This window comes from Carlito syrichta, unplaced genomic scaffold (assembly GCF_000164805.1).
Source record: "Carlito syrichta isolate Samal-C Ts95f unplaced genomic scaffold, Tarsius_syrichta-2.0.1 Scaffold303031, whole genome shotgun sequence".
NCBI lineage: Eukaryota > Metazoa > Chordata > Mammalia > Primates > Tarsiidae > Carlito > Carlito syrichta.
The window spans coordinates 152,333-224,421 of record NW_007247127.1 but is presented as its reverse complement, the minus strand read 5'-3'; the positions used below and the strand labels follow the sequence as shown (position 1 = coordinate 224,421).

Sequence of the window (72,089 nt, the reverse complement as noted above, 5' to 3'; positions counted from 1 at the left end):
TGTGCCACTTTTGGCTATGTGACTATGCGCATGTCACTTACTGTTTCTAAGTCTCAATTTCCTCATCTTTGCTATGGGAATAATAAAAATTCTTAGCATGAAGCTGTAATCATTAGATAAATGCATATAATGAAGTCAGTACAAATTAGCCCCATGTAGTATTATGGATCTTATTAAAACCACCATTACTATTGCCTCTAAGGACCAGGCATCAAATTACACTATGTGGCAATATTTGTAATGTAATTTTCACAATCATACTGTCACATAGGTATCATTAGCTGAAGTTCACAGATAAAATTATTCATAAAGCTTGAAATATTCTGTGACTGAGCTGGATGGAGACCTAGGCCTGATTGTAAAAATCCACAATTCTTTTCATGACACCATGCTCATCTTATTTGATCAAGAGTCCATAATCCTTTAAAACGTTGTTAGAATATTTGCACTTGAAAATATTTTCCTGCCATCATTGTATACTTCGGTTCCTGCTGCTTCTGTCAATAGCAGCATCTTCGATTCTCACCTCAAAGAAGTTAGGATTTTGTGTGCCCTAGAAGTGTTCCTGCTGCATTCTGTTTCTTCAATAACATTCTCTGCTTCTTTCATGGACTTGTAGAAGCACATGGAATTATAGATGTATTGGGCATATATAATGGCCCACATATCTACGCCACATTAAAGCAGCCAGGGATTTGAGAAGATCACCTGACACACAAGTGCTTGCAGATTTCTTTACTGGAAACTGACCCAGGAAAACTTGCATCGGAGGATGAGGTTCCCTTGGAGATTTACCAACATCAAAAACTTTATTGTCTTCTATTATTGGGTCCTTGTAAGTGAGAAATAAAATGGGAGGAAGATCCCATTTTGAGAGGAAGATCCATAATCCTCCTCATAAAGAGAAATATGGCAATAATAAAGCCCAGCAACTGTAAACAAGTCTTAGTAGCAATCCCAGAAGACAGAATTGGAAATCCAGACCTTAGTGGATTTCCCCAGAATGTATTACTTCAAACAGCCCCAAATAGGTCTCTCTATTACTTTTTCTTACAGCATTACGCATTTGATTCCATGACACTTAACCTTAATTGTAATTGATGCTATTTTGTAATCATTTGTTTAATATCCATTTATCCAGTTAGCTTCTGATCTCTATGAGGATAGGGATTATGGCTGTTTTAGTTCATCCTCATATACACAGGACAAGGCAAATAAATATTTGTTAAAAGAATAAATGGCCGGGCTTGGTGGCTCAGCCTGTAATCCCAGCACTTTGGGAGGCCGGGGCAAGAGGATTGCCTGAGCCCGGCGGGTTCGAGACCCGTCCAGGCAACTTGGCGAGACCTCGTCTCTACAATAAATCAAAAACTAGCTGGGCGTGGTAGTGTGCACGTGTAATTCCGGCTACTTGGAAGGCTGAGGCGGAAGGATTGCCAGAACCCAGCAGGTTGAGGCTGTGGTGGCCGGGAGCGAGCCACTGCACTCCAGTCTGGACAACAGAGTGAGACTCCAACTCAAAAAAAAAAAAAAAGAATAAATGCGTGGATGAAAGAGACAAATAATATCTCATTCACTATGCAGTGACTATAAAAACAAGGTGGAATAGAAAGATCCAAATCTGATTTGGATCTTAGAGCTATCACAAACTTTATGATTTTAGGCAAATTACTGCTTCTCTGTGAATATCAATTTCTTCATATAAAGTAGGGATAATATCTATTTTATTGGATTGTTGTGAAAATGAGTGAGGTAGTATGTGTGTAAAGCACTTGGCAGAGTCCTTAGCAAAGAGATGATATATGCTAATAATTGTTTACAAACGTGCATACGTCGAGAATCCATCTCTTCCTCTTTATCCTTCTTTGCTGGATTAACTAAGGGGATTTTTAATATGCCTTAATGCTTTAATGAGTAATAATCTGTGAAAGTGGGAAGACTGCAGATGGCTAAATTCAGGCAGTTGTAGACTCCTTTTACCCCAGAAATATCTTTCTCCTGTTGCCAGAAATTCTCACCTTTCTGTCCCATCTCTTAGATGAGCATTTGGGACCACTTGGTGTCCTTTGATTCATTCAATGCATCTATGTTGAGCATCTTGGAATGCTAAACACTGAACAAGACTCTGAGACTAATAACATTGGTGAATTAGGTAAGAAATGTTCGGTCTAAGAGCTTTGTTGAAATGTGAATAACTACTGTAAGGAACTTAGGACCTTATTTATTCACATTTCACTATAAACAATGATAATGGTAACTATCTAGTGTTTCACACTCACTCTATTCCCAGATCTGTTCTAGTTATGTCACATGCTTAATCTCATCTAATCTTTATAAGGACCATGCAAAATAGACTTTAAGGATTCCATTTTATAGGCAAGGAAACAGAAGCCATGCAGCTAGTGAAAAGTTTGAATTCAAGTCTATGTGATCCTACAGTCATATCTTTCTTCTATCATAATGTTTGCCTAATCAATCACTTTTACTGGTCTAATTGGTCTGAGAAGTGATGAACCGGCAATATTTTATAATTTCTTTCCTTTAGATTGTACCCATATATGGTTGTTCAGTTGAGTCAAAATAGTTTTCACAGTAACTGATGCAAGCTGATATAAAAGTAGGGGTTCATAAATCCTGGATTTTCCCTTGCACATGGATACTACCTGCATTTGATACAATTTTTTTTTAATCTACTCTCAAAATGAAAGCAAAAGTCGGGGTCCAGGAGTTTTTCTTTAGACATGAAGTAGGAAACTCATGGATCTTGAGCCACATAAAACGATGGATATGTTTGTGTTGGCCATTTTTTGATGCCATGTTTTTAAAAGACAAACTAGGCAGGCATTCTGCTTGGTTAAAATAGCATCATTTTCGCACTCATGTAACACCTGGTACATTTCATTTAGCTCCTGCTTTAAGACCATGAGCTGCTTGAAGGAGGAGATTTGTCTTAAGGATCTTTTTATCTCGGGGGATCTTTTTTATTAACTTAATTTCTGGCATATAGTAGAAGCCCAAGAGATGATTGCTGTATGAGTGAGAAGAAAATTCTATCTGTTGAAAGCCTCCCGGAAGTGTTATAGTGTGCCTCGGAGCTGGCACAAGACAGGACAAACTCTGAGCACATGAAATTTGCCATTCATTACCTCCTGGGAGCCTAAGGGCCTTCTGTTTATTTTGACAAAACTTTCTTTCAAGAAAAAAATCAGAAGTTTATTTAAGCTAAAACATAAATGAATGAATTCTGTTTTAAAGTATTTAACAATGTTCCCTCTGGACCTTTTAGTTATCCACACCTCAGAGATCCAAAGATTAGTGAGGTCCTGGGTCTATTTCTAGGAATTTGCAGACAGCTGGGAAAATAACTACTAGGAATAATGATGAAGATGAAGATGATGATAATGATGATGATGATGGGATAGTGGTAGCATTGGGAGTGTTGATAATTACAGGCAAAGCATGCCATAAAAACTGTATAAACCAGTGCTCTGGCATCTTAGTCTAGAGGTGGTTTTCTTTTCTATTTACCGCTCCAAAACAAGTGACAAAAGTAATGAAATTTCAGGCACTTGCAGGTAGATTTTGATCAGGAGAGGCTTTTCAAAGTTTCTGAAAGGAATGCAGCCAGCTCATAAAGATGGCCCTGAGAATTACTAACTAGTTTAGATGCATTTTCCTCAAAGTACTAAATGTCATGACTCTACTATTCTCTAGGGCCCAAGCATCTGCCTGCTAAGCAGCAAGCCTAAATTCAAAGACATTACTCATTCTGCTAGAGATGGGCAGTGTCTATGCTAAAGACACTATACAAGTTGTAGTCAGCTATGTATACAAAAATGTTCCCTTTAGGAGCATTTAAGAAGATAAAATAGCCGGACTCGGTGGCTCAGCCTGTAATCCCGCGCCTTTGGGAGGCTGAGGTGAGTGGATTGCCTGAGCCTGCGGGTTCGAGACACGCCTGGGCAGTGAGACCTCATCTCTACAATAAATCAAAAAATCAGCCGGGCGTGGTAGCGCATGCCTGTAATTCCAGCTATTTGGAAGGCTGAGGCGGAAGTATCGCAGGAGCCCAGCAGGTCGAGGCTGCGGTGGCCAGGAGCAGCCACTGCACTCCAGTCTCGGCGACAGAGTGAGACTCCAACTCAAAAATAAAATAAAATAAAATAAAATATACAACAGTAAGAGAATAGTGAGGCAAACCTTGTTTATACATATGGTGAAGTGCAGTCCAGGTATTTAAAAATGATTTGTGAGCAGTTTTAATTGAAATGCTAATGTGTCTGCTATATGTTAAGAAGAAAGTAGAATATAAATTGTAAAGAAATGTCTTAATTAGAAAACAATACTGAAAATGGAGTAAAATACAGTTTATTAGTAATATATTGTAGGTGATTTTTATTTTTATTTTCTGTTTTTCCAAATTTTCTATGATGAGTAAGTATTATTCTTTTTACTCAGAAAAATGTATTACTCAGTTCTTAAAATGGGCACATCAAACTCACTTATGTGCTACTGTATAGAGTGAGAACGTAAAGGACCAAGTATCTGTTCAGTGAAATACCTAGAATGCCTGTTTAGTTCTAGTTCTTAGAGTTTTGTCAAATGAGTTTGTAAATCTAGAAAAAAGATCTTTTAAAAGAAAAAGTAACCTCTATCTCTTTCACTTAATTAAAAAAGAATTCTATAGTTCTGTCTAGTCCTAGACAACCACAAAACAAATATTCTCACTGTTATAATAAACAATTTCAATCACCATGTGATATCCAAGTTGGATCCATTCAGAGAAATTACTTTGTTTCTCGTTATCTACCACAGGAATCAATTACTGCAATCCAGAGAAGCTAGCTGAAATAGTGTATGAATTATCAACTTTCTCTCTATATCATCTCCCAATGAGTTTTCATTCACAGATGTATATCTTTACAAAACTATTACAAAAATCTGAGTACTCCTTACTGGCAACCTCCAGTTGGCATTTGAGGAGGTGTTTCCCATACAATGTAGAAGATGCTGCTTACTTTATATTCCCTAAATAAGCAGGCATAAACAGTACAAGAACCTGATGCTACTGTCATTGTGCTATGAGCCCTTATAAATACAGTGTACTGAATTCAAAGATCTGTGAGAAAGCAATCAGCAGTAATGGGAAACTGTCAGGGGAGGGGAGTCGGGATTGGCAGCTGAGGGAGACTGCTGGGAGAGGCACACCTCATCAACAAGGGTACCTGCATAATCAATGTTTGGATACCTAACCCTGAATTGTACTCCACATATTTATTAAAAAGTAAAAATAAAAAATAAATTTTTAAAAGATCTGTATTCTAGATAAGGTGTTCATTAACTTCCAAATAGTTTTAGATGTACCCAGTGCAAAAGATGGTCTGTCGAACAAGCGCGGTTTTCTACTTTTTAATTAAGGATTCATTTAAATTTTCAATTTAAGTTAAAATATTTTTGATTGAAGACAGTAAGTACACTTCTTTATAAAAATGTGCTAATAATAATAACCATTATTTTATATAAAGCAAAAGCTAGGGTTCTGCTAAAAATTTGATATATTATTATTATTCCTAGTCTTCACAACCATTTTGTGAGATAGGCTATAATTTACATTTAACAAATGAGAAGATTGGGGCTTAGAGAGAGATTAAATTATTTGGCTAGATGGAGGCAGAATTCAGCTTTGATTGTAACATATAGTTCATTTTTTTTCTGTTTTTCCCATGTTGCTGATGTCTGATTATTTAGATTATTTAGAACTTCTATTTTACACCCTAAGAAACTGAGATTTTGAGGAATAGAGTGACTTGCCCAAGTTCATGTGAACACAAAACAAATTCAGATCTGATAGTACGATGTATGCCATATTTTAATTTTTTATTATTTTTAATTGGCATGAAGTTAAATATATTTTGTGATATTATCTTTTTTTTTAAATTTCAGATGATTCTAAAGTCATAGATTTCCTTTTTTTTTTGTATAGGAAACTATCCAGAACTACAAGCATGTCAGTGGAGAAGATTCAGAGCCCTTAGTCATTAGTAACTTTGGCACACAACTGTGGTCAAATTTCCATCCAGAAACAAAATGGGAATGTTCTCCGTGGATTAGTAGCCAAAGCATTCTAAGAAGCTTCCCTTAATAGGAAGGCCAAGCTTCTTGGCCTATTATTCCACTTTTCCTTCCCTCCCCCATGCCCTCCTTTCCTTCCTCCTTCTCTTTTTTCTTTTCAAAGGAAACAAACATTCACTGAAGACCTTCTACATGCCAGAGACAATTCTAAGCACTTTCAAAGACATTGGGCTAATCCTTGCAATTAATCCCAGGGGCATAATTTTCATTTTCCAAAATTTCTTCCTTCCCTCCTTTTCTCCCTTCTTCCCTCTTCCCATCCTTTTTCTCCTTTTTTTTTCAAGGGAACTAACATTCACTGAAGACCTTGCACATGACAGAGACTGTTATAAGCGGCTTAAAATATATTATGTTAATCTTCACATTAATCTCAATGATATAATTTTCACTTACCAAGATTTATACAACTTGTTCAGAATTCGTCCTGACTTTAAGCCACATCTCTTTTATCCACACCATACATCTCTCCAGTGAGAAGCAGTTATGTCTCATATAAAACAGACTGCTATCTTTTTGACAACTGGGATGTGTAAAATGTATCAGTATCTTGATTCAAATAAACTATAAAAATACTTGTGAGATTTGAACACTGCCTGGAAATTTGATAATATCAAGTAGTTTTTTTGCCATGTCTTAGTATTGTAGATATATATAAATTTTTATAGACAAAGTGACATAGTGTCTTAATTTGTCTAAACTAACCCACTGGAGAGGGGAAGGATAGGGATAAAAGTAAAACAAAGTGGCCTTCATACTGGCTAAATCTGGGTGATGAGTGTATGGGGGTTCATTGAATTATTCACTCCAAATGTGTATGCTTTCCATAATAATTTTTAAAAAAACTTATGTAGATTGGTCATGAACTTGCAGAGTGAGAGATTTTAGGATTTAAATAACACATTTATCATTTAACATCTATGTGACCTGGGGAAAATTACTTTCTCTCTGAGACACAATTTCTCAGTCATAAAATAAATCTTACCTTGTAGATACTTACCTTACAGAGCTGTAATGTGCAATCAACGAAGTATTGTACGTAAATATCCAACCCAGTGCCTTATATATGCTAAGATGTTTACAAAACTGCTAGCTCTTATTAGTACAAGGTATATGTGATTCATGCTTTTTTTGCTTGCTCTTGAGACTTAGACTGGAGATAAGTTCCAATATTCAGATGAATTCAACTTTGGCTAATAACCAAATGAATAATATAGGTAAGCCCTCTGTGCACATGGTCTTCTACTGAGCACCTCTTCAGAAGAATGTCAATTTCCCCAATCTCTCCTGTGCCATTGGTGACCTGGATCTAGATCTCTTTCCTCTGCCCCCTTCCTGATCACACACATTTATTTTTTCTAATACCTACCCTAGTAATTCTTGCCAAGGTCTCTTGTTTTAAGACTGAATCATATATCATTTTGTATTATTCCTTGTATAACCAGTTTATCAAATGGGTTGGCTATATTCTTCTCTCTTTACTGCCTCAGATATGCTCTATCGTGTCACCTTTTCTCATCCTGGGATGATATCTTGGGTTGATCTATATTTTTTCCGTCACTTTTCAAGTATCTGAAAAGTAGTTGTTTCTGGGTATTAAACAGTTCAGTCTAATTTATATATAAAATTCCACTTTGTATCTCATTCAGTCTGTCAATTTTCAGCTCAATTTTGAACTCTGATTTCAATCTAGCACTGTTCTTTTGTCCTGCTTGTTTGCCTTCACTATTATTTGCTCTGTTAATTCTAGAGAGGGGGCGGGGAAAGGGGGTTATATAGGAACTGGGAAAGATCTTACTGGACTAATGCTGGCATAACCTGGCACTCTGAGTCAGATGCCCAAATACTGTTTCTCCTGATCCTGGCATGTTTGAGAACTTTTAACAACTCCAGACTGGGAAATTCCAAATTCCACAATTTATTGATGAGGCAGCACACAATTGACTTACTACTTTTTTTATTCTGCTGACCTCAGTGGTATACCTCTCTAAAGGGAACTTAGACATTTATCTGTCTATTTCTTCTCTCAGGGAATTTCTAGTTTTATAGGAGAGCTGGCATGTATACAGTGATTACAATATGCATTCAGATGTGGTAAGAGGACTGAGATATAACTTTTGTTTAGGATGACTAGAGAAGGGTATCTAGAGTAGAATTGGATTTTGATCATCAAAACTGTGAGCAGCTTCTGAGAAGTGATTTCCAAAATCCTTGAAGAGAGTTCATTCCTGTTGGCCTGCAAGAATTGGCACAGAGTTTATCTAAGACGGAGTCCCTGTGGACACATGCATATGTAGGTCTCTTTTGTTTCTCCTATTGGTTGTTCTCTCTGTCCTTGCATTGGAGTCATACAAGCATGCTGATTCCAGTAATGAAAGGCCCAGTTATCCTCATAGGCTTCTCTCAACCCCAGTAGGATGAAAATCATATTTCCAAACTTTCCTACTAGAACAAACACATAGGTATAATCGTGGTTGCTTTTCTTTCCACAAGCATCTTTCCAGAAAATGAAACATGCTCACTACACTGAGAAATGGCTATGGACTCAATTTCTACAATTACAGCATGAGAAATCCTGAGGCAAGTACAGACGATTTATATGGGTCTCAAACCTTCAATAATTTAGTGTTTTCCTTCCATATTATCTTACTTCAAAATCATTTTTTTCAATTTAACTGAGATCTAGTTATAGTTATAGATTTAACATTTTATCTCAGGACGTGAAGTAGCAATGAGGAGGGAACAGGGGACTTATTTTAGCAGATATAATCTTAATGTAATAATTTCCACCAGAGCAATACTTTGATTCTTAAATTAACTTTTTAAAAATTAAGGATAAACTAAAATTCTAAACTTTAATATAATAATAATAAATACCTTAGTCTCATATGCTACTATATAGTCTGCAGAGTATATTAACAATAACTCCTAATTACAGAAGGTGGTTAATATCATATATACTTATTTTCACATGAGGAAACTAAACCTCAGAGAAATTAAGTAACCTTTCTAGGGCTACACACCATGATGTCTAACGCATAGCTGTGATGCTTAGGTTTTAGTACTTTCCATTGTATAGTTCAACTTTTGTCTATCTAAAGTAATTTTTCTAAGTGGGTTCTTCAAAACTTCAGTGAGATGCTAATAAGTATAGTTTAACATAAAACTTTTTGCGCAAACAGGTTTGGAAACATAATGTTAGCAAAGCTAAACAGATATAATGATCTTTACCCCAGGATCGTTCAGACTTATTATTAATATGAAAATATGCACTGGGAATATCTAAGAGTGAGATGTAAGAATTTTATCGCCCCAACATCTTTCCACAAAACTCTTTGAAGGGAAATAACTATCAGTGTTTTGGAAATATATCCGACTCAAAAAAAAAAAAAGGAAATATATCTTTAAAGAAACTAAGTTCAAAATAGTCTTACCATCAAATTTAAACCATCCTCCCTTTCAACTATGTGCTTCATCTAGAATGAGGACCTTTCAATAGGTCTTCCTTTTAATGTTGTCTTATAAGCAATTATTTGTTATAAAGCTATCACTCTGAAAGTATTTTGCTCAAAAATATTTAAAACAATAGTACATTGAATAAGTCATATGTAGATCATGTATGTATCTAGCTATCCATATGTGTGTGTATTTTTCCTTCACCCCTGCTTTGAGTACCATTCTCTGCACTTGGCCAGTGCATTTAGTATACACTTTTATAAACACTCAGCAAATGAAGACTCTGACAGGCTAAACCTGCCTTGAACAAGTTCTGCAAAATATGTTGTATGTATGGCCTCCCTTTCTGCAATTTTTTGGTGTTGATAAGCATTTGTTTGATGGACAAAAGATATGCAAGTAGTAGTGCCAAACCCAGCACAAGAGGTGAAGTATGAATGTCTTTTAGAATATTTTACAGGTAATCTCCACCTTGCAGGAAAGGTTAGGGAAAAAGAGAGGATAAAAATCAGAAGGCAATTAAGGATTGGCAGATGTCCTCTAACATTATTTATGAAGAGCACCACAGAATCATCGAAGTGGGGAGAGTTGTTCATCAACTGAACATTACTCACTGAAAACTTTGGAAACTTTTTTTTTTTTTTAACATCTGAGAAGCTGTGAATGACAAGGTTTTGGAAACCTTTAAGGTATGTCTTAAATAAATGGAAGAGCTTTTCCAAACAGATGCAGGAACATAGGGCTAAGCTAGGGTACTGATTCAGTTATCTTTTCTAGGACCACATTCACCATGCTACCTGGAATATGTGTGTATTAGCTATTATTCAACTACCAGAAATTTAGGACAAATATGCTTGAAAAAATGCAGACCCTTTAGAACACTAGCCAAGGAGAAATGATCGAATGTAGATTGAAAAGATAGGCAGGAAGGAGAAGACATGGGCAGAAGAGAAGGTTGGCAACTGCAGGAAGATAAATAATTATTTATTATTTGCCAGTCTCTTTTACATTCTATATATACATTATTATATTAGGTCTTCAACACCCCTGTAATGTAAATATATTATCCACATTTTCACAAATCAGAAAATAAGCTTTAAATGAATTAGAACCAAAAATCCTATTCATTTCTGTGAATCATCTAGGACTCGTACTATACAAAGGAGTCTCAGAATTTAGGTGCCACTTTTGTAGACTTCAAAGAAAGAAAAAGATACTTTTATCTACAGATTAGAAATATACTTGAAATTCCCTTGCAGGAAATAGAGGGAGAAGAGAGAAAATGCTGAAGGGAATTTGATAAGTTCTTAGAAGAGTTAGACAGTAAAGCCATTTTATTTGGTGTGTGTGTGTGTGTGTGTGTGTGTGTGTGTGTGTGTCTAGGGCTGGAAATAATTTTTTGGTTCAATAGGAAAGAGCAATGTGGAAGGTATTTTTTTTTTAATTGTAAAAGCACCAGGAGAAAAGAATGAAAGAGTAAATCACAGAAGAATCCTCCCACAGATACTCACTGAAAAATTAGTCATGAGATGGGTTGAAATAATAGGGGAGGTGTAAGGAGAGTATCAGATAGAAATCCCTTTTTCTGGAAAGTATTACAGAATAGGATTATCACAGTATAATATTTAACCAAAAAGGTAGGGGTCTTGAATTGTTTTTATTATTGAAGTTCAATTATTAACTATGGGGATAGGTGGGAGCTGGGGAGACAAGGGCCTTTTGTTTAGCCACATTGAACAGTATTTCATAGATAAACTTAAAATGTATTCAACAAAGAAGTAAACGTAAAACATTTTTCTTCACTTCCATATTCTGTTGTTTCCAATTATATGCTGGTGTGATATTGTAAAGTGATGAGGGTAAAGTAAAGGTATAATGGGAAAAGGATGCATCTATCTATCTATCTATCTATCTATCTATCTATCTATCTATCTATCTATCTATCTATCTATCTTATAGATGGGGTCTTGCTTTATTGCCCAGGTTGGTCATGAACATCTTGCCTCAAGCAATCCTCCCACCTCAGATTCCCAAAGCACTGGGATTACAGACATGAGCCACCATGCTGGCAGAAAAGGAATGTATTTAAAGAAGGAACTGGAGAAACAAAAATTTGAGGTCTCAGTGCAGGCATTTATATCTTTCTGAAATTTTCTCTTCTATGGTTCTATATCACCTTTTCATTTCACTTGATTTACTGAATTGCATTTATCTGTATTCCTCATTAATCATAACTTCTTGACACCTCGGAGTGTATCCTGTTTAATGTTGTTCTACAATGACTACACAGTGCTTAGAATATTTACTCAATAAATATATGTTTTACAAGATAGGTTAAACACTGAACTGCTTACTACTCTCAACAGCTGCTCAATTCCTTATTCAGAAATTTTGCTATGAATGGAATTACTTTGACTCAGTGACCAAACTTGTTAATGAGCTATTGATTACTGATAAAAGCGATACTAGTGATAAGAATAACTATCATTAATTGCACATTTTCAATAATTCACTTTATATTTACATATATCATCTTCTATTGTCTGTTCAACGATTCTGTAAATTACCATTAGAAACTGACATAGCACTACTTGATACATCAAAAGTAAAATATCATATTAATGACATTTCAACTTTATTGATAATGCTTAATGGGTCTCCAGTGGGATATTTTACTCAAAATTTAAGATTAGACTTCAAGAAATCAGAAATGAGCATACTAATTACAATTATTAAAACCAATGCAAAATATAAAACACCAGAGATTTCTGTATCTCCAGAATCTACCATTTTAAGAAACCTTAAGCTGCAAAAAATATTCTAAGATATAAAACAACAGAAATGTTAGGATCTGGTGATTTACATTAGAAAAACTTCACCCAGATTTTAAAGCACATTTAACACATCAATGATTTGCTAAACAAAACAAGACACTATTTACATACAACTCCTCAAAAGTTAAGTTGAACCTAAGAAATAATACACAGGATCCAAGGAAAAGAGGAAAAAATATATTTAAAGTGACAGATTTATATTTTTAGAAAAGTACCTACATGAGCAAGAATGAATAGGAATTGTTCCATGGATCTATAATTTTTGCAGATAAACTTAACTAACATGCTAACACTTTACCTTTTATGAGCAATACCAAATTCAGAAACTCTTGTATTAGCTATATTGAGCTTAAAGGCCACTTGGTGAATGAGAGTACTCCAAGTATTACTTGCAATTTAGGACAAAAGGAAATAGAATGTTCACCTGGAAATAATTTAACAAGTCTTGGAAATACCAAGCATTACTATTATTTTTTAAATAAAAATTGATGGTTACACTGCAGGTCATCTGTGTTAGGACTACAATAAAGCAAGGCAATGGAAATATGTAGAGAAAGCATAAGAATCATGGAGTCTCCTATTTGCATGCTTTAAATTAGCTGTTAAGGGTATAGAACATCTCTTTAATGTATTCACAGGTACCTTATTATTAACGTGTCAGATCTCTTTGAAGATTCTTCAGTAATTTGCTATTCCATTTCTGTTTCATTCATTAGTTTCTAAAGCATCCCCAAGATCTTTCCATTAGTAAAGTTCTCAATGAATCAAGCTGGGAGCAACTCAAACTATTTTGATTCACTTAAGAACACATAAGTTATCTTTAGAAACAAACCGTAAATGAGAAATGCAGTGTTGTGGACCCTTCACAGTGTGAACAGGGTGAAATAATTCCATAGTTCAAGAGACTATGATCTAAATAAGTGAAACACACAACTACCATAGTCTAGATTTATATTCCCCCTTCGATTTATTGATTTTTGAAAATAGGTAAAAATAATTTATCTTTTTTACTTGCTAAGAGACAAAGAGAGTATACTTATGTAAATAGATTAAAAAGCACTCTACTCTTGAAGGTATTAATATAATGCTTTTATATCTTTACTAAAAATAAATTATAAGATAATTTTTAATCTAGCCTTTTCTTTTACCAATAAAGATATTTAAAACAATGTTAATTGTATACATGAGTTTAGTATAAGTGGTTTAATTTCTTGACATAATTAACAAGGCAACTGCAACTGATTCTTATTAAAATGAACAATTAGTTGGCAAATTATTGCATTTCTACTATAAAAGACATTCTATAGATATCGTGGAAATATAGAAAAAAGACATTAACATCTTTGCTTTGGCAGACTGTGATTTCATATTACAAAACGTCTTTAAGATAAAAAATTTCCTTAATATATTTTTCATGTATTGGAGGGATGGGTTAGGTAACTTATATGGACCCTACCCAACTCAAATATTCTATTCGTTATGTGAATTAACAACTGGGGTAGTAAAAATATAAATCATTCATTAATTTATTTCTGTCCCATTTGATACTTTAGGATAATTAATATGTTCACATCCGCCTGTAGAACTGAGATGGACATTATTAATTTCAACCTTAGATTAATTGAATGTGATCCCTTCTATAAAAATAGTCTTCCTATATTCCTAAATAATCACTAATTTTAGGAGCATAGAAATCACTCAATACATAGAAAAAGACCTTTAGAATAACATGAAAATATCAATTAGGAAACTACATGTTTGATATTAATGCTAAGCTGTTATTCTGTTAAACTCCCCAGGGTGCTCCTCCACAATGTTTACAATCATAACCTATATGTAACCCAAATAGAGAACCTAAAACTTGGCCAAGAGGGCAAGATCATGTTAGCCTATTGCATGTGATTGACATGTCATAGGAATGTGATTCACAGTGTAGCCAATCAAAGTAGGACACTTAGCAACTACAAGTTTACGTTTTCTCTGTAGAGGCTACCTGGTGTTCAGAATATCCTGGAGTGGAATAACAATACCAGGTAACATCTAAATAACGCAAGAATATTTGTTAGGAACAGAATCTATCCAAGACAGAGTTCATCCCAATTCAGTAAAGGTTTACCAAGAGAAGAGGGGTTAAATTACATTGTTAATTGGTGAAGTGTTTTGAGAAATTCACTCAAAGTTTTTGAGAAATTCACTTAAGGTTTTGAGAAACCTTGCTTCTTCAGTTTCAACAATTTACAAGACCAGTTACCTAATCTTTACAATAAGAGTCTCCAACTGGGCTTTCCTCTGGCCTTGCCTCCCAAACATCAACCCCCTCTTTTAATGCCTGTTTCTCAGAAAAGAATCCCTAGCATTTTCCCAAAGGCGATATTTATGGTGTTTGTGGATATCATGCTGAGTGCCTAGAGTATATTTTTGGAGAAGAAACAGGAGGGGCCAGATTATCTTTGAAACCCTATATCGTTATTGTGTTGATACTGGGGGAATTTTTAAGGAAGAAAGGCAGAAATAAGGGAGAAATTGAGAAAGCAAAAGAGAGAAAAGAAGGAGAAAAAAATAAGAAAGAAGGTAGGAAGGTCAATTAGGCAGGTCATATTGCCTGCTTTGTAGTCCTTTGTCAAGCAAGATGAGGGAAGAAACTGCGCAAGAAGAAAATGAAAGATCTGCCTAAAGAAAAGCGGTGCAAGTGTTTTAAAAGCTCTGAAGACTCTAAAAGCTGCATAACTCTCCTCTCTAGTGCCACTTCAGATTAAACCAGTCAAGCCTTCTTCCCTTGGTCTTTCTGTCTCTTCCCTTCCCCTTCTCTGCAGGTGGCTTCATCTGGAGGATTTCCAGGAAGGTTGGAACAGGCATCTCAGATTTGGGTTCTGCCTCCTAGGAGCTGGGGAGAGCTGGCAGAGCCTACTGTGGATTTACACTGCAGCTTCCTCACTTCACTAGGTCCTAATCCCTACTGCTGCAGCAATTTGGAGAAGGCTAGATAGGGAGAAAAGTGAGGATGGTTCCTGCAGTATCTCTGAAGTCTGAATTCCCTGATGGATTTTGGAGAATAGAGCAGGGAAGGGATGGAGATGGGCCCTGGGCAGCTCTCAAACAGGAGCTGCAGATTCTGACTGACTTGGTAATGCTTCCCCCAAACTCCAAGGATTCCAAAGAAACTGACTTGAGAAGCAGAGGAGGTCAGACAAAACATTAAGTGAGGTGGGTGCATTAGAGATGAGGGGCAATAGAAATTAGAAAGAGACCTTACAAGAAAAAAAGAGGCAAAGAAGAGAAATGCGATGCTGTAAGAAGGAACCTTAGAGATGAACCGAAAAGATGTGCTGGTGAGCAGACATTTATTTGAAGACTGCAGCAATGTTACTGAGGATGTTGAAAACTAAAGAGAGAAGAAAACATTCCCACTTGATGTTACTTTTTAATTGTTTATTCTACAGACTAGAAGTTAATTGACTTTTCTCTAGTTCCATGGTTCTAGGCCTCAGCTTTCTCATCTGTAAAAGAAGGGGTTTGGACTAAATGCCTTATAGCATCTCTGCCTTGAACCAATCATCTATGAGCTTAAATACTAGATTCCCCCCTTTTTTTTCCTCCACCATTCCTTTATCAGTGCAGTGCAACACCTGCACTATTAATGGAACTGATGACAACTCTCAGTGATGACAAGGAGTATGGCTCAATTGTGACAAATGATTAGTCCTTTTGCCCTGGAGTAAGGAAAGAAGGAACAGAGAAGGCAGCATGATTTATACTTTGGACTTCCAAGGTGAGGCTATTCTTGAATTTTCAATTTCAAATGTTATTCATTTAAATAAATTATAAATTCCTTTGAGGGGTTCCAAATAGTTGGACTGATAAAAGGGCCAAAAAGCCCTACAGTGATGCACCCTCCTCCCAGTTTGGGTGAAAATGTATTTATTTCATCCAAAAAATTTGAATTTTTTTTTACTGAAAATCTAGCACTACTGGCCATGCTCTTTTCTTTTCTGCCTGCCTCATACCATTCTGCCAACCTGCTTCAGTGCAGCATTTTCTGGGGTTATTAAACACTCAAGGCTTAATGAGAATACATTCAAAGGTGTTCATTGATGCAGGACCACCCCTACCACACACACAAATATGAGTGTAAAATGTGTCTTCACAAGAGTTTCATTTTGAATTTGTCTCAACCTGAAATTCCTTTAGAAATTAAAAAAATATTAATATGTAGAAATAAAATTTCTTAGCTTCTTTTACCTTCAAGTGAAAAGTGACACACAACTAGTGTGTATTTAGTGTTTCCTACACTCACCAACATTTCCATTATATTTTAGTCTCCAAAATATGGATAGGAGGGCAACTCTAGAAAAATGGATTCCCACTCTGGCATCTCATGGGGCACTGATCCGTGCAGTGCTGAGCACTCACCATTTCCTCGCATGCAGGAAGCATCACCACCTCCTCGCCTCCTCCCCACACACGTTCTCACACCCATGAGGGTATGCATGAATCTGATTTTCACCCGAGGTTTGACCTTGCAAAGATCCCCCTTCCAGTTTCTGGGCAAGGGACAACACATTTTAACTCAAAATATAGAACGACCTTTTCTCCTTTAGAGAAATACTACAAAATGTAACACATCTGGGATTACATTTCTCAGCCCTACATTCCAGAAAGTGAATACGGAATGCAAAAGCAGGTAACTAGTTTTGAGTCCGACAGCCCCCTATTCGGCGACTGAGTCTCAAGACTCAGTTCAAAATCGACAGCGAGGTAGAACATCTTTCCTTTTTCTCCCATTCACCATTGTGACGAAAAATCACAAACGAAAAAATTATCTACTCATTTCTAAACACTAAGAAATATGCTTATTTTGCTCCTGACTCTGTTGATTTTAAACAGTAACATCCCGCTTAGAAATCAACCCTAATTTCCATACCAATCTCATCCACTCAGTTTTACTTAGCAAACACCTTTGCTGCCCTTCCACGGTGAGAAAAATGGTGCACCAACCCCACGAATGACAGGTTGCTACTTGCCGGCACCCGCTCAATAGTTTTATCACCAACCGGAAAACTTCACAATCTGTCAATTAGCTACTTACATTTGTCTAAGGAAACCCGCCTATTTATAGATTTAAACCAAGAAAGCATCTCAGTTTCACCTATCTTAAATCTAGCCTAAGACAATCCCCCAGACGCACCGCAGATAAACACTCCCCCTTCCCCCATCCCCATTATTTCAAAAGATGCCCCATGGACTAACAACATTCAGATCGCCAGCATTAACCAAGGCAATTCTCACCATGCATTTAGACCATCTATGCAAAACAAAGTATGCGACAATAGCCAAAGCAGCTCCCTGACAATTGGTTGCGCTACACATGCAGGAATGCAACGAAGATTGTATTTTCCACTTACAGTTATAGCGCTGCGCACGGTCACTTAATGACAATGTAAAACTCAAGAGTTCTTTCTTTTGTAATGTGTATTTAATTCGAGTAAACGGTTAAGGCGTCTCTCTGTGTGATTCTCTCTCGCTCTTTTTCTCTGGAGCTCTGGGCTGCTTAAATCCCTCCTGGATCGCGCCTTGCAAGCCCAGTCCCCGCCGCAACACGCTCGGGTAAATCTCTGCTGCAGATTGGGAATCCCATAGAAAACCTAGGGTCCCTGGAGCGGGATGCGCAGGCGCGCGAGCCTCCGCCACTCCTCTCCTCCCTCCTCCCCTAGCTCTGCAGCCCCAGCTAAGGAGAGGCTCCGGAGCCTGTGACCAAAAGCTGCCTGGCAATGGCGCATGCTCAGTCGGAAGGGCTCGGAGTTTCCGCGGGTGGATTTTGCGTCTCCAGATTTTAGCAGAAACTCAAAAGGAAAGTATATTGGAAAAGCGAGCCGGGCTACCCGAGCTGCGGGCACCTGGACAGGCGCGAGGGCGGGCGAGTTGGGCTCGCCTCGCTCGGCGGTTACCGAGCCTGGTGGCCGAAAGCCGAGGAGGGACATTGTAGAGCTTGCCTTTCCCGCCTCTCTTCTGTCCTAGCCTGCCCCCGGCCCGCCCTTTGTCAGGCTGTCAGGTGAAGGAGAAAACCACAGAAATCTCCGAAGCCAGCCTCCCCCGCAAGCTGTGAGCACGTCTACCCGACTCACTGAAGGAACGGTTATGGTGGTGATAGGGGCCCTTTCGTCCGAGGGTCTTTTGCTGGGAGTACTGGGAGCTGAGTCCTCTAGCACTCAGTGCCCAGGACAGTGCCGGTTTAGAACCGCACTGGAAAAATGTGCATTGAAGGGAGGTGGATCTGAGGCTTCCTGCCTTATAGGCAGGCAATGCTGACCACCAACGGATGTTTAATAAGCGCCTTCTGTATGCACTTAAGGAATATATTTTAAAATATGCTTCGCATACGGACCGGGCTGTGGAGAGGAGGAGAACCATTTTGTGACTCCACGGTTGAGGGTTCTGCCAAGGCGATGTTATACAGCCCCTTTTGTGTCCTTGAACGACTAACAGGTTTGCCAGCCATCCCCTCCTTCGCTCTCCCGTTGACTTGCCAAAGCCTAGAAGACTTGGCAACCAATAGTGCCCAGTAAATAAATGCTTGGCCGGTCGCTCCCCTACCAGGAAAGAAAAGAGAATTCCCAGATGTCCCCAGCCTGATCAGTTTCCCCAAGTGTGTATGTCTGTACATTCATTCATTCAATAATTAATTAGTCACAGAACACTTACAGATATTAGGCAGTTATCTGCTATAGGGATAAATGCAGTGAACAATCCCCCCCCCCCCCCCCCCCGCCCCAGGATTTACATTCAGGTGGGAGTTTTATTTTCAAGGGCGGGAAGTTCTGGGCGCGCAACGAATATCGACGTTCTTCTTAAGCGGAGCGCTTTTGCAATTTGAACAGCGTCCTCATACACCTTACCAAGTTCAGGACAACTGAAGAGTTGACCTTTTGATGCTGGGGATGCCAAGAGCGTCTCCTGGGGCAAATGAGCTCTAAATGGGCACATCTCTGTTGTCAGGAGGCAGCTGTTCCTGACGCCAAATCCGAGAGTCTAGCTTCGAACGAACTTGAGGCTACTTAAGTGGGGACCGGGAGAAACCCTGCCCGACGAGTCTGCGGCAATCGAAGGTTCATGGTAAGCGAGGGCCTCAGACGGTGTCACCTAAGCTGCCTTCAATGCCAGCCCAGCCAGCCCAGAGCCCAGGAACGCGCTCTCCGGGCCGGACGGCTCGGGAAGGCTGCGCAGAGGGAGAGCGCGCTCTTTGGACTCCCGGGACACCGCCCGCGGCTGTCCCCTCCCGGCGACGCTCTTCCTCCCGGGGCCGGGGACCGTTCTGGTGACCGCGGAAACCCGGAGCGCGGAGCCGCGCGGACTCGAGCGCGCCGCCCCTGCGTGCTGCGGCAGCCGAGCACGGTAGGGTCTGGCGGGCGCCAGCGCCGCGCTCTCGGGCCGCAGTGCGCACTGCGCAGCGGGGCTCCGGGACTGGCTCCGCCGCTTCTGTATCCTGGGGTGAGCAGGGATGATCGTTCAGGATAAGTCACTTTTGTTGGCCAGAAAGACAGCCTTCTAGGCTTCCAAAAATCCCCTCTTTGGTGGATTTCCTCTGCTGAGGCATCTTACGCTGGGCTCTCAGGTTTCTCTTTGGAGAACAGCGTCCGCATTGCACTCCGCATCAGCCGAAGAGGTCATGATGCCTTTTCTCCGCTGCGAAGAGTTGTACTTATGTATATAACACCCTGGAGCTCTCCTTCGTGGCAAAGCTCGGTGTTGGATAACTTACTTTCAACTTGTGTTTAGGAAAAAAAATGTACACTGATACTTTAAACCGTGCTCTATTATAGGGTAGATTTGATATCGACGCGTGCGCTTTTGTAAAGCAGCGGTGTCTAAGCGGGCAGTCAGATTTTTAAAGTTCCTTTAGCACTGCCGCGCTGTTCGGTGTCCTCAATGCGGTATCTTAGTTTTTAATCTCTAGCCATTATGTAGCTTCTATATTTTTTCAACTTCTAATATTTCGGTGTTCTTTTAAAAAATTTTGACACGCCCTTTAGTCGAGTTTTTTTTTTTTATGCAGCATGAAGTCACAGCAAGGAAGCCAATTCTAATAGACTACGAAGAAATGCTATTGTATAAATTAAAGAAAGCAAATCTCCTCTTTAGGATGGTAGAATGAACTTTAAGAGAGGAGTGTGGTGGGAACATTAAAAAGTGAAGGCGCCTGCCGCTTCTTTCTTCCTCCAGGTAGTAGCCGATGTCACTGGTGATCACACTGGAGCAGAGATTGCGCTGCTGGGCGCTCCTCTGCGCCCAGAGCTAGAGGGACTGGAGCGCCGCGCTGTGCTGAGTGAAGAACGCCATCAGCGGTAGCAGTTGTCCCATTACCTAAAGCCACATCCCCATCACTACGGAATGCGTTGTCAGCTTATACACCCTGATTTTTTTTTGGGGGGGGGTGGTGGAGTAGCGAGGGCAAGTGAAGAGGAAGGAAGGTGCTACAGGTAGGGGTCCCACCCCCCCGCAAAGTCCTCAGTTAACCAGAAACAAACAGAAGAACCATTTTCATTTCCTGAGTTGCAAATTATATTATTTACAGAAGCTTCTAGCCTTACTTCCACCTCAGTTTTTCCCAGATTCACACAAATAAACCAAAATAAAGTCAACAACTGTTTAGCTATACAAAACTCCATTTAATATTCCCACCCACTTTGTGACTTGGAAAGTTGAAAATAGGATAATAGTAAAAGTGTAAAATGTCAATATTATAACAGGTCTGAACTTGTGGTCGTGTGAACTCATGGCAATATTATTTATTAGAAATATCTGTGTATAAAATACATGAACCAAGAAGGGTGGAACTTAAGTCATAAGAACAAATTGGAGGAAAAATTGTTTGAAAGTCATCATTAAGAAAAAAAAGACAACCAAGTGTCATATGTTCTCGCTCATAAACGGACCTTGCACAACTATGGTAATACTATATAAGAAAGGGATTGGCAGTAGTGGGAAACTGGGAGGTGGGGGGGTGTGTAGGTGGTGGTGGCAGGACACACCTCATCAACAAGGGTATCTGCATAATGAACATTTGTATACCTAACCCTAAATTGTACTCCATATATTTAAAATTTAAAAAAGAAAAAAGACAGGAAATTAAAAATGGATTTATACTCATTTAAATTCAAAAAGAGTAATGATAGTAATTTTCTTGTATGGCTAAAGTGACTTTATTCCAAAAGCTAAGGGTATGAATCCTTACAGAGGAGAAGTATTATGTAAGATAATTATGTTTATCTTATGTATTTTTAAAAGATACAGATAGACCAAAAAAATAACTGTCCTAAAGTCAAATACGGATTTAGCTCCTAGAATAAAACCCTATGACAGTTTTTATGACACAAAATGTTTCATTGTGTATGCCTGTACGCCTTCTACCTGTTTCTAAAATAAGTGGACAAATGCAAGACCATGAAGTAGTGATTTCCATGTAATTAGAGGGAGAGTTCCATGTCTCTCTCAGGAGAGAAAAAATTAAAAGTTCTAGTTTTAATGGATCTGGTTGATCATTTCTCCAAGTCCACCCCTCATTTAGGTCTGTAATCCATAACTGGATCTAAATTTAGTTTGAAAGACCACTCTCTAACTGCAGATGCCAGTTTCCCTTAATATTTTAACAATTCACAACAAAAGTTTCTTAAGGCTCTGCTGAATAAATCATTGTCAAAGCTTTTAGCTTCCTGGAAGTTTTTGGATCCTTAGTAAAGGTCCTAGCAAATGCAGTTGGTGTGTAGGCTCAAGAATAGAAGAAAATGCTTCATTCCATTCTCTTCTACAATTGGAGCTAGCCTATAAATTCCTAGCAGTACTTTTAAACTGGACGTTTTCTTTTTTTAATTTTATTTTAAGGATGTGGGTACAATTCAGGATTAGGTATACAAGTGGTCATGGTACAGGTATAAGCTGGAAATTTTCATCATGACTATCTAGTGACAATACCAAAATGATAACATAATTGGAATATATATGGCTCCTAATTTTTTCTTCAGTGTTTTATTATTTAGGTAGTCCATTCTGCCAGGCTATATTCTTTGTGTGAATATCTACTGTAAGCTATAGTATGCGTCTTTTTTTGGGGGGGGGGGGACAGGCCTTTATAGTTGAAGAACATTTGATCTGGAAGAGTCTTCAAAAACCCTTCTTGTCTAAAGCAGATCTTACAGAATCCTCAACCTCACCAGAGGATCTTAGCATAACTCTTAAGGGAAAATAAAAATATTGATTTCTACCCCCCTCAGAGATAACACAAACAAAGGCCATATTCTTTTACCAAAAGATTTTCACAATTGAGTTTATATTTTTGCCTACTACCCTAAAGGAGAAAAGAAACAGTGGGCTTCCTTATTTTGGGGGGAGTGTTCTTATCATATGTATCCTTTAAAGTTCATTTTATCATTCTTGAGGAGATGTTCAAAAAGAGAAAGAAGAACTATTGATGTTTTCAAATCCAGACATTTCTCTTACTCTTTAGGTTCACATTTGCAGCTACCTACAGAACATTTTCAGGTAAATTTTTTACAGATGCTTCAACTCAGCATCTCTAAATAATTTTCTCCCCTGTCCCTCTGCCTCTCTAGATCTGTTCTTTCTCCTGTGCTCACTAGCACTTGGATAGTATCAACCTAGTCTACTAAATTAGAGCCTTGGAAGTCATTTCCGGCTTCTCCATCTCTCTCATCTCCCATCAAATCATTACTTAAATCCTATGAATTTCATCTTCAGCATGTCTCACAAATCCGTTCCTCTCTGACACTATATTAGGTCAGCCTCTCATCATCTCATACTTTGAACACTTGTTTTTCCTTCTTATAACTATTGCAAAAACTCAAATAAAATTGCATCACTTCCTTGAATAAAACCATTTAGTGGTTTCTCACTTTAAACAACAAAAATTAAAACTTTTTAGCACAACATACAAGATAATTTTCTGGCTCTTGCATATCCTCCCAGCCATATCTCTCCTTCTCTCTCTCTCTCTTTTTTTTTTTTGAGAGATGGGATCTCACTCTGTCATTCAGGCTGGATTGCAGTGGTGCAATCATAACTCTTGCAATTGACTCTCTGTGTGTGTGTCTGTGTTCTATGCATCATCATACTATTGTACCTGTAGTTTTCCAAACGTGTAATAATGTTTTACTTCTTTGAACTTTTCCATAAGCTCTTTTCCTCTTCTTGGAAACTCTTCTTTCCTTTTTCTTGCCTTTAGAGTTTTATTAATCCTTCAATTTCAGTTGAAATATTATCTCTTAGCAAAATAATCTTCTCCTAGCATGTAGCCCAGTTTTAGGATTGTTATAAAGATTAACTGAGATAATATATATGAAAATACTTTATAAACTATTAAGCTCAATTTAAACATAAGATACCTTGCCATCCATCAATCATTCCATTATTAGCTATTCAGTAAAAGCTTTTGTTGTCTGCTTTTCATTTCAAAGGGCAAAATAAATATGTTGTACCGGTATAAGAGTAAAACTCTTGAATCATTTTGACTTAATTTAAAATTTCTAACTGATATAAGGAAACGTCATAATCTCTAAGAATGAATGTCTTCCACTTTGGTTAAATTACTATCATGCCTTAAGACTTTGTACACTTTAGAAAAGAAAAGAAGAAAAAAAGAAAAGAAAAAGAAAAAAAGGGAAAAAATTACTATCATACAAGTTGTATTACTCTCATGCAAACAATCCACATTCAATGTATTTAAAAGCATCCATTAACCAATAAATTTTTAAGGACTTTCATTTCACTATTCTCATTTGTTTGTTTTTCTGGATTAGGCATAAATTATAAATGTGAAACCATAATAGAATACCTTGTATTGTGTAACTTTTAAATGATTTCATAGTTCTTATATTATTTGATTCACAAACAGATAGTATTACCCTCATGCTTAAAAAGACCATGTTACAATGCATTCTAGAAGTTATGTGATATAATGTGATATAACAGTGCAGCCCAGTAGTCCAATCCTAGTTTTTCATTAACAACTACTCTCTGATGCTGACAAAATGTTCCACTATTTTCCATCATTCCAAGTTTTAGGTTCTTGCTTGGGATGACAAGGATAAGTAATAGTAGATTATAATTTAGAAAGAAGGTGAATTATCATTATTTGCACTTCTAGAGAAGAAAACCAAAAATGTTTAACTCGCTTTGTTTTTTTTCTTGATTAGGAAATTAGAGTACATTAAAAACACAAAAAGGGTGTTGGCTTTCCATTAACAGGTCATAGTCTAATACCATGAAATTTTTTTCACTATAATTGACAATTATATATTTATTAAGGCATTAAAAATGTATATTCATTTTGTCCCCAAACTCAGAGGCGTTAAGACATCCACTTTTATTCAACTTGCTTTAACTATAACAAAGAGAAAAAGTATTTTTATTGGCAAATTCTCTGTCATAGTATTTCTGAGGCTATTCACTAATAATTGGTAATAGAGATGCAGTTGACGGTGTCATTTCAGACTGATTTGGTATATTTTGGATTTTAATAAAACAAAATTAAGTAAAACCAGTAAAACATCACTCATAATGAAAACTTCTTCAGTGTGATATGTTTTATATAAATAGAATTTCCATGTATTAATTTATTTGGAAGCAAGATTTCACTGCTAAATTTTTCTTTTTTAGTTATCAGGGGACTAGAAGAGGCATATTTGGAGGTAACGAGAATTGGAAGAAACGTTTTTGCAATCACATTAGAAGTAATTATTACTTGAACCAGAAAAGTAGCAGTGGAAATGGAAAAGATCAATAGAATTTGATACTTGATTACATATGTGGGGGAAGGTAAAGTCAAACAGTCATAAGATTTGCAGTTGGGTCACTGGGACAATGATATTGATTTTAGTAAAAACAGAAGTGCAAGTTTGGAAGAGAGCAAGAGGATGTGCTGATGGATATGTTTCTTGCATATGAAAGGTTATTGGCATACCCAGGTGGAGAAGTACAGCAGATATCAAGAACTTTCAGCTATGAAACTTTGGGGAGAGGCCTGCACTATAAACATAGAATTGATAATTATTTACACAAAGGCAATGATTGAAGCCATGATAACAGATAGAATTGACAAAAGAGGACTATAGATAAAGTAAAAATTTAAAAATCATCTAAGTTTGGAGAAAGGAATTTGGAAGAGCTGATGTGCACTTGTTATTCTCTCTATATTTGTTTGCGAAATCTTAGAAAGTAATGAGCTTTGCTCATTTCACTATTGTCAAGCAGCCCTTAGAATATTGTCTTTAAAAAAGTATTTGTGGAATTAAAATAATAATGTATTTAACCCAGCTTTAGCAGAACATAGTCCAAACTTAACAACAAAAATAGTTTCAAATATATGCATGTTGATTTAATTGCTTCAGAAAATGTTCATATTTAATTAAATTTATGATTAATACTTCATATACACATATGCATACATATGTGCATACATACATGTGTATGTGCTTATCTATCATCTATTTATACCCTTCTATCTAAATTTTTGTTTATATAGAGTCTGTAGTAGATACTTTTAGAGAAGTATGCGTAGCACACAACCCAAACTCTCCTTTGTTTATCATTCAATCTCAAGAAATAGGTCCCTGGCTGCTGTTGTTGCTTGATCAAACACTAGAACCTAGCTAGACAAGTTGGATTTTTTCCTGTGGAAATTTGTACATCACATGGGAGAAAGTTGTGTTAATTTCTCTGTGTGCCAGAAAATCTATGTGAACATAGTTTTGACTGTTTCCTCTTTCTAAACTTTCTTTTTCTAATTTCTAATTTTCTAATTTGGTTTTCTAATTTTCTAATTTTGGTTTTCTAATTTTCTAATTTGATTTTCTATACTAATTTCTAATTTTCTAATTTGGTTTACTATACTGTTAATTCTGTTCTTTTATGTCCAGTGCAGATTATAATTTTGATAATACATTTGGCATGTTTTCTTTTTCAGGTTTAATATCTCTGCCTTTATTTCAGTTTATGTTCCTATTTTAGTTCCATTGAAACCATTTCTTTTTTTTTCCCTGAAGACACAAAATGACTATCTTCTAAAATTTTCTCCTATTTCTTATAAAATATTAGTTTTAGAAATATAGTTTTCCCATGAGTTTCAAGAGCAATCAGTACTCCCCTTTCCTGTCTTTGCAGTTTTCAGTGCTTAACTATCATGCTGTTTATCCTCGAAGAGAATACTAGTTGACTCAGAATTTTCTCAAAGAGTTGCATTTGGATTTCCTTTAGGCTGGTTCAGTGTTCAGTTGCGTACTGTTAACTTCTCTTAAACTTAGATTTAAAGGTCAAGTTGATATACTTAACCATTTGTTCATTTGTAATCCCTAGTAAATATATATCTAATCTCATCTGTTGAACGAAAGTTAGACCTATTTTTTTCTATTTCAGGCTCTCTGGCCAAGAAGATTTACAGTTTGTTTGTTTGTTTATTTATTTGAAGGGAGTGATAAAAAAGCACAACTGTAGTCTATCTCCCATAGGGCCAACAGTGGGGTTGAATCAAATTTGAGGTCATTTATACTAGTCTAGTTTAAAAGAAAAGATATATAGTATATATTTCCAAGAATATATTTTTCAATCCACTCCTACACAGTTCAAGTTGAAATTGCCCCCAAATCTACCTATCAATTTCTCTTTAGTTTACAGTGTTGACAACATTTTTTTCTTTTGCTGTATCTTGTAAGCATTTTGATGAAAAATATATCAAATATTGCTCTTCTGTTTCTGTGTTAGTCTGGAAGAAGCAGTCTATTGAGCACTTTCAAAAAACAAATGATAATGAATAATTTTCCCTTAATGACATAAAAAATAAACCCAATGTAGCAAACCGTTACTACTATCCTCATTCAGCAAAAAAAAAAAAAAAAAAAAAAATTTGAGTCAGAGTCCCACTCTGTTTTCCAGGCTGGAGTGCAATGGCATGCTCACGGCCACCACAGCCTCAACCTGCTGGACTTAGGTGATCCTTCCACCTCAGCCTTCCAAGTATCTAGAACTATAGGCATGTGCCACCACGCCCAGCTAATTTTTTGATTTATTGTAGAGATGAGGTCTCGCCAAGTTGCCCAGGCTGGTCTCGAACCTGTGGGCTCAGTCAATCCTCTCACCTCGGTCTCCCAAAGTGCTGGGATTATAGGCATGAGCCACTGCACCCGACCTTCAGCAAATATTAATTGAACACTTATTGTTAGAGAATGAGATTACAAAGGTTAATTAGCCATATTCCCTGCCTATAAAAGGCTTTCAGTCTATTCAGGGAGATGGACAAGAAAATAGATAATTACAAAACAGTTTGATAAATTCTATAATATGAGTAAGCACAAAGGCATGGGAAAATATTGGTGTGAGAAAGAATCTAGACTATGAAGGTATCCCAAAGAAGATGATGGCTAAGCTAAATCTGCAGCTTCAGTTCTGCAGATGTTTAATTAAGAGTTACCATGCGTCAAGCACTGTCCTACCCTTGTTTAGCACAAGTCAAGCTGTTATAATTGATAATAACACTGTGCATTTTCAAAGTGCAAAATACTCTTCAAAACATTTTTACATACATTTTCCACTTGATCTCTACAGTAACCCAGTGTGGTAGGTAGTTAAATTACTAACAATTTTGCAGAAATCAAGCACCAAAAAATTATTACACTTTATTTTTAAAATGAAAATACTTTTTTTTTTTTAATGGTCACAAAATAGTTTTTTGTAGAAAGGAAAATTAAAATTTGTCTATTTCTAGTCAGTTTTTTGCACTAAATAATATGTCATGTCTGACATAACAATCTTATCTAACATAATGATCTAACATGATCATATTTAACATGATGAATTCATAGGAAAGTGTGTCTTAATTATGAAATTATTTAGATTTGGTCAAATCATTAAAAAGACAATGATTTCAGATTCAAAAATTTTTTAATGAGCTGTATAATGTTAAAAATGTTTTTAAAAATCTAGAGGCCAATGAAGAGCAAATTAACTCAGGATTAAAAAAATAACATTTCTTAACTTTCTTCTATTGCCATTTAGGTAGGAGGATGTACTGGATGAAATACTGTCACTCCCAAATCATGTCTACCCAAAACCTCAGAATGTGACCTTATTTGTAAATAAATTATTTGCAGTTGTAATTAGTTAGTTTAAGTTGAGATCGTACTGGATTAGGGTACGTCCTTAATACAAAATGACTGATATATCCTTATAAGAAGAGAAGAAACACAGAGACATGGAGACATACTCAGGGAGAATGCCTGATGACTATAGAGGCGGAGATTGCAGTTATGCACAAGCCAAAGAACACCAGCTATTGTTGGCAATCACCAGAAGGGATGTGTGTGTGTGTGTGTGTGTGTGTGTGTGTGTGTATGTGTGTGTGAGTGCGTGAGTTTGTATGTGTGTGTGTGTGTGTGTGTGTGTGAGAGAGAGATAGAGAGAGAGAGAGAGAAAGAGAGAGAAAGAGAGAGAGAGAGAAACTCAAAAGAAACCAACCTGGGTGACAATTTGACTTTAGATATCTGGCCTCCAGAACTGTAGAATACATTTTTTTTGTTGTTTTAAGCCATCAAGTCTGTGGTATTTGTTACAGCAACTCTGGGAAACTAATTTAGAGGAAAATTTTATTTAAATACAGCATGCATGGTTAGGTTTACAACAAAGAAAAATCTGGCAGTGAGATAACAAAGATGGAGTTGTTTTTCCTTCCTGCAAATATATATCCTTTTTTTCCTGTGAAAATTGTTGAAGTTTGAATTCAGAAACTTGGATTCAAGAATCAACTTTGCTACTTATTTGATGTAGTCTTGTTCAAATTACTTAAGTTCCTCTTGTGACTTGATTTCCTTATTTATAAATTGGGAAAGATTAAAAATCTACCTAAAAGTAGAATGCCATGTTTCAAAAATTCAAGCTATCTGGTATCCACAGAATTCTGGATAGTAAGTTAATAGTGCTAATTTTTAGCTAAGATGACATTGATCCAGTTTCTTCGCATTCAAAACTGAATTAAATTCACGGTTTTTCTTTTGAGTTCATTCAAAATAATTTCCTTAGAGGTCGTTCATATTGTTGGTCATGAAAATCCAATTAGATGTACTGACCACTGTTAGAAGTAATACAGGTTCTGTTTAAGATTTTCTAGGCTAGTTTATGGATGTTTGAATAAAATTTAGTATAATAACACTATTTTGTTTAACAGTATTTCAAAATTAAACTTACATTACCTTTCCAATGACCAATATAATTTTTTAAAATAGGCTTTATTTTTTTAGAGAAGCATTCATTGACTATAGACCATACTGAGCTCTGGTTGTACAAACTGTAGTATAGTACCAGAAGTTCAAACATGTCGATTGTGGGTTGGTTGAAGAATTAGACTAAGTATCAGATTAATATTATAGATCCTTGATATTCATAAGGGTATTTCCTAAGATCTTCCTAATTCCCCAATACATGAATATTTTTCTAGGATAAAATTGCTTTGTTGGTAAAATGGCTATATTAATGCCTATTTATAAAGTGTTAAGTGAGATGATAAATTAAATAACAATAGCAAAACTACATTCAGCTCTAGACACTGGGTGATCAGTTGACCAGACTTACTAAGTTAGTTAATTATAAACACCAGCTTCAGGGTTGCATAAAATTCACATTGTGCTTTAGCAAAATGACATATTATTATCTGTCCTGATAACCTTCAGAGTCATTCACAAATAGATACAGTTCAAAAATTAAATCTATAAAGGCCACATTATGTGAAAATGCTTCTACCTGGAAACATTATTAAAATTGTACTGCTTGAAAAAAAGTAATTGAAACTTGAGACCATGACCATTTTGAAAGCAGTTTGAATCTGATGGTTTAGGCCACTTTTAGAAAAACTAAAATTTACTCTTTGTTCTTTATAGACTCAACATACAGTTCTACAATAAGCCTTTATAAAGACTTCTAAGTAGATTGACACTCTTTCTCCTATTATTCAAGTTAATAAATCTATCCATCTAAGATAATGGACCTTTAATAATATTATTTATGGTTGTACTCTTTTTACCCTAAATGCTGTGTGTATAATTTGCTACTCTGATCTAGAGGAAAGTATACAGTAACTCTATGTCTTTAGGGACTACTAGTATCCATCTGAAGAGTCAGTGTCGCTTGAGCAACTGCTAAAAGAACTTGTAGGGTCACTTTAAAACTAATTAAGAAAACTTTATCCAGAAATATTAAGGAAGTTAAGACACAATGTCCCTGATGCTGTCAGGTGAGTGTGCTTTTTATTTCCTCCTCTGATTTTTTATTTTTGGTCCCTCCTATACCAAGGGTCATGCTGTTAATTGGTGTTGCATTTTTATTCAAATAGTATAAATGAGTAGAAAAATGTCAAAGAAGAATCTCCTCATTATGATATCTGAGGAAGGATTAATCTTTTTCTTTCAGAGAGAAGAGAATTATACTCCTTGGTGGTTATGGTAATACTCCTCTTCTGTGATGTAAACTGGGAGTGCAGTGAGTAAAAGGCTATGCCAGTCAGTGATTTCTGACCAGATCCAATGCCTAAAGTTAGAGTAGAATAAAACCCTTTAAATAAGCCCGAGCAGGGCAAGATCTTCTCTAACAAAAATCTCCTGATTCACCAAGAGCATGTCAGATCAAAGTGATCCCTCAACCTCTACTTCGTAGTATTCCTAGGGCCCCACTCAACTCTATACCCCCAAACGAGGAATTTTACAATGGATTTCCACTGGAAGATTCAGATTATGGTGCATTGCATAAATTGAATAACTATAAATTTCCTGCTTATTCTTCAAGGTCTTGCTCAAATACCATGAGGACTTTCCTGATTATCTATCCCAGGGTGATATTTTTTTCTTTACAATTTCCAGCAGTCTTAAAATGGATGGAATAATCACTGAAATATCACCATGACACATAATTCTTCTTTTAGATTTTAGTATCAAACTATACTGTAAGGCTTCTTAGTGCTGAAACTGGGTTCTATAGTTCTATGTTGTGTCATTCAAAATGCAAAGGTTCTGACTCATAATAAAGCTCAATAATTGGTAGATAATTACTCTTTCTGTCTCTTTAGTTTTTAGTCGCAGTGGATTATTTTTCTATGATTTTATTATCCAGAAGTATTAAAATTCCATTGAAAATTCTGATAATTGGGAATGTTATTTTTAGAACTTAGTAATGATTTCGTTTCATAATTGGTGTAGCAGGTGTGATATTTAACTCTCCATTTACAGAACTAAAAACAGTGGAAGACAGTTATACTGATTTTAAAGACAAAAATTTAAATGATTTTAGTTTAGTGTTAGTTGAAAAATTATAATTGTATATATTTATAGGGTACAATGTGATATTATGTACATGTATAGAGAGAAAATTTGACATCTCCCAGCAGGTGATTATATTTCTTATTACGCAAGACAGGTTTATATCCAATATGTTGGCATACATGGTAGAAGTATTTAACAACAAGTGACCTAGTGTTTGAGTTAATTTTTTTTTTAAACAAGGTTTCACTCTGTCACTCAAGCTTGGAGTGCAGTGGCATGATCATGGCTCACTGCAGCCTCAAACTCCTGGCCTCAAATGATCCTCTTACCTCAGTCTCCCAAAGTGCTGAGGTGTGACACACAACTCCTGGCCTGAGTTAATTTTCATGAATATAGTTTGCTTAGATTAGTGAAAGAAAGGAAATTAGACCTGACAGAGAGAATTTCTAGGTTTATTTGACTGGGCTTTTTTTTTTTTTTTTTTTTGAGTTTGAATCTCACTCTTGTCACTCAGTCTGGAGTGCAGCGGCACCCTCACGGCAACCACAGCCTTGACCTGCTGGGTTTAGGCGATCCTTCCGCCTCATCCTTCCAAGTAGCTGGAACTACAGGTGCACACCACCACGCCGGACTAGTTTTTGTGATTTATTGTGAGATGAGGTCTTATCAAGTTGCTCAGGCTGGTCTGAAACCCCTGGGTTCAGGCAATCGTCTCACCTCGGCCTCCCAATGTGCTGGGATTATAGACTGAGCCACTGCACCCGGTCCACAATTTTTACAATTAGCAATAGGCACTGGAACCATCTTTTGGCAACTGGTATATCATTTGAAAGCCAATAAATATGTTTATATTTTCTCTTATGTAGTTTTCCTCTTTTTTTTTTTTTTTGCTACTGATTAATGAAGGTTATATTGATCTTTATTTTTTGGTTAATTGTTCATTTGGTAGCTACCCTGGAAGTAATCATGGATTTCCATGTTCTTTGTAAAAGTTTAAATAGTTTTCCCTTTTATTTTTTCTAAGAAAAATATTATATATTTTATGATTTAAGAATGATTGTCTCTATACTGCTAATGTTTAAATCTACATGCTACTGATTTAAAGATTCGTTGTTACCCATCCATTCTTAACCTAATTTTTGTGAAATTAGTTTCAAAATCAGAAAATTAAAATTTATCATATTAACTAATAAATAAAATTTCTTCAATGAGTCACTGATTAAGAGCCATTTTGATGATGGTATGCCTCATACAAAGTTTGCCAGTTTGCAATACAGCCAAAATCAGACTACTTTAAAGCAGGAATAAAAACTCGAAATCATTTTTTAAAACCAAGACAACGATGCTAGTAAAAAGGGATGAGATTTATTTTTTTTATCAAGTGTTAAGAGGTTTCTATGCCTACAAAGAATTTATAGGTGTCATGTGATAGTATATATAAGTAGCACAGAGTATGAATTATATCATTTTGTTCATGACTCTGTAGTTAGAACAACAATAATAGTGACAAAAAAGACCTGAGAGAATGAAGTTATGATATTTCTGCCCTTTGCAAATGTGTCAATTCATTTTAATGCACATATAAATATAAAATTGCCTGCATTTATAATCTTTATCCTCTGTTGAGCTCCATTTATGCTTTTCCAGCTAGTAGTCTAGAGCTTAAAAGTCTAGCAGTTTCTTCGACTCAGCATGCTTAAATCGAAACTCCTCACCTTTATCCTTGGAATATATTTTCAAGCAAGTTGACCTCTCTACAACCCTCTTCTATTAATGGCGTGTTTATTTTTCTAGTTAACTTGGCTTGAAACGTTGGAATAATCACTGATTTGTTACCCCTAAACCAAGTTCTAATGATTATTTCTAAAAAATATCCTTCCTGTATTTCTTCCTTCCCATTCCTATAGTCATTATTCCAATACAGGTTCTTAACATTTCTGGTAGCCATTGTAATGGTTCTTAATTAGACTAATTTCTGCTGGAGATGGTATTCTCTTGCTTCTGGTGCATCCTAAATGTGGCTGATAGAAATAACTTTTCCTTAAATGCAATTTTAAATATATCACTCTCCTGCAATGAACACACAAATATGGTCTTCCCCGTAGTATAAAGTCTATAATTTCTTAGCTTGGCATTCAAAGTTCTGAACATCTTGACCTCTGTCTCTTTCTCATCTTTCTTTATCCCCTTACAAAAACATTCTCTCTTAAACACCCTTGCCCATTTACTAGGCCCAATCATATCTTGCACTTTTGTCTGTGCCTTTGTTCATGTTCTTCTACTTGTCTAGAATATATTCTGGTAATTTGTTCAAATCCAAATAAAAAATATTCTCTATGTTTACTCCAATTCTCAATAACTCAATTCTTTTGAATAGAAAGTATATGCAATATTATTTAAGAAATCTATTTAACAATTATATACACGTTTTTAACCTTTTATGTTGTTAATGTCATCTCAAATATACCTCTCTTATATAGTACATGTCATAGTATTGACTATTTAATAGGTACTACTAATACTTATTGACTGTTTCATTGAATAAAAACCATGGTTCCCAGAGTAAATGCCTTTGGAGTTCTTAGTAATGAAGGTCTTATTTGATTGTATTAAGTTAAGGCATTAAAACAAACTATATGTGATGAAGGGTTTAGGCAAAATAATATAAGAATGCATAGCCACAAAAATTGCCAAGTTGTTCTTACATGAGAAATGATGAACCAATATGCATAACAGACACTTTACAAAGCAGAATGAATGGTGTATTTGAAAAGCATAGCGATTGCTATATGTCAATAAAGACATTTATCATATTTGAAAATATTCAGTTGTATATACAGAGAGTGCCAAAATGTGTACACATTTTAAGAAAGGAAAAAAAAAACAGAATTAAAATTATAATAATATATACTGGAAACAAAAGACGAATACAAGTCATGGTGCTCAAAGTGGTTACCATCAGTGCTCAAAGTGGTTACCATCAGTGTCCAAAGTGGTTACCATCAGCGTCCACATACTTCTGATTACAGTCAACTAAGAGTAATACATAGATACCGTCTCTTAAAATGTGTATTTTTTGGCATCCCTGGTATTTTAATCCCTTTTCTTTTTATATTAAATTTGGGAGAAAAAAGCCTGTATAGTAAAGAGTTATTTCCAGTGGGACTTTCCATAAAGCCAAGGGGAAAAACAAAGAGCAATTTGATACACACACACAAAAGTCTGGAAGAAGTTGGAAAACCTCCTTCAATGCTTTTCTTTAGGATGGTCTGAAGATTCTTCTTCTAGAAGAATTTAAGAAGTGAATGAATTACTATTAACAATTGTGATCATGTGTTTAGAACTTACTATGTGTAAGGTGCTGTTCTGGTGCTTTACATATATTTACTCATAAAATCTTATAACTGCCACATGAAGCAGCTGTTATTACCATCATCCTCATTTCATAGTTTAGGGAACTGAGACACATAGGGTTAATGAATTTGCCCAAAGTCACACAGTAGTGGAACCAGGATTCAAATCCAGGCAGTTGGTTTTCACAATCCATGTTTTCATTCTCCCCTCCCTTCCTCCTCTTCTCCCTTTCTCTGTTCACCTCCACTCCTCTCCTTTCTCTTCCCGGGTGACTGTCCAAGCTATGGCCTAAATGATTTTTATAACAGTCATCTCTAGAATCCCTCTGAGTGGTCTCCAAAGATCATGAATGTAGCTTTTGGAAATTGATATGAAGTTGATATGTTAAGTGGGTGATTAGCTTGACTGGCCTTAGACAAAGTTGTAGTGACATTTTGCAAGTTCTCTTCTTTTCTATTCATGATAAGGACTATGTAAGACAATAAATATTATGCATATAATGAGTATGTGGCAGATAGCATGCAAACATGTATGTTGGTCCAATTTTGCTTTCCCATATAGGGCATAGTTATCTGTGAGAAACTTTTAAAACTCAAGGAAAAGATTGTTTTTTAATAGCACTGTGTGAAAACACATTGCAACGGACACTAACACCTCTCCCATTTCCCAGTGTTACATTCTCTTCCTGAGAATGTGTTTTTCTATGATTCTTAGCTCTTGTTATAGTTTGAGCTATTGTCTCTCCAAATTTCATGTTGAAATATGATCTCCAATGTTGCAGGTGGGGTCTAGAGGGAGGTGTTTGGGTCATGAGGGTGAATCCCTCAGGAATAAGCTTGGCACCTTTCTCATGGGAGTTCTTGTTCTATTAGTTCACACAAGAGCTGGCTGTTTAAAAGAGCCTGGCACCTCCCTTCTCTCTCTTACTTCTCTCTCTTGCTTCCACTCTCAACATATGGCATGTCTGCTCTCCCTTCGCTTTTCACCATGTGTGTAAGCTTCCAGAGGTCTCATCAGAAGCTAAGCGAATGCTGGCATCATGCAGAACCATGAGCCAAAATAAACCTCTTTTTTGTATAAATTACCCAGCCTCAGATATTCTTTTATAGCAAAGCAAAATGAATTAATACAGCAAGATCCTTTAAAAGACCTGCTCAAGGAAGTCATAGCCTTGGTCATGTTTTCCATCATTAATTCTCCTCTTAAAAGGTCCACTAATATATAAAACATGCTAAATTCTTTATATAGAACATACCAAACTCATGCATTACAATAAGATGAATTCTAGAATACATATTACATTCATGATAGATAAGCTACTATATTATAATATAGTTTAAATTTAGTTTTTAAAAATATTGCTCATTATCTTCCAAGTTCTCATTGTTTTTCATCCTGATTGATCAAGTCTTCCTGTAACTTGATCCCTTATGTCAGTGGCTTTCCTGATTAATTCATCTTTACTTCTACCTCTCAGTTTAATGCTAGGGCTGTTTGTTTTTTTGTTTGTTTATTTGTTTGTTTTTTGTCTCTGAGAAAGCAGAGCTTTGTATTTCTGGTCCTTAGTCGTTTTTTGTTTTTCTTTTTTCTGGTTGAAACTATTCTCCTGACGTTTCCTAGATCCTGTTTTTCAAGACCCAATTCAATTCTCTCCTCTGTCATGGCTACCATATTTAATCCCTTTCCAAATTCCTGCAGTATTGGTTTTCTAATAGTACTTATTTTATGTATTACTCACTTGGTATATATTCAAGCTGACAATTAAAAAATTATTGTCTATTGTATGGTTGATCTCATACTAAGCACTTGAAATACAAAGATAAACAATTAACTATTCCAAGTTTCAAGGAGCTAATAATTTAATGGGGGAGATAGTACATTACAATGAACCATTATATAATTTTATAAGTATTACAATAGATGTCTGAAATGCTATGGGAATAGAGATAAATAATTGATTAGTATGAAAGTAAAAGGGAGATTTACAGAAAACTTTAGGCTTATAGGAATGAACTGATCAAATATATTCTTTAAGAATCAGGTTTTGGGTACCATTTCTACCTGAAAGACATCTCTAAGCCTCCAGACTAGGTTCGGTTCCCTTTCCTCAGTGACGAGACATACTGTTACTAAATTACTTATACTATTATATTGAAATAAATGTTGTAAATCTGTCACCCTACCATACTGTAAATGCCTCAAAAAATAAAAAAGACGACTGTCTTATTTTCAAATTCCTCATACTTAACGTAGTGTTTGGTGCATAATTGACACCCAATAAATATCTTTTGAACTGAACTACAAAACAAACCATGAGTGGTTTGGGAATTGCAAGTAGTTTTGTGCAGCGGATTGTGAGAGGCAGAGGAAAGGAAAATGTGGCTGGAGTTAAGGCTGGAAAAGCTAGGACAAAGCTGTGAACAGCCTGATTAATAGGTCATGTATTGTTAGGTATTCTTTTATATGCAAATTTTTTGTTAACGCATTGTTAGAGACAAGGCTTAAATCTAATAAGTCATAGTATTTACTTCAGCATTAGGTACAGTTCCTAGGACATAGTAGATGTTCAGCAAATCAAAGGAGAGTTAAATAAAATCATCAGATGACAGCATCCACTTAACAGTACTTTGAAGACTATATTATATTTACTTGTCAATGATCATTGATTGATAGTAAGCGGTGACTACACTCTTTCCTAGATAATAATAGAGAAAGCATTCTTTTGGCTCATTGCTTTCCCCTGAACAGAACCTATTTCCATTTGGTAATCATGGAACTATAAGCAAACTTAAAATATGGAAATAGTTACTTTTTGTATGTGGTAAATTTTAGGCTTTCCACTCATAAAAAAAAAATCAAATGAGATAAAGACCAATTAACATCAGTTTTTTTAAAAAGATAAATTCTTCACATATGTCCTGTATCAAATATTGATTCAGGTGCATTGCTTAACTTAGACATTAACCATACAAGCTGCCTGGCTCACTATAGCTACAGCCCTGTAGTAAGAATTGATTTACATATGCAATGTAAATTACTATGGTTCCCTTACTATTGCAGTATTGGAGTATTGTAAGATAGAGTTTGATGTAGTACTATTCTGACAACTGTTTAACAACTGGCTTTCTGAAAAAAAGAAAGAAGGAAAGAAAGAAAGAAAGAAAGAAAGAAAGAAAGAAAGAAAGAAAGAAAGAAAGAAAGAAAGAAAAGAAAGCTCTGATCTGTAGTATTTCTTGATTTCATTGATGTATATACTTCCATTATGGCTCCCTCCAATACCCATAAGAAATTACCGAAATGCATGCTTAGAAAGAGATGCTGACAATCAGCTCATCTGAGTTCATAGGAGTCCATCCAGTACACTAGAGCTTGATAATAACTACTATAATTTTTAAAAATGTTAATGAACACTGACTCTTGCACTCAAAACTCTTCTAAATGTTGTAAATAGTTTATTTTATTTAATTTACCCAGCAACTTATGAGTTAGGTTCTACTTTATAATTTGCACTTACAAGTATCTGTGTCTCAAGCTAAATAATTTGCTTACATTTACATATGTTGGAAAAAGTGGACTATAGACTCAAACTTAGTTTGATTTAACCCTCCCACCCAACTATATTCTTTTATGTTACTTTCCCATAAAAAATTAATTATGTTTGGCATAGTTTTTATGTTGAATATATTTTGTATTTAATGTAAATATGTGTAATTTATTAAATATTTTAAATAAAAATAGTTATATGAATTTGCCATGTCCAGCTAAATTCTTATTGTGTAACCAATGCGAATGAAGTGACTAATCTCAGCAAAAAACTGTGCAAAAGGAGAAATCAATCTAAATATTTTAAGTTATAAAGTTAAAAACAATACTTTGCCATTTCAAAATCTTGAAAAGATTCTTACAAAAGATTAATTGAAAATCACTCACAATTATTTTAAAAAGTGGTCTTATTTAAATTGCATGAATTTCAATGCAATACAGTACAAGCTCTTATTTCAGTGACAAAGAGTCTTAATTGTTGTTGAAATGTATTAGAATATCAAATGTATGTTGTAAGTAGCTAAACATTTCACCTGCTTTCCAATACTTAGGGCTTAGGAAATAGGATATTTCTAACTAACTAAGCATGCAGAAAATGAAATAGCACATGAATGAGGTAAGATTCAGAAATGAAAAAAAAAAACAGTAGATAGAACTGTAGGTGTCTAAGAATACAAGATGGTTGTAAACTTTGGAATCACTGCAGAAGACTTTAAGTAATACCTCCCACCACACTTTAGGCAAATGAATCAGCATATAGCCCAGACTGATGGCGAGAAGTTTAGTGCTGCAGGAAAGAAAGTTGTGTTATCAAAGTAGACATGGCAGTCAGAAAAAAAAATTGGAGCTGAACTATGAGGAATTTTACATGTCAAATTAAAGTTTGCATTTTATTCTGTAAGTATCAAAGGAAGGTGAAAAGAAGTTCTTGGCGAAGTACAGTGGTTCACGCCTGTAATCCCAGCACTCTGGGAAGCCAAGACAGGTGTACTGCTTGAGCCCAGGAGTTTGAGACCAACCTAGGCAATATAGGGAGATCTTGTCTCTACAAAAAATTTTTAAAAGTAGCCGGGTGCGGTGACACATGCCTGTAGTCCCACCTATGCTGGAGGCTGAGGCAGAAAGATCTTCTGAGCCCAGGAGGGCTGTAATGGTGTCACTGCATTCCAGCCTGGGAGACAGAGTGAGACCCTGATTTTAAAAAAAGTTCTTGAGAAAGGAAGTAACACAATTACTAATATTTTGTTAAGAAAAAAAAAAAAAAACTCTTGTAATAGTATTGGGCAAAAGTTGAGGAGAGACTAGTAAAATGAAGATCAGTTTATTACAATATTCTCAGAAAGAAATGATGAGGGCTTGAAATAAAACTGGAATATTATGAATAAGAAGAAAGGGATTAATTTTAAGTCATATTTGATGTAAAATCAACAAAACTTGATGGATGCCTACGGTAACGGTTGGATTTTGGACAAAGAGAATAAAAAAGAAAAAGTTAAGAATAACACTTAGAGTTAAAGAATTTTAGTTTAGGAGACTGGATAGATAATTATGTCTTAATGAAATTGAGGGTAAAAGTGTGGTTTGCAGTTTAAAGCATTTGCACATATATTGTCACATTTAGGATAACATTTATGTTATAAATTATCTTTATTTCTCTGATGAAAGGTTAATCACATATGCATATATGAAGAGTATCATGATATCAATAATATTTTCCCACCTAGTGCTTATTATTGACTTGATAAAAAATGCTATTTGTGTTATTTATAGCCATATTTATTTTAAATATTTTTAGTAAGTGGTGATATTTTCCTCTCTAACTATTGTATTTAATTTAAATGTTTTTGTTAGTGGTTCTTATTAACTATTTAAAATATTTTTTATTATTTTTCAGTCTAAAACAAAGCTTTAGGTTTAGCATATTTATTTACCTCTTATGTGATTTATTAAATGAAGCAAGAGAGAAAAACTGCTGTGTGACATTTCTGGTCTTAGCATGAAACTTAAGTGATGCTAAAACCACTATTATTTCACATCAGTTTTCGGCCCTTATGGTGGTATAGCTCAGCATGATTTTCAGGTTAAATATATTCTAACATGATTATAAAAGCAAGTCTCCACTTTAACACATGAAACCAAAACAAAAGAAAACAAAAAGAGAAACTTAAAGTACTTTCAATATACCACAGATCTTTGTGGATTGGTAAATAACTATCAACAGAGAGTCATTTCATTTCTTCTCATTAAGACAGGTATTTAGTGGGTAGCACTGGGTATATAAAAATGAATAAACCTTTTTCCTGATTAGCTGAGTCTAGTGGAGGGGACATATAAACAACCCAATATAATAAGATGTTTAAATGTTCTACCATTGGAAATAAATTGCTATAGGAACACAGATGAAGATGCAAGTAATTCTGCCCATGGATTAGATAGAGCAGGGAGGAAGTAGACCCTTTTAAGGCTTAATATAAATTCACCAGATGGAGAAAGATAAGGGCTTTGAGGATATGCATAAAATACCAAGAAAGGGGCACACATTCTGAGGACCTCTTGGGACAGTACCCTGGGCAAATGTATATATATGGGGATTTCAAAATGTATACACATTTTAAGTATGGCATTTGCTCAAAAGATGGCGTTAATCAAATGAAGGTTAGCATCACCAGACGACAGGCAGGACAGTCAAAGAAAATGGCAGAAGCATGGCTGAGTGAACATCATACTACATATTACTACTGTAATTCAATTCATCTTCCAAAAGTAATACGTAGATAACACCGCTTTAAATGTGTATATATTTTTTGGAACCCCTGTATGGAGAACAAATCTTGTTTACAGTTTGATTATGATGAGTTGAAGACATAACTGTTTTGCATATCACTTGTAATAGGTTCATTTCTGGTGTAGGCAGCATGAGGATCAAAATTTTTTTTTGGTTTTTAAAGATGAAGCTGAAAAAGTTAAGTAGGACCTAGATTTGAGGATGTGGCATACCATGCTTAGGACATTGGACATAGGTAGTTCATTGTTTATTAAGGATTAAGGATTTCCCACTTAACTCTGGTAGGAGATTGTGCTGTATCTTCAGTATGAGGTTTATCTTATGAAGCCATTAATTCTTTATTCAGGTCTGAACTGTAATAAGACATGAAGCTAAAAAGAGTCAGACAGGTGCTGTCCTTAAAGCTCAGTTTACTGTTATTAAGGGAGGTAAGTGCTTTCAGAGGAAAGATTGATATAGAAAAATGTGACATTTGAAATGGGCTTGAAATGTGGATAAGATTTGAACTAGTCTTATTTACAGTTTGATTTTGATTATTTGAAGAGACAACTGTTTTGCATGTCACTTATAATAGGTTCATTTTTCGGGTAGTGTTTAAAAATTAAAAGAAACAACACATAACAAGTAGTTTCAACAGGTATTGTTTGAAATGGCCAATATAATGTTTAAGTAAATGCAAGAAAAGACTCTTCATTGCTATAAGTTTCTTCAGGACAGAAAGAATAACTATACAGTTCTGTACACCTAACAGAGTCTTTGACATAGTTCCCAAACAATTGTTAAATTAAATGGAGTATTCCTGGGTTTTATTTGAATTTAAATCCTTAAACAATGTATAACTGATAAAAAATAATGTGGAAATCTAAAAACTAGTGTGTGCTTAGGAAAAGAAGCAAGATGAAGAAATAATTTTTAAAAAGTTACAGATCAATCTAGACTGGAAATCACAAGGCCATTTACTTTGCAGAATAATAAAAAAAAAAACCCTTGCTCCTAAAATCACAGTAGTGCACCAACTATATCCACCCTAGTTATACAAGTCACCCCTTTTGGGCTGATCGCAAACATCAAACAGATTGTATTAGAATGGAATGTCGATTTGTGGAAAATCTAGGATAAAAGAGCAGTAGGACATAAAATACCTAGAAGTAGCACTTTGAGAACTCACTGATGTGTAATGTGAACCACTGCCACATTCTTATTTATGGTGTCGATGAAGCGCTTATGCTGCAAGACTTTCTACAAATTTAAGTAAACATTTCTCTAGAGGGATTTACAAGCTAAAGTAATCACAATATATCTAAGAGCACTTAGAAGGCACGAGGCTGATGAACACCTTATTACCTAAAGTAGTATGCTAGCCCTTTGCACTCGGATGTCCCCTCTGAGGGTACAAACCACTGGGATGCCCCTTTTCAGGGGGGTATAAAGAGATTACTGGTGATTGTGCAAGACAAACTTGTGCCAGCACAAATTTTTCAGAAACATATGTTTTCTTGAAGTTTTTCATTAAAAGTGCATGAAAAAGCAAATAAAGGGATGGAAAATATACCGAAATATATGTTTTAAAAAAATCAGTTGGCATTACATAGAAAGAGAATGTGCGGAGTGCTTTTACAGAGTGCACAGACTGGACAATAAATTACCTATTATTAATGTGGGAGGAAGAAAATGAAACTGCATCGTCTGCTTGAATAGAAAAACACCTGGTGGAAGCTGTCAAACAGACTACTATTGCACAACACGTATCAATGAACCTGCAGAGTATGTCAGTGACTGTTTCACATGTTACTACACCTTAGAAAAATATAAAGTATAAAATTTTGATTTTTTTGGTCATAAATAAGTTCTTCAATGTTCAAAATTCCATTACAAGGCACATATCATAGCAATGAAATAACTGGTTCCAGTGCTGTACTATTTAATATGAAGGGATTCACTGTCAGCTTTACACTTGTTCTTGATTTCATGAAATGCCAATTTAATTTCCTTGTAAAAGGTAACATCTAAAAAAAAAATGTTTGTCTGTCTTATATAGCTATTGTCTTTCCAAATACTGTCTCTCCCATAGACTGTTTCTGATCCTCGTGTTTAACTCCATGAAGATCACGTGTGGAAGTGTTGGGGAAAAGCTCACTATTTCTTTTTTTTGTTTTTTGTTTTCATTTGGAGTCTCACTCTGTCACCCATGCTAGAGTGCAGTAGCACACTCATGGCTGCCACAACTTCGACCTGTTGGGCTCAGGTGCTCCTTCCACCTCAGCCTCCCAAGTAGCTGGATTCAGGCGCATCCCACCATGCCTGGCTAAGTTTATTTTTAATATACTGTAGAGATGAGGTCTCACTAAGTTGCCCAGGCTGGTCTCGGATCTGTGGGCTCAGGCAATCCTCTCACCTCACTTCCCAAAGTGCTGGGATTATAGGCGTGAGTCACCGTGCCCGGCTGAAGTTCACTATTTCATTAAAAAATGCGGTCAAGTTGCCGTAGGTGTTTCGGGAGATGTCTCTGAGCACAAAGGATGAGTTTAGTTCTTGCCATATATGCTCCCATGGCTTCTAAAATTAGGAATCATTTTTCACATGATTGTAGTCCTAATAAAATTTTTTATTTGGAGTTGGGGTCTCACTTTGTCACCCAGGCTGGAGTACAGTGGCATGCTCACGGCCACGGCAGCCTCAACCTGCCCCCTCAGCCTTCCACGTAGCCGGAAGTACAGGCGCGTGCTACCACTTCCGGCTAATTTTTATTTATTTATTTATTGTAAAGAGGAGGTCCCGCTAACTGGCCCGGGCTGGTCTCGAACCTGTGGGCTCAGGCAATCCGCTCGCCACAGCCTCCCAAAGTGCTGGGATGACAGGGTGAGCCACCTAGCCCGGCCTAAAGTTTGACATACAATTTAACACAAATCATATCAACTTTGAAACAACCACCAAAGAGGATGGAGGCGTTCAATGACCGAGCAGTAATTCCATGTTTCTTAATCAACATGCACATCATGATACTACACATTTTGAGAATCACTTCTTTATGATTTTAGAATTCACACACATCAGAATGGCCTGGAAATCGTATAAAGATGATTCTCAAAGCTGAGGAAAAAGAAATAGTATGAGCAATTTTGTTGTGAGGTCTGAGACAGAATTGTATTATTATTTATGCTTACACTGAATGGAGTAGCTCAAACATATAATTTTTTATTTCTAAGTAATTTTATCCACAGTATTTGAAAAGAACCCCCCCACAGCACATATGGACTCTTTAAAAAAAATTTTTACAGTTCTAAGTGAAAATCGTTCAGTACTGGTGCCTTCTTCCCTCAAGACACACGTTATTAGTGAAGAGGAAATCGGATTTTTAAGTGCCACTGGGGTGATGACGGCGTTTTTCCAGACACAGGAAGATTTGTCTGGTGCCCGGAGAACGACTGAACAAGTCACTCCCGCGCTGTGGAGAAGCCGTTTCTGAGGAAAACATAAGACTTTTAGAACTTTAAAAATAAAGTTGTTGCCATTCACAAATGTAAGAAAAAGTGAGAGAGTCTGACTTTTTCTCTTCATTCTACCAGAGGGAAGGAAGCATTAGCCGCGGCATTAGAAAAAGGCGCTAAAAACAGTCAAGGTAACGGGCCCTGGCGCCCCACGCTTAAAGAGAGAAACAATCCAGGGCGCGCGGGAATAACCGGGGGCAGGGCGGGGCTAAAGCCGGGGCTGTGGAGGGGCGGGTTCGGGGCGGGGCGAGCCTTGAAGAAGGGCCAAGGTCAGGCCTCGAGGGGTGTGTCAGGGGCGTGGCCGATGTGGCTCCGGGGGGCGGGGCGGAGTGGCCTCGCGCCTATTAAGAGAACGGAGCCTGGCCGGGACCTCGGACAGATCCCCTCGGTTCGGAGTCATGTCGCTCACGCAGCACACGCCGCTGATTGCCGACCTCAGGGGGCGGCCTGAAGACCCAGATTTCCAACCACCCAGGAGCAAGCGGCTCTGTCTTGAGGAGCCTGGCGGTGTCTCTGAGGCGGGGTGGCGGCTGCCCGTGGTGCCCCGCTTGTCTGAGGGAGAAAAAGTCTGGGAGTTGTCTCCCAGACCCTTCAAGGCCGTCTTTGTTTCCATAAATGCGATTTTTGATAATTCCACAGACTCGTGTGTAGAGGAATCTGTCAGTGGGAGGCCGACATGGCATCTGGGGTGCCCAGAACACAAATTCCAAATGAACAGCTGTGTGGAGTCTCCCCTCTCACAACGTTTGGCACCTGATTTTAGGGCTTCAGGAAGGTCTCGTGAACCAGGGTCGCATGGCAGAGAGTGTTTCAGTGTGCCTTACAATGATAGATCCAAAGCAAGATCTAGTCAACGTTTCCCCAACACCTCCACACACGATATTCGTGGAGTTAAACACGAGGATCGGAAACAACAGTTAGTCCATGGGAGAGACGGTATTCAGAAAGACAATAGTTATGTAAGACAGACAGGACATCCGTTTTTAGATGTTACCTTTTACAAGGAAACTAAATCAGCATTTTGTGAAATCAAGAACAGATGTAAAGCTGGCAGTGTTATGCCATCAAATAAAAAAGAAAACAACATTTCATCATCTGCCCTAAAAATATCAAAATCTCCAAACCAACCCAGCTTGGAAATTGCCACATCTAGCTATTTTAGAGATAGAAGCACAATAAGTGTCCCTGAGTTTCCAACGGACTTAAATAGCAAAATGTCCTCTGTCTATTTAAAGAAAACAGCAAAGAAAGAGAATGACAAAAATGAGGCATATGTTAGGGATTTCACAAACATTTACGGGTCCAAAAATAGACCTGATGTTAAGAAGCAAAAGTTACAGGATGATAAAAAAATGTTAGATGTACAAAGTAATTTTTCCGAGTGTTATGAAAGTAACCACCCGTCACTAAGCAGCCAAAATACTTTCGAGAGAAGAAAAGACTTGATCAGTTCAAACTACTATAACTACAGTAGTATCAAGTGTGATGTAAGAGACCCTAAAAGGAATTTCATTACAATGCTAGAAAATGCAAATTGGAAGGAAGCAGAAACGTGTCTGGACAACTACACACCCATCAGGTTAGAAAAATCTCAAAGCGGGAACTGTAACACTATATGTATTTTGAGAATAAATAGGGAAAATGATTGGGCTATGAATAATTACAAGATTAAATTGGAAAATATTAAAAAAACTAGAGAAAAATGGAATTGGCTACCATTATTAGAAAAAGATCTCTTAAGCAAGGAAGATTATTGCAATACCTCAGTCATAGATGTGCATGGAGAACAATCAAAGCCTCTCATGATAGGAAGCCTGGGTAACCAAAAAGCTTTAATAAAAGTTGTTTGCTTAAAGAATAAAAGAGAAAAAGATACCACGTTGCAGTTGAGGCACAATTCTACACAAAAAAATTTTCCTTTATGCAACATTTTTGAAACTATCATTACAGAAATTTTTTATTTTCATAAAAGTATTTCAGAAAATAAAAAAGATAATAGCATTTTATCCTGGTATAAAATCCTGAAGTGCAAAAAGCACACTGATGTTCAAAATCTAATAACCAGGAATATGAATGTCAATATAAAGAATGGGACTTTAAGCATATATTTACAAACTTGTGTTTCAGAACCTTTAAATAACATATTGAAAGCCAACATAGCCTTTTGGCTCAATAACTTTGACTCTTTAACAAGAATTGAAAATGGTTTTGAATTAGAAGAGGAATGTATTTTCAAATGGATAGTGTATTTTAATTATTCAAAAAATATTATAGTGGAAAATCAAACTACACATCTAGAAAGGATTTTAGCTTCTTCAGGACTGTTAGAAGATAATATGAAACCTGTGCTAAAGAAAAGAAAGCTATTTAACACTGATCAAGTTTTTGAAGAGTCTAAGAAAAAAAGCATAAATTTCTTTAGCATGACAACTAAAAATATACATTCTCCAACTTTTGATACACATGAAAAAATTCCTCTTTTAATGGATTATGATGACATGGAAGAAATTTCTTTGATAAAAGAAATTACTTATAAGAATATGAGTTGTGCTGAAGAATTCACGAATGTGGAAAATTGGGCTCACTCTAGTTCCAGTACTATGAAAACACATGTTAAGTCTGGTCCTCAATTTATACGGAACAACCATGGATATGTTAATGAAAAATCTTGTGAAGTAAATTTGCACAATCAACGTATAGATACTGAAAGAGAACAGGAAGATAATAATATCAATAGCTTTAATTCTAAGTATATATTAGAAGATATCTACAATGTTATGCAACAGGCCATGCTGACAAACCATGACTTAATACATAGTGGACAGATCAATAACATGACAATGACTCAAATGCTACATTTTGAGAACTTGCCAAACAAAATAGAAGAAAAAAAATATAACTTAGTTTTGAAAGAGAAAGCAAAAGCACAAAGTTTAGCAAATAGTTGTCAAGTTCACAAAGATATTAAGATAAAAAAGGAAGAGAAAGATAGCTTTTTTCTGACTCATGCCACATTTTCTGTACAGGCAGCTTCACTGAGTAACAAAGTAAATGTGGAAGAAACTAAATATGTTAATCAAAAATATGTGGCTGACAGAAATGAATGTGAAAGTATTTTGCAAGAAAGTGAGTTTGCTAATTCAAAGAATTTTCATCCAAAGAATGAATCTACATTATATGTTGAACATCAATTTGAAACTGATTTGAGTGAAGGGAACAATGAATGTTTTCGGGACTCAACTGCAGAATGTTTATCAACAGAAGCTCTGACAACAGCAAAAGATTTTGAGATGAAGAGTAAATTTGATTTAGTACTTGAAGAACTTCACATGTTTCATGAAATTAGTAAGGAAAATGAAATTTTAAGCACTGTGGAAATGAACAATAGACAAAAAAAATACTTTGAAGGAAATAATGCTGAGGAGGTAAAAATGGAAACAGAAAAAGCTTTGAAAATGATTGCAGTCAATGAAGTATGTGCCTCTTCCTTACTGGATGATACTACAGCAGGTCCTAATATGCGTAAAAGCTACCAAAGTTTATTTAAATGGAAGGCAGTACTCAATAATGGAGAACAGGGAGTTCCTAATGAGTGTTGCTGCCCAAAAACACCAGAGGAAGAATTACTTTATTCTGCTTCTGAGGAAGGTATGAAATTCATTTAAAAATGATCTTTTTCATGGCAAAGAAGTTACTTAAAAAAAAAATTTCTGTGTAGGCAAACGCATAATTTTTACAGAAAAGAAGATAGTAATAAAATGCAAGACAATGTTTACTGATGTACATACTATTTTTCCATAAAGGTCTATTCAAATGTTAAATAATATGTTGAAGTTAAAGAAAACAAGTAATTTAATTTTTAAAAGGAGCTTTGAAGAGTCTTACTTCATTTTTCTAAATATTAGCAATGAACTGAAGGAAATATTTTTGAAAAAATAATAATTTATTTTTGCTAACATTTTTATATAAAACTACTCTTTGCTATAACATATCACTCTTTATTTTCAGACTGTGAAAAACCTTTACCCAAAAGACCTTTTTTTCCCCCTGATGAATGTAAGGAAGAAAAATTTAATTATTTATTGAGACAAGGTAAGATTTTTAGCTATTTTCCAGAATATCTTCTAAGACAATTATTGCATTCTTGTATTCTTACTATGAGGAAAATATAGATACTTAGGTAGTTAGGAAATCCAAAATTTTAGTACTTTTAAAAGACATAATTTATGAAAAATTCCAATAATTAAAAGTTGGTTAAAATTTACGTGACATTTAAAATAATACCGGGAAATGCAAAACTGGGTTCAAATTTTGCATGGATATAATATAGGTGTTTCATATGCCAACTATACACATCTAACGTATGCAACATTAATTGGCAAAGCCAAAAAGGCATTTATCTAAGTTGGATTTCCATTGATGAACTGTCACTCTCTATTATGTATTTATTATCAATGTTTCCCATATTTTGTATTGAACCAAAACGTCTTCAATCATGCATTGTTTCTCAAAATATCTTTTTCTGGCTTCTCTTTATCAGTAGAATGCTGTCTCTGATACCTTTTTAATTGTTATCTCAGAACTATACTGTCTCCTCTTTTCTTAACTTACAATTAAATAATCTGAAAAATTATTGCCCTTGAGATACCAAAAACCTGCAGGTGGTTTCTTCTTCCCTGAATAAAGGAAACAATTGATGGAACAATACTCCACAGGTCTAAAAGTAGAGTGGCAAGAATTAGCCTGGAAAGGGGATAGGGTTTGCTTCTAGGACAGAAAGAAAGAAAAGAAATTGATTCTAGGAACATATATTTGATATAGAATAAAGGGAGACTAGAGAGCACATGCCCCTGTTGTCATCATGATTGTAATTCTGCTAATAAAATGGATATATGAAGAAGATTAATTAAGATATGTACAAATTGGAAAAGAAACATTGCATTTTTTGAAGTATCTTAACCCATAACAATGTGATTTCTGCCTTTACAAGTTAAGGTGACTTGTCATGTAATATGAAAAATGATATGTAGGGTCAACCAGAATTATTTAATACTATGTTAGTATAGTTGTCTTGGATTCACTTTCTTTTTTTTTTGAGTCGGAGTCTCACTCTGTCACCCAGACTGGAGTGCAGTGGCGGCACCCGGCCACCGCGTCCTCGACCTGCTGGGCTCCGATGATCCTTCCGCCTCAGCCTGCCAAGTTAGCTGGAACTACAGGCGCGCACTACGACGCCGGGCTCATTTTGATTTATTGTAGAAATGAAGTCTCGCCAAGTTGCCCAGGCAGGTCTCGAACCCGCGGGCTCACGCAATTCACTCACCTCAGCCTCCCAAAGGCTGACCCCCCGAGCCCGGTTGGATTCACTTTCAAAGAGCAAAAATGTTCAATGATCTTCCTGAGGCTTATTACTGGGACATGGGGTTAATAAGAATTTACTTAATGCTTTGCCTAGGTGGAGTGGGTGCCTGCTTATACAGTGTGATGTTAAAGGTATCAGAAAGATTCTGGTTGTCCTGAAACATCTTGATACCTCCTCACCTGTCATAATGCCTCCTTCTTAATTAAAGTTTCTACCACTAAATGTCGTCAATGTATCCTTTTCAGTCTCTTTGCATCTCTCCTCTCTTCCCCTTTGTAGTGTAGGTAAGGCAAATGCAGTATTTTGAAATTATTTTGAGTATGTGTTATATGCCAGCCAGCCAGTTTGCCAGGTGCTTTATATATCATTCAAGCCAATGCTTCCCTAGCTTTAATGTCTAGATGAATCACCTGGGGATCTTGTTAAGGGACTCTGTTTTAGTTGTGGGACAGGTCCTAAGATTCTGCATTTTTAGCCAGCCCCTGGCAGATGTACATGCTGCTAGTCTGTGGCCTACACTTTGAATTGCAAGAATTTAGAGAACAATTGAGGTAGTATTGTTTCTAAAAAGAGTAATATGTTTTATAACTTAAAAAAACACTGATTTGTAAAATGAACAACTGTCATCAGTAGTATGCTCGAATGTTTAGTGTTGTTAAATAATACAAAAACAATAAATGAATTCAGCATATAGCAATAATTAAAAAATCATAATTTATTTTTTATAAAGGTAGGAAATCTCAGGAGACAAAGGATTACAACTGTAATTTAATGTCTGTTTTAAGGACATAGGTTTTGCAAAAGAACTGCTATTGATAAAAATCAGTTCAGTGATTTCCTATCCCTTGCAAAATTACTAGAAGTATCTATCATGTTTGAATATAAAAGAGAAAAGTTATACTTTGAAAAAGTAATCACGATCAAATAGACTATTAATCACGACTTTGTTCTAAAAGAACCTTGCAAGGATGAAGTACACTTAGCATATGTAACAAATTTTCTTATTTATAACCAAGTCTGGTATATCAAATATGATCTAAGTTTTGTCTTATTTGAACAATCCCTTTTGTTTAAAAGTTCTACAAATATCATAATAAAGTGGTATTCTTTTTTAACTTTTTATAACTTTAATGTAAATCTGGTATGATCTAACAGCTTTGTCTTCTTTGAACAATCCCTTTTGTTTAAAAGTTCTACAAATATCATAATAAAGTGGTATTTTCTTTAGCTTTTTATAATTTTATGATTTTTAATGTTGAATCAAATATCATAAACTGATTTATAGCTATTTTGTATTGGGTTGTTTTCTTCTCTATTTACACGTAGCTTAATTTTGTACTCCATTTCATTAATGTTTGCATAGATACACACAGATTGTTTGGCTCGAGTCAGTAGAAATCATGTTTACCTTTTGTCAGATTTAACATTGGTTTGTTTTCATTGCGTTTAGCACAATTTGCTGTTATATTAAGGTCATACTAATCCACTAAAGACTGATTTACATTTTTGTCTTCACATATGGATGGCCCCTACAGTTTATTGAAAGAAAAGTAAAAACTCTGAAAGTTAGAGATACTGTATTTTGTTATCAAAGTTAGTTGATTTTACCTATCTGGTTAACATTATACAATGTGTCAACTTATTTCTTATGATACATGAAAGGTTTTGAAACTTTTTGAAAATGATATAATGTGATGTTAGATTAAAAACTTCAAAATCAGAGCCCTCCCTTGGTGTATTACAGATGAAATATATTTGGGCTCTGTTATTGATGATAATCTCTATTAGAAACCAAATATATATAAACAATATAGCATAATTGTTTAGTTTCTTGTAGGAAAATGGCATGGTGTTTAAAGCTACAACATATAGTTGGCTTTAAAATCTATATAGTTTTGATATTGTTGTTATGTCATACTGCCTAATCGGAATGCTGATTTTATTTAGTTGCTATCTTATACTGGGCACTTTACTTTTTTGAGTGCTTAGGTTTCCACATTTTAAAATTGGAGCTATGATTAAGTAAAATAATGCATTTAAAGCACTTAGAACAGTACCTGGCATATAAATAGTAAATGCTCAGTAAATATTCAGTAAATGTTGCTAATATTATGATTGGAAGTAAAGTATTTTAGGTATAGTAAGTGTTGATAGTTTTCTCTCCATCTTGTACTTATATTGTCTTATACTTTTAGGTAGTCACTTTTCACATGGCATTTCAAGAGTACAACCTCTTAAGACATGCAGTCGACCAATCAGGATTGGTTTGTCAAGAAAAGCGAGGCTTGAACAACTTCATCCCTATCTGAAATAAATGTGAAATAAATGTGTTATGAGAACTTACAAGATTTTTCACTTTTATATTTCAAAACATTTAATGACATCTAAAAATGTTCTGAGTTTTTCTGTATAAATATTTTCTTCCAAATTGGGGGTTTGGGACTTTCTTTTTTAAAAAATTGTGGAGAGTTATTTTCTTCCCTTTTTTTTAGCATGTGCATTATCTTATTACTTCTAAAAGTTATAAAATATTTTGATTTTTTTCATATTATATAAAAAATACTCATTAAACCTTTCGATGATCTTATACAATGTATCAACTTATTTCTTATGATATATGCATATGATCCTCTTGTGGAAAAGACTGATACCTTTCTTTCTGAAAAGGACCTGGAGTGAAAAAAATAGAGGTGCAGAGAGAATGGGTAAGCTTTTCAAGGTCACAGGGTTAGTATTAGTATAAATACTCTCTCCTCTGTAGCATTCTTTCCACTTTTTTCTGCATTTGCTTTCTAATCTTTATTTCTTCTTCCAGAGTCTATCTTTTGTCCCAGAGCAGAATCATGATTATATAGCTCATACTTACTATTAATTTATTCACTCATAGAACAAATATATTTTCATACTCTGAACTATTGTGTTAGGCTCAGTGATATAATAGAGGAGACATGCATTAGACCTTGTCTTATGACGCTTACTTTCCTTGGCGCTTGAGAATGGTAGAGAAATGTAAGATGTACACAATTAAAAGGCAGCCATCAATAGAATAAAATATACCTTTTAAATCACTAAACAGAGAAATGACAATAAAATGGGATATTTAGCAGAAGTAAGAAAAGGGAGGCATGAAGAAAGCATAAAAATCATACATGACAAAAGGAGGACCAAATGTTTCAATTTGCAAAATAGGTGTGACCGAAAGAAATTATCCTATTCTCAGACTCACAAAAATCCACCTCAAATTAGACTCTATTCAGTAATTTCCACCCCCCACCATACACTTTCCAACGTCAATAACTTACTCTAATTCCCCTCCTCACAGAACTCATTACTTTTTCACACTATAATTTATACCCTGCTGGAATAAAAGCTTCTTGAAGGCAGAAGTCTTTTTTTCTTCTCCACCAATATATCTTAAGTGCCTAGAATAATACCTACCTCCTAGTAAATACTCTTATTTGAGTGAATTAAGGAAAAATTTTCTATTTCTATCACGTAATAGCTATGATTTTTAAAAATTTTAATAGCTTTATGACTTTGGGTAAGTTCTCATTTTTAAAAAGGGGATAATAATATCTTGTGAGATTATTATGAGGATATAAAATGGGCTAATACAGATTATATATTTGTGACAGCTTTGATACATAATGACAACTTAATAGTGACAAATTATTTATTGGTACACAGTAACCACTCAATAACTGTTTGGAATGTTTGACTTTTACTTGAAATTTTTTTCTGCATCCTGTGTTAGATAATTTTCAGAAGTATGCTATTCTTTGAGTTTTATAAATTTTAAAATATTTTTTGCTACAAAAGACTTCCTTTTCCTTCTCCTTTTTTATGATTATAAGACCCACGTTGACTTTTTCTTTTATATTTATGCAAGGTAAATCTCATCATAATCAAAGTTTGTCTTCTTAAACCTTGATCTGTTGTCCTGTTCTCTGTTGCTGTGTGTGAACATTGAATTTTGTTCTCAAATCTTTAACTCCAGGACAGGTTTACATGTTCCCAGTCTTATTTCTAGTCCCTAGAAGTCTTTTAGGATTCTTCCATCCTTTCACTATAAATGGTACACTCACTTACTACCACTCACTGCTGGTTCTTTCATAGTCTGAACTGATGAATATGTGATGTGTTTAAACTCCTAGCACAAACTACACTGCTTACAGTGTTTTTCCATGCCACTGCCCCTCACTGCTTTGATCTATAGAACTTTTCTCATAGGGATTAGACTTTCTCAAAAGCCAAACTTACTCCTGCTAATGCCACTACTCAAGTATCCCTTTCTCTAATATCTCCAGCCAAATATATGACATAATACACAAATAGACACTGCCTTACTCCTCCTGCCTAGTTCTGTGAGTTCTGCTGCTAGTTCGGTGAGTTCTTTTCTGTCTAATTAGAAAGTTGGAGGTTAGGAGAGAGGTAACATTTTAGCTCTTATGTTTTTGTGTCTTCATAGCCAAGTTTGGAGAAGCTGCATGGGAGCTTGGTAGAAAATATTTTAAATCAAACTCCATCCCCCTCCACTTTGTTCTTTTTATTTGTGTTTCTAAAATGTAAACGTTGAATGCTTTCAGATCAGAAGACAAATATGCAAAGGATAGAAAGCCACTTTATGGAATACTTGCTTTTATTCAACCTCAGAATAAATCTCTGTGCTACTTCAGTTTAAAGTGACAAGATTTTGGATGCACAACTGTGTACATGAGAAGAGAAACAGAGCCTTATATTAAATCAACTTGAAAAAGTTATGTTGATAGTCAGTACCTTAAGTATGCAAACCTCTGAGTTAATGTTATCTGTTTAACCTTATTTAGTTAAGTAAAATGGAAAACAAAATATGTAGTGAAGCTGATCTTCAGTTCCATGTAAAGTGCTATATAAAATGGTGTTGAAGGAGTCGGCCATCATTTGGGGAAACACAGAGATTACACATTTATATATGTATAATAGTTTGTATCAGAGTTCATACTACTAAAAGATAATGTTGTCAACTAAAGGGAATATGATACAAATACATCAGAAGGGAGCTGAATTATATTTTCCCCACTTAGTTGTAAAACATCACCATTTGAAACTATCCTTGCTACGTGTCCCTATTTAATATATTTTTTTAAAACATAGGCACATTTAATAACAGTATATTCAGAAGAGGCAGTCATTAAAAGATTCCAGCTATCTAAACAATGAGTAAAATAATAAATTAATGATCTAAAGGTCTCCTTGATTGCTTCTGTAATTTTATAAATTTTGTAACTTTGGTATATATGTAATTTTAAAAAAGAAGTCTATGGAACTCTTCCCTGAATTCAAGACTCCTAACTGTACCCAGCATCTCTACTGTGGTGTGTAATGAGAATCTCAAACCTAACCTGGCCCAAACTGACCTCCTTATATTTCCCCCCAAACTCCTCCTCCCACAGTATTTTTCACTTCAGTGAATGGTAACTCCATTCTTTCAGTTACTCAGGCAGAAATCTTGGAGTCATCCTTGACACTTCTTTTTTTTCTTATAATCCACAGCTAACCCGTCAGCAAATCTCGTTACTTTTAATTTGTCTTGTCCGCATTATTGCAACAGAGTCCTAATTGGTCTCCTTGCTTCAGTTCTTGCACCTCTTCAGTCTGTTCTGAGCACAGTAGTTAGAATGAGTCTTTGAAATATAAGTCATAGCATATCACAGCTCAGCTCAAAACCTTCCGAAGATTTTCCATCTTGCTCAGAATTAACGCCAAACTTCTTACTTTGCTGTATAAGGACTGTAATGATAGAACCACTCTTACCTCCTTAATTCTTTACTATTTTCCCCTTGCTTATTCTACTGAAACCACAGCGATCTTCCTGTCACTTGGACATGTTAGGCATATCCCTGCCTTAGGACATTTGCATTTGCTTTCTTTTGCTGGAATGATTAGTCCTAGGATGTCTGTATTGTTTGCCCTCTACCCCTTTCCTAATAACTTTATTCAAATGTCATCTTCTTGCTGTGGTCTTTCCTCCCTGCCAACATTCACATGCCCTATTCCTGCTTTCAGTTTTTCCTTCTTAATACTTTACTATGGGAATACTATACATTTTTGCTTAATGTTTGTCTTCCCCCGTTAGATTTTAAACTCTATGAGGGCAAAGGTCTTGCCTATTTTGTTTATTGCTGTATTCCCAGTGTGTAGGACAGTGCTTGACACAAGTATTCAATAAATGTTAGTTTAATGAAAAAATGAACAATGCGACCAATAGCCAGTGTCTTAAACATATCACACTGAATAAGCTTTTCTTCTTGAGTCATATAGTTTTGTGCCCTCCTGGAATTTAGAGATCTTTTCCCTCTTCTTTCCTATTCTGTATTGTATTTTCTTCTTGAACCAAAGAAGTGAAAACAAAGCTTGGATTTAGATTGTTTACTATATAGTTTTCTTCTTCTATTTTACGGCTTGATTTGTCAGAATTTAAAATGTCTTTGTTTTTATGAAGAAAAAATAAGGTAAACTGAAGTAAAATGTAGTATGTGTAATTTTAAAATGATTTTGGAAACTAAATTATAAAAATACTTCTCAAAATCCTATATCCTATTTCTTATCCCATTTAAAACCTTTGCAAACAAAATAAGTGTGTTAAATGGATTCTTCCCTTCATTTTAGTAAAAAAGAAATCATTGGAGTTCTACAGATTTTTATTTTTGCCTTTTTGCTTTTATATTTTTTCCCTATAAATAGTTTTTAAAATTTTATTTAGTCGGAATCTCACTCTGTTGCCCAAACTGTAGTGCAGTGGCACACTCACAGCCACTGCAGCCTCGACCCACTAATCTCAGACAATCCTTTGGCCTCAGCTGGAACTGCAGTAGCTGGAACTGCAGGCACACGCTACCACGTTCGGTTTATTTAATTATTTATTTTGATATATTGTAGTGATGAGGTCTCACCAAGTTGCCCAGGTTGGTCTCCAGCCCTTGAGGTCAATTAATCCTCTTGCTTCAGCCTCCCAAAATGCTAGAATTACAGACTTGAGCCACTGCACCTGGCCTTTATTTAGTGATTTATTATTGAAAAGTTAATAATTAGACATGGTACAAGATACAAAGGATTAAAAGAAAAAAAAAGTGAATGTAAGTCCTCCTCTTTTTCCACACTCAACTATCCAATTTCTCTTGATGAAGGGAACAATTGTTAACAGCTTTTTATTCTTATGAAATAATAATATTTTATTATTAATAAGCACATTAGTTATTATCTATTTTATTTCTATAGTTTAAAAGATGCATAATTGCCATTGTATCTTACTCTTATTTTTTCTTAAATATATATGTTTCTATAAATATACTTTGTCATGGCATACTTAATAAATTTAATAATTTATGCATTTCAACATGATTAAAATTTTAAGATTAAAAAGAAAAATCTTTTTCCTTGTTAAAAAACTGAAACTTGAAAAGTCAAATGGGTTTTGTGCATCTGACATTTCCACTAAAATTACATTAGTTTTTAAAGCAACTTTTGAAATTTTGATTTTTAACTTTTTCAGATATCTTTAATACTACCTTAATAAAGTAGTCACATTCCAACAAATATAATTTTATCAGCATGCTTAATTACATAGCTCACATGACTCCCTTTTCTTAAAAAAATCTTTGTGATTGATTCTGCTGCCTCGTTAATTACCATTCCAATTTCTCTCTTTTATTTTGCCGCTTTTATTACACCAATTCTAATTCCTACTCACTTCTTAAACTTTCACCTATATTCATTCTCCTCTTTCCTCAGAGTCTGTACCTCTCTTTGTTCTGCCAGGCCCTCTTTCACTAGAAAGAATACGCTTAAGACTGAGGACTCAGCCAGACGCGGGGGCTCAAGCCTGTAATCCCAGCATTTTGGGAGGCTGAGGCTAGAGGATTGCCTGAGTTTAGGGGTTTGAGACCAGCCTGGGCAACTTGGTGAGACCTCGTTTCTAAAATAAAAAATAAATTAAAAAAAAAAAGACTGAGGACTCTGGCCTATTTTCAGTTTGCATTTTCTTTTCTTTCTTTGGGTTGTTAGCTGCTTTCTACTTTCCACTTTATGGTAACACATTACCTTTTATTTTTCTGACTATACTATTTATTTAATTTTCTGACCCTTAGATGTAAGCAATCTCTAAAGTTTAGTTCGTGTATATTTGTCTTTAATTCTGTATTTTATACCTTAGAAATCTCCTCAGTTTTCATGGGGTTATCTACTGTAACAACTCTAGTTTTGAAAATAATTTTTTTTTTTTTTTTGAGACAGAATCTCTCTGTTGTCCAGTTTGGAGTGCAGTGGCATGATCATAGCTCACTGCAGCCTCAAACTCCTGGACATAAGTGACCCTCCTGCCTCAGCTTCTCAAGTAGTTGAGATTACAGGTACATGTCATTGTGCCCAGATAATTAGTTTATTTTTTTTTCTAGAGACAAGGTCTTGCTATGTTGCCCAGGCTGTTCTCAAACTCCTGGCCTCAAATGATTAAAAAAAAAATGATATCTTTCTCAAATTCTAATTTTAGTAGTATAACAATTTTTAAAACTAATATTTATTAAGTGTATGCTCTTGGTCAGGATCTGTTCTAAGTTCTTTCTGAATATTAAATCATTTAATCTTTGAATAACCTCATAGTTGGATACTATGACTATCATCCTTTTACATTGTGAGTTAAACAACTTGTCTTAAGTCACAAAGTATTAAGTTGCAGAGTCAGGAGTCAAATCCAGAAAGTCTGCCCCAGGACTAAAGCTCTTAACTTCTGTGTTACACTGTTATAACAACTATTACCATAGGTCAATAACTTCAACTCTGTATACCTAAAATCTCACCAGTCATCATTTACTCTACTACTTGACATTTATTTCACTGTCAAACCCTATTGCTTCTTCCTCCTAAGGAGCCCTCTAAGCTAGGCATCCTTCTTCATTAGCATTTCTATAATGTATTACATAATATAACTTTCCAGACTGGACACATCACAACTTTCGCACAATTTAGTTAGTATAAGAGTGGGATAATAGCCGGGCTCGGTGGCTCAGCCTGTAATCCCAGCACTTTGGGCCGAGGTGAGTGGATTGCCTGAGCCCGTGGGTTCGAGACCCGCCTGGGCAACTTGGCGAGACCTCATCTCTACAATACATCAAAAATTAGCCGGCCGTGGTATCGCGCGCCTGTAGTTCCAGCTACTTGGAAGGTTGAGCGGAAGGATCGCCGGAGCCCAGCAGGTCGAGGTTGCGGTGGCCGGGAGCGGCCACCACTGCACTCCAGTCTGGGCGACAGAGTGAGATTCCAGCTCAAAAACAAACAAACAAACAAACCAAAACAAAAAAGAGTGGAATATTAGCTCCACTCTTCTCCCAGCTTATATTTTCCCATTTTGTTCATAGTCTCCTTTTCTGAGATGCACTTCTCTTTTACCTCTTTAAATTTTATCTTTCCTTAAGCTACCACCGGTATAAGGCTTTCTTCAACTACTAACATTTCATGATCGCCATATTCTCTGAATAACAGTGCTTAAAAAAAATCCCTAATTCATTCATTAAGCATTTATTACACCTCCTTTGTATTATCTCTTTGCTTGTTCATAGAGATCATTTTAGAAACTTCCTTGCAGTCTCTGAAGCACTTGATCTATGCCCTGTATTCAAAAAGATTTATTGATGATATGCTGAATATTAACTTAGCATTTATGTCATGACTTCTTAAATTTACTAAGCGTATAGCTGTTTTTTAACTGAAGAAGAAAATATAGCTAAATACAGTGGGGTTTTTTTTTTGCATATTTTTGTCTTTGGCCCTTTCTTGTTGGACCCTGCCTTCGTCTACTTCTTAGGCCATGTTCAAAGTACAACCCCACCTTTTCCTCATATAATTTCTGTGAATGCCTTTTTATATGGTCAACACCTACTCACATTGAGTTAACACTTTTTTTGTCCTTTGATAGTATTGATTTTAGAAAAAACTTTATAAAATATTTGTGTTTTTGTCAACAGACAAAAATTAATGTTTAACAAAATTGTTTCTCTCCTTGTCTTTTAAAGTTTGCTTTTAAAAATATCTAATAAATATGCTATTCTAAATGCTAAGCTTAGAGTGATTACCTGCATCATTACTGTCATTATCATTATCAGTCATTAAGTTTCTTCATGAAGTAGGGAATCTCACTAGAGGATATATAAACTTAGCATCAATAATCAAAATTTGGAGTCCACTTCTTTGCAAGAACTAATGGATTCTGCTTGTTTGCAAGAACCAAAAGCAAGATTAAAAACTAGACTTTCCTTGTTTGCTAAGTCTATTAGTCTTCCAGTTGGTACTTCATTTTTTAACTTATTTCATTTACTTTTAAATTTAGCAGCATGCCATTCAAACATTTTAGTACAAGTTCACAAAATTTCTTTGCATGTCTCAAATTTCCTCTTTGGGTTTTGTGTTTTATGGAATGATAACGACAAGTTTTTTGACAGAAAAAAAATCAAATTTGCATGTGGCAGAGTAGTACAGAAATTAGTACAATATATAATTTTGAGGGATATAACTATTTACTTCTCTAAAAACTGATTTGATTTACATATATTTGAAAAGTTCTTATTTACTAATGAAAACTATTTTTTAACAGGAAAGAAATTTGTTGAACCATGGACATTTTGATCTGAATGCTACAAAGTGAAGCTGGATCTAGGATTATTTCTAAAGGTGCTGTATAAAAAGGAAAATAAAGTTTGGAGGTGGTTATAAAGAAATAAAATGTAACTGCATTAATAATTCGTAGATATATAATATTATACAGTTGTATAGAGGTGACAATGTGCTTATCTGAAGAGATAACACTCATGGTAGATTAAAACTCTTAAGAAACGAGAAAAAGCATAGATTTTATGTCACTAACATTTTATAATACTCTCGTTTAAAAAATTCATGGACTTTATTAGAGCACTTTTAGGTTTACAGAAATGTTGAACAGAAAGCACAGAGTTCCCATATACTATATCTCTGCTCATGCCCCCAACCCAGTTTCCTCTTTTACTAATATCTTGCACTGATGTGGTACCTAAGTTACAACTGAGAAACCAATATTGATACATTATCATTATTATTATTTTTATTTTTGAGTTGGAGTCTCACTCTGTCACCCGGCTGAAGAGCACTGGCACACTCATGGCCACCCCAGTGTCGGCCTGCTGGGGTTCAGCGATCTTTCTGCCTCAGCCTTTCAAGTAGCTGGAACCACAGGCCTGACTAATTTTTGATTGTAGAGACGAGGTCTCGTCAAGTTGCCGGGGCTTGTCTGGAACCAGCGGGCTCAGGTAATCCACTCGCCTCAGCCTCCCAAAGTGCTGTGATTACAGGCTGAGCCACTGAGCCCAGCAGATACATTATTATTAACCAGACTTTTGATATTTCTTCATTTGGCATTTACCTTAGGGTTTTCCTTTATTGTTGCACATTTCTATGGGTTTTGTCAAATGTAAAATGTCATGTGTCCACTATTATAGCACTATACAAAACAGTTTCACTGCTCTAAAAATGCTCCCTGCTCTATTTATTCATTCCTTCCACTCTCACCCAACTCCTACAGCCTCTGGCAACCACTGATCTTTTTAATGTTCTACAGTTTTACCTTTTCCAGAAAGTCATATATTTGAAGGACACAGGATGTAGTTTTTGCAGACTGCCCTATTTCACTTAACAATACGCATTTAAGGGTATGATAACACTAACTTTTCTATTGATAGATCTTCTTGCAGTATAAGACTTACATCTTAAATGTTTTAAACCTTAGCCTTCTATCATTACAATTTCTTTTAGGGAAAAAGACAACAATTATAGTTCATTTAAAATGGTGGCTGTATCCATTCATAAACTCCTGAAAGTTTTTTTGCATGGATTTTTTAAAATAGGGATTCTGAACTTCAGGGAAACTACACTGTCAGCATTCACAAACGCTTCCTTGTGAACAGAGATATTTCAAAGCATTTTAAGCCTTGATAAAATGGCTCTAAAGGACGTCTCATCTTCTAATTCACTAGAAAAAACTGCACCTAGGAGCCAAATGTACCATAGACTAAAATAGTCAACAGTAAGATAGTGTTGTAAAAAGTCTATGCTAGGCTTGAAAAATTTTGGTAAATGAAAATCCAGTGTGCTAACCATTTCAAGGGGATATTTTAATGTGTTGCTTTGGTGATGTCTTGTGTAATGAATGCCCTATGATATGCTACATGGCCATCAGATATTAATAGTAATTGCAATTTAATAACTACATAAATATTAACAACCATTAATTATTTATTTAGACCCAGTAAATGCCTAGCATTTTGCCAAGCACTGTGTGGGACATGCATATATATGTCTTGGCCACCACTTTTAGGTCAGATGTAACTTTAGTCGACAAAATCTAAGAGGCAATACACATTAAATGACTAAAAATATTGGAGATTTGAGTTTTCATTCTGACTCTCTCTGTATGATGTTGAATATATTATGTAGCCTTATTTGACTTTTGATATTTCTTCATTTGGCACATTGTAATCACCAAAATAACTTCTGATATTCTGTTGCTCTGCAAATGAAATACCATGTGGGTTACTAATTGGAAATAAAAGGAAAGTTATCAAGAGGGAAAGACATTACATGTAAATAACAAAGAATGCATAGTATTTTAACAACTTTTATTTTCTATTAAAGGATGATATATAAGAAAAAATAAAAATTAGGGTAATTATTATTATCTTTTGTATATCTAAAATAGGAAGTATCTGATCTCTTGCCTAACTCATTCATTTATTCATTTAATATTTATATCCTCAAGCAGATAAAAACATACACGAGGGAGAGGATATCATATTTAATAAATGAAGTTGGAAAAAATTGAATAACATATGAAAAAGAATGAAACTGAATCTCTGTCTCTCATCACATGCAAAAATTAATTCAGGATAGATTAAAGACTTAAATGTAAGATCTGAAATCATAAAAATTCTAGAAGAAAACCTAGGAAAACTTCTTGACATTAATATGAGGAAATAATTCATAACTAAGACCCCTGAAAGAAAAAGAAAAATAAGAAAAATAAATAAATCAGATTTAATTCAAGTAAAAACCTTCTTTTCTGAAAAAAAAAAATCAACAGAGCAAACAGACAACCTACACAATGGGAGAAAATATTTGTAAACTATATATCTAACAAAGAACTAATATTCAGAATCTACAAGGAGCACAGACAAATTAACAAGAAAGAAAACCCCATTAAAAAGTGGACAGAAGATATGACCACACATTTTTCAAAAGAACATATACAAATGACCAGCCGACATGAAAAATGCTTAGCATCACTGATCATCAGGAAATTGGAAATTAAAACCACAATGAGATATCACCATACACCAGTCAGAATGATCATTATTAAAAGTCAAAGAACAATAGATGTTGGCATGGATGCGGTGGAAAGAGAACATTTATACACGGTTGGTAGGAATGTAAATTAGTACAACCTCTGTGAGAAACAATATGGAGATTTCCAAAAAACTAAAACTAGATTTACTGTTTGATCCATCAATCCCACCACTGGATATCTACAAGGAAGCAAAATAAGTCATACATAAAAGACACCTACACTTGAATGTTTAGCGCAGCACAATTCACAATTGCAAAGATATGGAATCATCTTAAGTGTCCATCAACCAGTGAGTAGATAAATGTGATACAGACACACACACACACACACACACACACACCCACACACACACACACCATGTAATACTACTCAGCCATAAAAAAGAACAAAATAATGTATTTTGCAGCAACTTGAATGGAGTTGGAGGACATTATTCTAAGGGAAACCACTCAGGGATGGAAAATCTAATGTTGCGTGTTTTCACTTATAAATGGGAGCTTAGCTATGGGTCCGCAAAGGCATACATAGTGGTACAACTGACACTGGAGACTCATTGTGGGGAAGGGTGGAAGGGCGATGGGGGATGGAATTACCTACTGGGTACAATGTACACTCTTCAGGGGACATTAAAAGCCCAGACTTCACCACAGTACAATTCTCCCATAAATAAAAAAACCACTTGTACCCCTGCAAATATTGAAATCCAATAAAAAATATTTATGTCCTCAACCAACATCATGAGGGCATATCGTGATCTGGAACTGAAAAAATGACTTTATTTCTTTAAAATCTCTCATTTGCAAAACTTAGGTCATATTACTTATCATTATTTCTGTATAACGCCTTTGAAAGGACTCTACACAAGGAATGGTTTAGACCTATCTAATAGGGAACTTTTTAAAAAAAATCAATTTCTATTCTATATCAATATTATAAGATGAACCTTAAAAATGATTGCCTGGATTTTCTGAAGGATGTTGTGAAGACAGTCCTGCAGATATGACCAATTTTCCTTAAACTGGAAAATATGAAGTTTCAATCTCCTTAATATTTGTGATCATGTGTATTTGGGGACTGGAGTGGGAATTATCTGATTAACTTTCATGGGACCAACATTAAGGACAATATACATGAAATGTCTAGCACAGCTCCTGGCACATAGCAAGCACGTGATTACTAGCAGTTAATATTATTAATATTTTAGAAAAGAGCATTGTCATCCTTTCTGGTTATAATTAACAAGATTGCCAACAGAGTCTCCTGCCTTAAGGGATCCCACCTAAAAAGCATAGGCTGAGAAATATCAGCCTTTATGCTAGACTTCTCTATTATATGGTTTGAATATTTGCGTTTCAGTGCCAGGTCTCATGGAGGATATTCTATAAACAAATTAGTTTGTAAAAGAATATAGTTTTTTATTATGATGAAATATACAAACCATAAAATTTATTGTTTTAATCATTTTAGGTGTGACGTAGAGTTCAGTGGCATTAACTGCATTGATATTAAGTGCAGCAGTTTTGAAATTTGCTTTGTTTAAAATATATATATTTTGCTCAGTTTTTCTTTTTTTACCACACGAGTGATATCTTAATTCCATAACAGCAGAATGGCGAAAAACCTCACTTTTGCAACTCTCTCTAGCTTTTGACTCAAACTGATTTTATGGTAAAAATCTTAGCTATGGCTAACAGATTCTTATGTGTCTTTGAAAACTTCTTGCAAGTTGTTAGAACTTGGATGTAAAGTTCGTTTACTTAACAGCTTTTCTTACAAAGATATTACACCAAGGAGAAAAGTTTTAAATTGGGATAAAATTATGAAAATAAGTGGTATACTTGAAATGCAATTAAATTGATACTATATCTTTAGACACAGAAATACTGCGTATTCGAAAATGTGAAAGAAAACATAAAATATTGCTAGATTAAAATAAATGAAACCCATGCAATTGAATAAACATTCATTGAGAATTTGTTATACAAAAGACACTTTACTAAGTACTGTGGTAGTTGCAAAGATAGACAAGATATAAAATTTTAATCTAATTGGAGAGAAAACTACATTCACAGGTAATGTCAAGGACAGAGTAAACAAACAGAGATTGATTCTGGCTGAAATGAGGGCTTATATGAAGCATATAGTATTTAAGCTAAATCTTAAAATATTTCTAAAAATCATATTTTAGGAAAGTGTCAGAAGATTCTACTTAGGATAGCATGAAGATGAGCAATTTAGTTTAGCTGGAGACATACATTTGTTAGTGGTGTATTTTTCATTTTATTATTTTGTATACAAAATCATGAGAGATTGTAGATTAAAAAGAAAGTATATCAAAGGACAATTCTCTTTTTGTGGTGAAAAATAGTTTTTTATAATTTGAAGTTCCTTTTAATTTTGAGAATTTGATTTGTGTTTAGTAAACCAGAAGCTAAAAGAGGTTTTCTGTGATAGCAAGCTGTATACTGAAATCCTAGTATTTAGAACAAATTAATTTTTAGTACTTTATACATTACTGCCTCAATAAAGAATAATGAATTCTCTCATTTTCTAGTGATTCATATAACTTTGGAAAAATTATTTCTCTAAGCCTTCCATGTTGAGGTATAATACAAAAGTAAAATATGATATTCAAAACTTTCTCTCTCTCTCTTTCTCTTTTATGGTCCAAGTAATGCTCAACTGCTCCCCTTGATACCAATAAATCAAAGGGGCAGGGAACTGGTAGAAAGAAGTTTATTTCTGAGTTCAAATCCAGGGAGCAGAGCCAGACTCAAGGTCTTTCTAAAATGATTCTGTTCCCCCTCCAGGCTTTTAAAGTTCACTTTTATAAGTCCAGAGTTGTTAGTACCTATACATTAGCCATGTGACCAGAAGAGCATTGTATAGAATTTGAGTTTCAGCTGCATTTATCAACAGTGATATGTTTTGGTTCAGGTTTCCTGGTGCCAGGTATCAGAGGTATCTCATAGCTTTGTGGTAACCAAGCTTGCCGTAAAGTAAAGGGTCTAAGACATCATGCATTACCCAAAAGTTATACAAATCACAAAACTTACAATTACATTGATACAAAAGTTATATAAATCACAAGGCTTATGGTTACATTGATACTATGCTATTTAAACTTCTAACCACTCAGAAAAAGGGAGTAAAAGGAGATTGCAACTTTCAGTTGATTGGGCTCAGACTACAGAGAAGTCAAGGATCCCCTGAAGCTACTTACTGGGAGTGCATAGGAGATAAGGGAAAGCCTTTTATTAGCTCTCAGGAATGTTGTTCAGGATTGTACAGGAGCACTTGCACCCTTCCCATGCCCTTTTCTAGGGACTGTGACAATATGGACAGACATTAGCGGATCTCTGTATCATCTTCTTTCTCTCCTCTCTCCCTCCTTCCTTCCCTTCCTTCCATCACTTCCTTCCTTTTGTCTCCTCTGTTCTTTCTATCCTAATACAGTTGCCTCAAAGGTTGTTATCTTTGCTTTTCTGTCATATTCTTTTTTTCCCCAAATAATATTCTTTTAAATAAAATGCTCACATAGCTACCATATGCTTTCTCATCTATTCTTTATAATGTTTCTTTCTTTTTGAGTTGGAATCTGACTCTGTCACTCAGACTGGAGTGCCACTGCAACCTCCACCTGCTGGTCTCTGGCGATCCTTCCACCTCAGCCTTCCAAGTAGCTGGAACTACAGGAGCATGCTACCACCGCTGGCTACTTTATAATGTTTCTGATGGAAACTTTAACTATTCAATTATAAACTTTTAGAACTGAAAGAGACCTCATAATCAATACCTGCATAGAAGGGTAACATTTATTACCCTCAACTGCTGTTATACATTTTACTGGTCTGTCTCCCTTATCCTCTACTTTGAGGTCATTGATAGTAGGAATTTTAATTTTTGTCTCTGAATTATCTTCCCTCCCAAACACTCAAAAATTATCTGAGGAGTGCAGGATTAATGTTTATTTCAGACATCCCTCTTCAGAATATCTTTTTTCTTTGCTGTCTTGTTATAATAATGTGGAAATTTTAACCATATCTCTTAAGCTACTCCTAATTTTCTTTCCATTATTATAATGTCTGCTTGTTAAATTGTAGCAAACTTATCATTATATTCCTAATGTGCATTTGTATCGTTTTTTTAAAGTTTACAGAGCTTTCTATGTTTTTCCTTATTAATCCTCTCATCAATCCATTCCTATCCCCATTTTCAGATAATATAACTAATACTTAGGTTAAAAGACTTTTTCAAGTAAGTAGATTGTAAGATTTTAGATGCGAACATGGACCTGGTATATAGTAAACACTTGTTGAATGGAAATGAAAGCTATTCCTATTAACTTCATAACTGCTACTTGTTTTCATGTAGCTTTTCTTCCTTTCTTCTCCTTTTCTCTCTCTCTTTTTTTTTTTTTTTTTTTACTGGAGTCTATTGTATGTGACACAACCGAGCTAACTCCTGGATATACAATGAATATAAAACATGACCTGCATCCTCATGAGCCTGATAACTTGGTTGGGGAGACACGGGTATCAGTGTCATACATTTAAAAGTTAAATTAAAAATAAAAATTAATTAAATTTTTCTTTCATTTCATAGAAAAAAAGTTGAAAAAATAAGTCCAAAACATTAGAGACATTTATATATCCATAGTGCCTAGTATCATAATTAACTTTTTAAATGCTAAAGCATTTCTTTAAGTTTACAATTATATTTATAAAACTGCATTTTGAATTTTTATAACCTAGACATTGGCTTAAATTAAAAAAATAAGAAAAGTTTAATTTCCTCAATTAAAACGATTTTTTATTTTTTTGAGTTGGAGTCTCACTCTATCGTCCAGGCTGGAGTGCAGTGATGAGCATACTGCAGTCTCTACCTACTGGGCTCAGGCAATCCTTTCACCTCATCCTTCCAAGTAGCTGGAAGTCCAGTTTATATTATTATTTTTAATCAAAAAATGTTTTTCATTAGAAAATAGAATAATGCCATGACATAGAAAAAAGAAATCTAGAAGTGAGGGGAAAAGAGAAAAAACTGACAATAACAGATGAGACACGATGCAATCATGCCTGAGGCCAAGCACCCTTTTCTTCCCAGTTTTGTGAGTCAATAAAGTCTCTCTCTGTTTGAACTTGTTTGAGTTAGATTTATTTCACTTGCATCTGAAAGAATCCTAAGCAAGGCAGGTAGAATATTTTCTTTGTCCTTGCATGTCACATATTGTGTTTATTTTGTTTCACTACTTGAATGATAGTTTATCTTGGCAGAGAATTTCATGTTGTTAATCCTTTTCCTTTAGACCTCTATAGACATTTTAACATTCCTTTCTCCTTATCAAGTATTGAGATTTGTTCTATGCTATTTCCTGTTCCCTCCTCAAAGCATACATAAGTTACTTTTTTTCCCTTAGAGTTCAAAAGTTTCCCCAAGTTGTGTCCAGGTGTGTGTCTTTTTTCAATACAAGCTTCTAGCGCTTGCATGGTTCTTCAAAATCAAAATGTGCTCAGTGCCAGTACAGTCTCTAACTCTTTCTGAATACATTTTATCCTTTTTAGGAGACAAATATTAGAATGGACCCATTAAGCAATATGGAGTATAAGGTAAAGTTAATACAATTTCTGAGTTATCATTCTCTTCATTATTCAAAGCAGAGCAGCCCTTTGTGGTTTAACCTAGCTCAGTCTTGTAATGGAATTGTAGTAAGTTAGGCACTCTCTAAGTAACATGTGCTAAATCAGAACTGCACATCAAAAAATAAATTCCAACTTGTAAACCTAGCCCAAAGGGAGTAACTTAAGATTAAAACAAAACAAAACAAAACAAAACAAAAAACACTTTTTTTTTTCCAGAGGGACACAGACTTCCTATGGTTGATCTAAGATGGTTACCTGGTGATAACCGACCAATGCCTCTCTCACAGAGCAGACCAAAGAAGAGTGTTCATTTCACCCAAGGCAATCTACAGATTCAATGCAATCCATATCAAATTGCCAATATCATTTTTTGCAGATCTAGAAAAATAATACAGAAATTCACATGGAAGCAAAAAAGAGCCCAAATAGCTAAAGCCATACTCAGCACAAGGGAACAAAGATGGAGACATCACACTTCCATACTTTAAACTTTATTGCAAGGCTATAGTAACAGACAGCACTTTACAGTATTGATACAGGAAAAGACACATAGGCCAATGAAACAGGACAGATAAGCCAGAAATAAAACTACAGTCCATCAACCAACTCAGCTTCAACAAAACCATCAATAACAAACATTGAGGAAAGGAAAATGGTGCTGGGAAACTGGCTGGCCACATGCAGAAGAATGAAACTGGAATCCTACCTCACACCATATGAGAAAATTAACCCAAAATGGATCAAGGACTTAAATGTAAAACCTGAAACCATCATAATCTTAAAAGGCAACTTAGGGAACACCCTTCTACATCGGGATAAACAATAAATAGATTCATGGTCAAAAGCAAATGCAACAAAAACTACAGTTGTCACGTGGGACTTTATTAACCTGAAAAGTTTTTGCACTGCAAAACAAACCATCAAGAAAGTAAAGTGACAACCCACTGAATGGGAAAAAGTATTTGCAAGCTATATATCTGATGAAGTCCTAGCATCCAGAATCTACAAGGAATTCAAACAAATTGAAAGGAAAAAAAACATTAAAAAAGACAAAGGAACAGAAACTTCTCAAAGGAAGACTTATAAGCAGCCAACAAACATGAAGAAATGCTCAGCCTTATTGATCATCAGAAAAATGCAAATCAAAACTACAATGAGATACCACCTAACTCCTAATGATAGGATCATAGAGGATGGCTCTTATTAAAAAGTCAAAAAATAACAGCATGACTTAGAGACTTCTATACTGTTGGTGGGAATGCAAGCAAGTTCAGCCTTTGTGGAAAGCAGTGTGGTGATTACTCAAAGAACTAAAAATTGAGCTTCCAAATGATCCAACAATCTCCCTTCTGTGAATATACTCAGAGGAATGTACATTGCTCTACCAAAAAAGACACCTGTACACAGGTGCTTACTGCAGCACTTTTCGCAATAGCAAAATCATGGAACCAACCCAGATGCTCATCAAAATTGGACTGGACAAAGAAAATGTGGTACATATGCATGACAGAATATTATGCAGCCATAAAGAAGAATAAAATCATGGCATTTGCAGCAACATGGATGCAGCTGGAGACCAAAATACCAAGTGAACTATCACAGAAACAAAAAACCTGAATACTGTATGTTCTCACTCATAAGTGGGCCTTGATCACTGGTCACACTAGCACAAGGGTGAAAATTTCAGATGTTGGACACTGCTAGGTGAGGAAAGTGATGGCATGGTACCTGGCCCAATATCAGGGGGAGAGTGAGCCAGCTAGAACCCCAAATGTCACCTTCAAGCAACTTATTTAACAAATAAATAAATGCTAAAATTGTATAATTCATATATATATATAAAATTTTTAAAAATCAATTTTGAGTAAAGAAGGAAAGCATACTGCTCTGCCCATGACACTCTGACAAGGCTGGCCAATTGACACTTTTATGTCCTCCACACATGAAAGGAAGCCCTGAAAACAGGAAGCAGAATCTGCCTAGCAAATCTGCCTGCTTCTTACTTTTAGTTGCTCAGACCACAATTATTAAAGTCATTCTTGTCTCTCCTTCTGCTCTTACTCCTCACTTTCAAATCCTTCAGAAAATCATGTTGACTCTATCTTCCAAATCAACCCTTATCACCTTACCACACCTCACCACCTATGTTGCCACCATCAATGCTCCCTGGATTAATGCAATAAACTTATTGATCTCTCTGTTTTACTCCTTGTTTTTCCTTCTTTCTAGAGCAGAGTAGCAGGAATGATCCCATTAACACACGAGAAAACATGCCACTTATTTGTTTTAGCCTCTCTAGTGACTTTCCATCTCTCTTACTGACTTATATGGTCCTACATTATTTGGCTCTTGGATGACTTTTTGACGTTATTACTGTCGTTCCCTTTTGGTAATCTAGTTGTCACACTGGCCTCCTTGCTAGTCTCAAACAAGCATTTTCCCACCATAGGGATTTCTTCTTGCTAGTCCTTCTGATGGAAAGATTTTCCCAGATACTTCCATGGTTTGTTCCCTCCCTTCCTTCATGTCTCTACTCAGTTACCATCCTCTCATTGAGGTCTTTCCTCTTCACCATATTTAGAACTAACACCATGTCCCAATGTTCTATCTTCTTTTTATTTGTATTATTTTTCAAGGACATATTGTTATTGAAAATATTTTATTTACTTATTATATTTATTTTCTGACTCTCCTCACTAGCATGTGAGTGAGGACAGAGTTTTCGTTTGTTAACTGCTGTAGCCTCAGCATCTAAAATAACACCTGGTACATAACTGATTGAGGAATGTT

At 35.4% G+C, this 72,089-nt stretch overlaps 2 protein-coding genes across 3 annotated transcripts in view; one reads left to right on the top strand and one right to left on the bottom strand.

Moving 5' to 3' along the window:
• Positions 1-18,703, bottom strand: part of VSNL1 (visinin like 1) — a 116,266-nt gene extending 97,563 nt beyond the window's left edge. The window contains exon 1 of one of the 2 annotated variants that reach the window (XM_021712040.1): positions 18,533-18,703. The gene's annotated coding sequence lies outside the window, so the exon portion shown is untranslated. Of the gene's footprint in view, positions 1-17,821; positions 18,229-18,532 lie in introns of those variants that run through there. The other variant, XM_008057484.2, reaches the window with a different exon arrangement.
• A 26,588-nt stretch (positions 18,704-45,291) lies between these two features.
• On the top strand, positions 45,292-52,569 carry RAD51AP2 (RAD51 associated protein 2). The gene is made up of 3 exons (XM_008057483.1): positions 45,292-48,541; positions 48,902-48,985; positions 52,451-52,569. The coding sequence occupies exons 1-3, from the start codon at positions 45,292-45,294 to the stop codon at positions 52,567-52,569; spliced, it is 3,453 nt and encodes a 1,150-aa protein (XP_008055674.1).
• Positions 52,570-72,089: the final 19,520 nt, after the last annotated feature.

What these genes read in the sequence shown, in the direction of transcription:
- RAD51AP2 (XM_008057483.1), top strand. Translation starts at nt 45,292, where the DNA reads ATGTCGCTCACGCAGCACACGCCGCTGATTGCCGACCTCAGGGGGCGG. An exon ending in TTATTCTGCTTCTGAGGAAG is followed by an intron (nt 48,542 to 48,901) that starts GTATGAAATTCA and finishes CTTTATTTTCAG; the next exon opens with ACTGTGAAAAACCTTTACCC. An exon ending in TAATTATTTATTGAGACAAG is followed by an intron (nt 48,986 to 52,450) that starts GTAAGATTTTTA and finishes TTATACTTTTAG; the next exon opens with GTAGTCACTTTTCACATGGC.